General features: G+C 37.3%; 4 protein-coding genes and 1 non-coding gene across 15 annotated transcripts; 2 read left to right on the forward strand and 3 right to left on the reverse strand.

Annotated features, from left to right (window-relative positions):
- Window positions 1–10,489: 10,489 nt before the first annotated feature.
- On the forward strand, window positions 10,490–25,741 carry LOC112185621 (patatin-like protein 3). 6 transcript variants are annotated; one of them, XM_040513898.1, is made up of 16 exons: window positions 10,490–10,709; window positions 11,095–11,276; window positions 11,487–11,673; window positions 11,773–11,931; window positions 12,055–12,360; window positions 12,451–12,626; window positions 12,849–12,914; window positions 15,382–15,523; window positions 15,780–15,939; window positions 18,516–18,561; window positions 20,832–20,946; window positions 21,063–21,141; window positions 22,168–22,265; window positions 24,477–24,547; window positions 24,769–24,961; window positions 25,240–25,741. In XM_040513898.1, the coding sequence occupies exons 1-9, from the start codon at window positions 10,566–10,568 to the stop codon at window positions 15,870–15,872; spliced, it is 1,455 nt and encodes a 484-aa protein (XP_040369832.1). In that variant the 5' UTR covers window positions 10,490–10,565; the 3' UTR covers window positions 15,873–15,939; window positions 18,516–18,561; window positions 20,832–20,946; window positions 21,063–21,141; window positions 22,168–22,265; window positions 24,477–24,547; window positions 24,769–24,961; window positions 25,240–25,741. The 6 variants fall into 6 exon arrangements, with proteins under 6 accessions (XP_040369832.1, XP_040369833.1, XP_040369834.1 ...); XM_040513899.1 differs by lacking the exon at window positions 24,477–24,547; XM_040513900.1 differs by lacking the exon at window positions 12,849–12,914.
- Window positions 25,742–36,830: 11,089 nt separating this feature from the next.
- Window positions 36,831–41,320, reverse strand: LOC112187727. Of its 3 annotated transcripts, none has more exons than XM_040514973.1 (12): window positions 40,926–41,320; window positions 40,735–40,836; window positions 40,441–40,521; window positions 40,190–40,299; window positions 39,913–40,048; window positions 39,626–39,724; window positions 39,116–39,239; window positions 38,586–39,037; window positions 38,331–38,501; window positions 38,024–38,221; window positions 37,501–37,821; window positions 36,831–37,225 (listed from the first exon to the last, which is right to left on the reverse strand). In XM_040514973.1, the coding sequence occupies exons 1-12, from the start codon at window positions 41,211–41,213 to the stop codon at window positions 37,133–37,135; spliced, it is 2,175 nt and encodes a 724-aa protein (XP_040370907.1). In that variant the 5' UTR covers window positions 41,214–41,320; the 3' UTR covers window positions 36,831–37,132. The 3 variants fall into 3 exon arrangements, with proteins under 3 accessions (XP_040370907.1, XP_040370908.1, XP_040370906.1); XM_040514974.1 differs by having other exon boundaries at window positions 39,134–39,239; window positions 39,913–40,060; XM_040514972.1 differs by having other exon boundaries at window positions 39,913–40,060.
- Window positions 41,321–42,578: 1,258 nt separating this feature from the next.
- Window positions 42,579–47,306, reverse strand: LOC112187728 (patatin-like protein 1). Of its 2 annotated transcripts, none has more exons than XM_024326626.2 (7): window positions 46,872–47,301; window positions 46,514–46,695; window positions 46,225–46,399; window positions 45,970–46,131; window positions 45,094–45,396; window positions 42,923–43,098; window positions 42,579–42,845 (listed from the first exon to the last, which is right to left on the reverse strand). In XM_024326626.2, the coding sequence occupies exons 1-7, from the start codon at window positions 47,007–47,009 to the stop codon at window positions 42,785–42,787; spliced, it is 1,197 nt and encodes a 398-aa protein (XP_024182394.1). In that variant the 5' UTR covers window positions 47,010–47,301; the 3' UTR covers window positions 42,579–42,784. The 2 variants fall into 2 exon arrangements, with proteins under 2 accessions (XP_024182394.1, XP_024182395.1); XM_024326627.2 differs by lacking the exon at window positions 42,579–42,845 and adding an exon at window positions 43,687–43,750 and having other exon boundaries at window positions 42,964–43,098; window positions 46,872–47,306.
- A 2,167-nt stretch (window positions 47,307–49,473) lies between these two features.
- LOC112188908 (methionine aminopeptidase 1D, chloroplastic/mitochondrial) lies at window positions 49,474–57,110 on the reverse strand. Of its 3 annotated transcripts, none has more exons than XM_024328140.2 (10): window positions 56,928–57,110; window positions 53,993–54,062; window positions 53,336–53,564; window positions 51,884–52,045; window positions 51,759–51,800; window positions 51,222–51,293; window positions 50,597–50,676; window positions 50,404–50,501; window positions 49,956–50,003; window positions 49,474–49,825 (listed from the first exon to the last, which is right to left on the reverse strand). In XM_024328140.2, exons 1-10 carry the CDS (start codon window positions 57,040–57,042, stop codon window positions 49,680–49,682), a joined length of 1,062 nt encoding a protein of 353 aa, XP_024183908.1. In that variant the 5' UTR covers window positions 57,043–57,110; the 3' UTR covers window positions 49,474–49,679. The 3 variants fall into 3 exon arrangements, 2 of the variants coding, with proteins under 2 accessions (XP_024183908.1, XP_040370779.1); XM_040514845.1 differs by lacking the exon at window positions 56,928–57,110 and adding an exon at window positions 54,377–54,491; XR_005806707.1 differs by lacking the exons at window positions 49,474–49,825; window positions 49,956–50,003; window positions 50,404–50,501; ... (3 more) ...; window positions 51,884–52,045; window positions 53,336–53,564 and adding an exon at window positions 54,377–56,535 and having other exon boundaries at window positions 56,928–57,069.
- Window positions 57,111–57,286: 176 nt separating this feature from the next.
- TRNAL-AAG lies at window positions 57,287–57,367 on the forward strand. The gene has a single exon. It is a non-coding gene; the product is annotated as a tRNA-Leu (tRNA).
- Window positions 57,368–71,435: the final 14,068 nt, after the last annotated feature.

The raw sequence follows: 71,435 nt of genomic DNA on the forward strand, positions 1-71,435 counted from the left end.
AACACTAATTCACAATTATACGAAGATCCAACGGTCGGATCTTCCCCCGTGACCACACAAAGTCATCGGGACAGTCATACGATCAACATATCAAAATTACAAGTCCATCGGACGGTCCGATCTTCACAGATCACAAATCGAACGATTGAAATCGAACGAAATCGTAAAATTCATAAGTAAATCATACGATATCCAAAAATCGCGTATAATATATCGAAATGATCGTATTGAAATGTAGAATATAAAAATGTAAAGAAATCACATTTTTGACCCCCGGAGGTGGCCGGAAAGGGCCGCCGGAGTTAGGGGCAGAGTCGCCGCCGACCACCGCCAACGGTGTCGGGGCCAGGTTGCTTCCCTTCATCTCATCAAGCCTAACCATTTTCCTAACTAGCATGAAGTCTGAAAATGATCGGAAGTGGTCGAAAATTACCTAGAACAGTTGAACTTGGTCAGAAATTTTCCAGAATCCGGTAGGTGCTCCGATCGACGTAAAAACCTCCACCATTCGCTTCGATCCTTTCTGGAGACTTCTTTAGAAACTCAAGGCGAGTTCACTGGTTCAAGAATCAATCAAAACGAAGCTCTACAACTCGAGATATCCTGATCGAAAGTTTCGGTGGCCGGAAAAATTCTAGAATCCGGCGAGCTTGAGTTTTGACGTAAAAACTTCAACAAAACACTTCGATTCCTTCTGGAGATTTGTTCAGCAACTCAAGGTGAGTTCATCAAGCCAAGAATAATAAAGAATGGTGGTCTGTAACTCAAGATATTCAGATCGAAAGGTGGTTTTTCGATCTAAACGGGCTGAGCTCCGGCGTACGTGAAATCGATATCCCGAGGTCCGGTCCTTCTTGGTGCTTGTTTAGAAAGTTGATGCGAGTCTAATGAGCCAAGAATTAAGAGGATTGGTGGCTTGTAGCTCGAGATATCGAGATTGACTCGAAATCGGCTCAAACGAAGCCGGGTCCTCCGCCGTCGCTACAGTCCATGTTGCGGCTCAAGGATGCCACCGGCGGTTGCGCAAGGTCTAGGCGAAGCTACTGGAGGTGGTCCGACGTCTTGAGGTGGCCTGAGGAGGGAGAGGTCTGCAGGTGAATGGTTGTTCTGTTCGTTGCTGGGTTCGGTCGATAGAGAGAGTGAGAGTGTGAGTGAGAGAGAGCCTCTTCTGTTTTTTTTTTCTTTCTGGTGTCTTCAGACAAGTGAGTGAGAGTGAGAGAGAGAGAGAGAGAGAGTGTGTGTGAGTGAGAGAGAGCGTCGGTCGAGCGAGAGTGTCGGTCGATCACAATCAACTCAATCAGTAACCCTACTAATTAAGCATAATCATTAAAGGTAAAGCATCGAAATCATGAAAGTAAAGCAATGCTGTTTTGCTTTGATTAAAAGAAATGAGGTTATTACAATCTACCCTCCTTAAAGGAATTTCGTCCCGAAATTCAGGCACACTCGTCGCCAAATAGCTGGGGATACCTTTTCCTCATGTCAGACTCCAACTCCCATGATGCATCACCCTCGTCATGTTGACTCCACAACACCTTCACAAGATCAACCTCCTTCCTACGAAGCTGTTTTGTTGACCTTTCCAAAATACGAACAGGTTCAACCACGAAGGTCACATCCCCTCTAACCTCTATTGTACCATGATCAATTACATGGGACTCATCTCGGACGTACTTCCTGAGCATAGACACATGAAAGACATTGTGTACACCAGACATGCTAACAGGTAAGGCGAGGCGATATGCCAAGTTCCCAACCCTTTCCAGAATCTCAAAGGGTCCAACATATCTCGGTGCGAGTTTTCCTTTCTTACCAAATCTCACCACACCTTTCATAGGTGAGACCTTCAAGAACACATGATCCCCTGCATCGAACTCAACTGGCCTTCTCTTCAAGTCAGCATAACTCTTCTGTCTACTCTGTGAGGTACGGATCCTGTCTCGAATAGTAGTGATCTTCCCGGTGGTTTCCTGAACGATTGCAGGACCCAAGAGTCCCTTCTCTCCTACTTCTGCCCAACATACAGGTGTCCTACATGGCCTACCATAAAGAGCCTCATATGGAGCCATACCTATGCTGGAGTGATAACTATTGTTGTAGGCAAACTCTACCAGTGGTAGATAATTTGCCCAACTTCCTTTAAGATCCAGAACACAAGCTCTAAGCATATCCTCCATCACCTGATTCACTCTTTCAGTCTGCCTATCTGTCTGTGGATGAAATGCAGTGCTCATAGCTAAAGATGTGCCAAGAGCCTTATGAAATTTGCGCCAGAACTCCGACGTGAAACGAGTATCCCGATCAGAAACAATCGTAACATGCACACCATGAAGCCTCACTATCTCATTCACGTACAACTTACACAATGCATCGCCTGAGTAAGTTTTCGCCACAGGAAGAAAGTGTGCAGACTTAGTCAATCGATCCACAATCACCCAAATCGAGTCATATCCTTGCCTGGACCTAGGCAATCCAGTCACAAAGTCCATGGAGATATCTTCCCATTTCCATACAGGAATCGGTAACGGTTTCAGCATCCCTGCGGGCCTCTGATGTTCTGCCTTCACTTGCTGACACGTAAGGCACTTCGACACATGTTCTGCCACATCCCGCTTCATTCTATACCACCAAAACTGTCTTTGTAGATCCATATACATTTTGGTACCCCCTGGATGTATGGTGTATCGAGATCTATGCGCTTCCTTCATGACCTCCTCCTTGAGGTTATCAACAGTTGGTACATACAATCTTCCACGAAATCTCAACCCTCCATCTGTCCCAATAGCCCACTCACAAGGGCCCTCCACATTCGGTTCAGCAGTCATCTCAACAATCCTTGCCTGAGCAAACTCATCAAGTGTCTGACCCTGAATGATCCTGGAATTCAAGGTAGACTGTAAGGTCATACTACCGAGAACGATTTCACGTCCACCTCTTGTGGGCATAAGATCAAATTCGGATGCAGCTTCCAACATAAGCCACTCCTGTACCATAAGTGATGCCATGATTACTCGGGGCTTCCTACTCAAAGCATCTGCCACTACTTTGGCCTTTCCAGGATGATACTCCAAAGTGAAATCATAGTCTTTGATGAGCTCCATCCATCTCCTCTGCCTCATGTTCAACTCCTTCTGGGAGAATAGGTACTTCAAACTCTTATGATCAGAAAAGAGTTCGAATTTCTCACCATATAGATAGTGTCTCCAAATCTTCAAGGCACACACTACTGCAGCTAGCTCTAGATCATGAGTGGGGTAGTTCCGCTCATGAATTTTCAGTTGTCTAGAACCATACGCAACAACACCACCATTCTGCATCAACACACACCCCAAACCCTGATGAGATGCATCACTATAGATAACTAGACCACCACCACTAGTAGGAATAGTTAACACTAGAGCTGTAGTCAATCTTGTTTTCAATTCGTTGAAAGCCTTCTCACACTCATCCGTCCATACAAACTGAGTGTCCTTCCTTGTCAACTTGGTCAAAGCCGAAGCAATACTAGAAAACCCCTCGATGAATCGCCTGTAATACCCTGCCAATCTGAGGAAGCTTCGGATTTCAGTAACAGTGGTAGGGCGACCCCAACTCATCACCGCTTCAACCTTCGAAGGATCCACCGAAACTCCATCCTTCGAAACTACATGACCAAGGAACTTGACCTCCTTCTGCCAAAATTCGCATTTCTCGAACTTGGCGTACAACTCTTTCTCTTTTAATGTTTGCAGTACAATCCGCAAATGCTTTTCATGTTCGTCAGACGATTTTGAATAAATCAAGATATCATCAACAAACACCACCACAAACTGATCTAAATAAGGACTGAACGTACGGTTCATCAAGTCCATGAATGCCGCAGGTGCATTAGTTAAACCAAAAGGCATGACAAGAAATTCATAATGCCCATACCTGGTTCTAAATGCCGTCTTAGGAATATCCTCATCCTTCACCCTTAACTGGTGATATCCAGATCTCAAATCAATCTTTGAGAACACAGTAGCCTCTCTAAGCTGATCGAACAAGTCATCAATTCTAGGCAAAGGGTACCTGTTCTTGATGGTCACCTTGTTCAGCTGTCGATAATCCACACATAAACGAAGTGAATTATCCTTCTTCTTTACAAACAGTACTGGTGCACCCCAAGGAGATACACTAGCCTGTATGAACCCTTGAGCAAGTAATCCATCAATCTGAACCTTCAACTCCTGAGTTCAGCTGGAGCCATCCGATAGGGTGCTTTCGATACAGGGGCAGTACCTGGTATTACGTCAATGGAGAAGTCCATTACCCTTTTTGGAGGCAACCCTAGTATCTCCTGAAACACATCAGCATACTCTGAAACTACAGGAATCCCTGAAATCTCAGAAATACTACTCCCTGACTCAATATGAGCCAAAATCCCTGTCCTCAAGGCGATGTCGGACCTCAGACAACGGTAATGAAACACTGGTTGTCTCGGAATACGAAAGGACACAATCATCCTAAAGCAATCAATCAATGCATGGTTCGGGCTCATCCAATCCATACCCAAAATCACATCATAAGTGTGATCTGGTATCACAATCAACGATGCAGAGAATTCTTTACCACATATCCCAATAGGACAATCATTACAAAACATATCAAGCTCAAGAGATACACCGAGAGGTGACGTAACACATAATGACCCAGTAAGAGGCATGGAAATCAAACCCAATACATCTACTATGGAACTAGATATAAAGGAATAGGAGGCTCCCGTATCAAACAGTACTCTAGCAAGATAGTTATAGATAGATAAGGTACCTTCTACCCCTGTGCCTCTCTGACCAATGGCGAAGACTCTAGCCTGACCTTGAGGCTGTTGTCTCTGCTGGTTCTTTTGGCCCCTCTCTTGTTGTTGTGGACACTCCCGAGAAATATGTCCTACCTGGCCACAAGTATAGCACACCATTTTCTTCGGTTTCAAGCAGTTCCGTGAAATGTGCCCTAACTCAAGGCAATTGAAACATTTCAGAGGTGCCACCTGTCTAATAGGCATCACCCTAGCAGGTGCTGCAACCATGGCCCTAGTTGGTGCCTGCTGGTTAGTCCTTTGTCTCTTCCAGAAGTTACCTCGTTTGCCTGCTGTATGGCTGCTCTCAGCAACTGCTTTTCCCTTCCTCTGAAAGTCTCTCTCAGCTGTTTGCTCTTCCAGGAGAATCTGATTTTCCTGTTCGATGGTTAATGCCTTAGCCACCACGAGTCTTAGTTCCTTTAGTTCCAGAATGGCTACGTCACGCCGAATCGAAGGGTTCAGCCCCAACTGAAACTTCATGGCCAAGCTCTCAGGATCTAACTGTCTCACAAACTGATACAACCTGTTGAACTCTGCCTCATACTCCCTCACACTCAACTTCCCCTGAGTTAGTGAATGGAACTGTCTCTCCAACTGCTGTCTCACTGTAACTGGAAAGTATTTCTTCCTGAAGAGCCCCACGAACCCATCCCAGGTTAGAGTGGTCACGTCCATTATCCTCTCAGTGCCACTCCACCACAACCTTGCATCCTCCTGAAGCATAAACGATGCTATCTTCCTCTTTTCCAGCTCATCACAAATCACCATCTGGAAGTAGCCCTTCATATTTTCGATCCATTGATCTGCCAACATATAATCTGTGCCACCCTTAAATGGAACTGCTCCCAGACTATAAATTTCCTTTACCAATTTCGACAAGCGAGTGGCATCCCTCACATCAATCACAGGTGGAACTGGCAGCTCAAACTCTGGTGTCTCCACCTCATCCTCGTACATCTCGACTGGAGGGGCCCTTCCCCTACCTCTGCCTCTGCCCCTACCTCGACCCCAACCTCTTCCTCCAACCAAGTCCATTACTTGTGCAGTATGGTAACCTATGATTAATACTTGTATAACTCTCAAAATAAGTATATGTTAATCACGTTAGCCAAAATCATCATTCACTTCAGAGAATTCAATTTCATCCCGACTAACTAATCCGAGTTAATTCAAAGGCTCACTTTCCTTAAATAACTAACTCAAGAAGCAATACGAAGTTTCTATACTTCCGTTATTGAGTCTACACCACTCTCACGATACTAACCCTTCCTACATACCCAATGATTATACCAGTACCGAAGAGTATATGATGGGGATCCGCTGCAGACGGGCCATCACTCGGGGAGTACTGATTATCACCAAATATGTACCTTAAGCTCTGATACCAAACTGTCACGCCCCGAATTTTGAATAACCAATTCAAATCCGAAACATGAATAATTACAATTACAAATACCAATCTAAATTTTTCTTTCAGAGTAACACGCCTCACACCACTCAATATTACAATACCCAACTACTCAATTTCTTATTACAACACACTCTCACAAATTCCAAATTGTAAAGTTCGAAATGAACATAACAAAACTCACAATAATGCTGTGACTCGATTGCCACTGCCCTAAGTAGCCCGATCTGCACCCTGATTCTCCTGACCTGCAGGATTATCCGCTACACCGTTTGAATAGTGTACCGGGATTGCAACAAGACAAACCCGGTAAGCTTTTGACAGCCCGTATGAGTAAACTTAAGGATTGCACAAATTTAAATTAACAATTTCAACTCAAGCATAGAAATTGTAAAAATATCACAATCACAATGACCACCACAAAACCACGTCACTTTCTCACTCTTATATATATATATATATATATATATATATATATATATATATATATATATATATATACTTATGAGTCACAAGTAACTCCACGTTACCCTCATAAGATCACTCAACATTTGGCAGACAGACTAGAGCTCTAACTGATCGCAACCACCGGCCCGGCGCGAGAGCGTGGTTCACGATTTAATACTATTAGTAACCACCGACTCGGTACAAGAGCGTGATTCACTAATAGATGCCATGGTCACCCCCGTGACCTATTGATCTCCACAGATCAATATATCTCAACAAATCAACAATTTATTGTTTCTCAAACAATAAAACTCAACACCTTACTATATGGTTTCCTCAACAAAATCCAACAATACATATATATTTTTCATGTAAATAATATATGTACATAGACATTCCCACATGAATGCCTATTAATACCAACTATAGATCTCGTACAATAAAGCAATAAATTCCTTTTTATACTTAAAATCATTTTCTTACCTGTGAGCCGTAGCCCAATGAACCGTAGTCGATCGAGTTCATATTTTTCAAAACAATTATTTAATTCAAAACAATTTCCACAAATAAACATAAATATTTAGAACTTCGGTTCGTGAATGAACCATGCGCGGTTTACTCACCTCGATACTCCCGCTGCGTCTTCAAATTAACACGATCACACCAAACTCGCTCGCCCAAGTAAAAACCGTCAATCACCTAATCAAATGTGACTTGAATTTAGCCCACAACTCATAAAATAAAATAAACGACGATCTAACGGTCGGATCGAAATTATACGATGATCCAACGGTCGGATCGAAATTATACGATGATCCAACGGTTGGATCGAAAATATACGATGATCCAACGGTCGGATCAAAATTATACGATGATCCAATGGTCGGATCCTCAAGGATCGCCCATTGGATCATCCTTCGGAAATTTTCACGAAGATCCAATGGTCGGATCTTCCTGAATCGCCTTTACTAACATCTCCTCAGATTTATATGAAAATCCGACGGTCGGATTCTCATGAATGTACTTCTAAAACACTAATTCACAATTATACGAAGATCCAACGGTCGGATCTTCCCCCGTGACCACACAAAGTCATCGGGACAGTCATACGATTAACATATCAAAATTACAAGTCCATCGGACGGTCCGATCTTCACAGATCACAAATCGAACGATTGAAATCGAACGAAATCGTAAAATTCATAACTAAATCATACGATATCCAAAAATCACGTATAATATATCGAAATGATCGTATTGAAATGTAGAATCTAAAAATGTAAAGAAATCACATTTTTGACCCCCGGAGGTGGCCGGAAAGGGTCGCTGGAGTTAGGGGCAGAGCCGCCGCCGACCACCGCCAACGGTGTCGGGGCCAGGCTGCTCCTCTTCATCTCATCAGGCCTAACCATTTTCCTAACTAGCATGAAGTCTGAAAATGATCGGAAGTGGTCGAAAATTACCTAGAACAGTTGAACTTGGCCGGAAATTTTCCAGAATTCGGTAGGTGCTCCGATCGACGTAAAAACCTCCACCACTCGCTTCGATCCTTTCTGGAGACTTCTTCAGAAACTCAAGGCGAGTTCACTGGTTCAAGAATCAATCAAAAGGAAGCTCTACAGCTCGAGATATCCTGATCGAAAGTTTCGGTGGCCGGAAAAATTCTAGAATCCGGCGAGCTTGAGTTTCGACGTAAAAACTTCAACAAAACACTTCGATTCCTTCTGGAGATTTGTTCAGCAACTCAAGGCGAGTTCATCAAGCCAAGAATAATAAAGAATGGTGGTCTGTAACTCGAGATATTCGGATCGAAAGGTGGTTTTTAGATCTAAACGGTCTGAGCTCCGGCGAACGTGAAATCGATATCCCCAGGTCCGGTCCTTCTTGGTGCTTGTTCAGAAAGTTGATGCGAGTCTAATGAGCCAAGAATCAAGAGGATTGGTGGCTTGTAGCTCGAGATATCGACATTGACTCGAAATCGGTTCAAACGAAGCCAGGTCCTCCGCCGTCACTACAGTCCATGTTGCGGCGCAAGGATGCCACCGGCGGCTGCGCAAGGTCTAGGTGAAGCTACTGGAGGTGGTCCGACGTCTTGAGGTGGCCTGAGGAGGGAGAGGTCTGCAGATGAATGGTTGTTCTGTTCGTTGCTGGGTTCGGTCGATAGAGAGAGTGAGAGTGTGAGTGAGAGAGAGCCTCTTCTATTTTTTTTTTTCTTTCTGGTGTCTTCAGACAAGTGAGTGAGAGTGAGAGAGAGAGAGAGAGAGAGTGTGTGTGAGTGAGAGAGAGCGTCGGTCGAGCGAGAGTGTCGGTCGATCACAATCAACTCAATCAGTAACCCTACTAATTAAGCATAATCATTAAAGGTAAAGCATCGAAATCATGAAAGTAAAGCAATGCTGTTTTGCTTTGATTAAAAGCAATGGGGTTATTACACCATGTCTTTCCCATATATTCTACAGTTTCATTAATCAAGGCTTGAGGGCAGCCACACCAGCCATTCTTCAAAAAAAAAAAAAAGAGTTGCTTACACTGAATTATTTCTGAATATTTCTTTCTAGGTTTAGGTGGCCTAAATGAATTATTCAAACTTAAAGTTTTTATTTTAGTTGAAAAGAGGATGTGATCTTATTTGTCGTGGTAAATCATATAAAGTTTGCTCAAATCTACTTTCAACTTAGAAACGAATGGGAACCAATTGAAAGACATTCAAACTAAGAATTTTATTGCCTCACACCAAAACCATAAATAGTTCTGTTTTACCTATTTACTATGGATTAAAACCTCAAATTCCTTTCGATTTTTCACCTTTTTGTCATTGAATGTGAGAGATGTTGTCTTAGAGCATTTTTAGCAAACTCTCTATTTTTGTTCCTTAGCTATTTTGAGAGCATGTTTAGCTTTTTATCTATTTTAGCAGCTGCACCAGACTCCTAAATGGATCTCTATTATAACTTTTAACTATCTCACTCCTAAATATAGAGAGCTGGATGAGGCTCTCTATAATTTAAAACATTCATTTTAAGTTATTTATAAATACATTTAAACTATTTAATCTTCATTTAAAAAATAATATAAATTCAAAATTAGCTAAAATAGAGAGCATTGATGTAGACGTAATTCTAAAGTGGCTAGCTAAAATAACTTTTTAACTACTTTAGCTAAAATTTGACTAAAAAATGGCTAGTATTGCTAAAGATGCTTTTAATCACTGAGTAATTGTAGAATTAACACTAATATTACTGCTCGAGCTGAATTTGTGTTTCATGACTTGAATTGCATTCAGGCCCCAAGATCATTAGTTAAGAACTTTTTATACTCATTACCTACCTCATCAGTTTCGTGCGGGGTTTTTTTTTATTGAGAAGAATTTCGTGTTGGAGTTCAGATTTTATTTCTAGCTAGCTGCTAGTTGCCCCAAAACCTAAAATTACTCAACGTAATCTTTAATTGTTAGATTTTTCTTGCACGATTCTGTTTTCCCTAAATCTATATATATTGCATGTCACATACCCTTATTTACTTTGGACTTTTCTGTGAAAAGATTTTCTTAAAAGAGAGCACTAGTAAAATAATATTAATGCCACGTTAATATTAGATATTACGTGAGTATCTCAGTGGCAGAGTTTCAAACTCTTGGCAAGTCGGATTTGGTGGCTCACTTCACTGGTCTTGATTGGCTTAAGTGAATGACTAATTTTGCAAAATAAGAATATTAAAAGTTAGGATTTCATTTCATACTACCAACGTTTGAATTTTAGAGCACATGCGTACTTATGCACATGTACATATAGTTCCTATATATACACTAGGGTTCACTCATTACCATCCACAATTTTTCTCCAAGCATCAAACATTAGTTTCAATTCTAAACAAATCAATTAGTTTCCCTTAATGGCAAGTACAAGCAGAACCACATCGCTACAAGTTCAGCCTCCCAGATACGGGAATCTTATAACTGTTCTTAGCATAGACGGCGGAGGAATTAGGGGAATCATCCCTGGAGTTCTTCTCACTTATCTTGAATCTCAACTTCAGGTAAGATATATTAGTCTAATGGAGGGTGATATATATTACTAACCAATTTCCTAACAAATGTAAGATTCTATGGTTAATTCAGTCGATTGTTTAAGTGAATTTTTGTTTCAGTGGGTGAGGTTGCTCCTATTTGGGTATTAGGAATAGTGTGAGTATTAGCTTGATATACAATATATATTAACATATTCTTAAACAACTTAATTATAAGCAGGCAATTAGAGCTTTTTGGGTCAGTATAATAACCTATCTTGACGATCAACAAAAGTTTTTCGGGGTCTTTTGTTCTCTAACACTCCAAGCTACAAAGCTTACAAAAATAACCATTCATGAGGATTCTAGCCATGAATCTCACACTAATTACTGTTGGGCGGTACTGATTCATTAGGAACGAGATGGTGAAGATGCAAGGCTTGCAGACTACTTCGACGTGATTGCTGGGACAAGCACAGGTGGTCTAATTACGGCCATGTTAGCAGCACCCGACGAAAACAACAGGCCGCTATTCGCTGCCAAAGACATCGTGCCTTTCTACCTTGATAACTGTCCTAAAATATTCCCACAATCAAGGTAATTTTGTATAAACCATGTGCATCATACATACCTGATTATATATATATAAGTAACCTAAGCACAAATGAAAACATGCAGGAGAGGAAAGTACTATTACTAGTTAGGCATATATATGATATTGCATGCATCGAGTCATTGACACAGTTAACTAATATTTTGAGGCTCTTTTTTGTTTTATGGCTACGTACAACCCAAAAACATATATAGGGGATTGTGTGCCTCAGTTACAGATCTGGTTAAAGTTCTAATAGGACCAAAGTACGATGGGAAGTATCGGCACAAGCTAATAAGAGATATTGTAGGGGACAAAAGATTGAGCCAGACATTGACAAACGTGGTTATTCCAACTTTCGACATCAAGAAACTACTTCCTGTCATCTTTTCCTCCTATCAGGTTGTTTAATTACTATCAAACCTCGTATGGAATTTGTTGACTTAATTTAATTATGACGAAACCCTAATCATAAGAGTGAGCTGAACTTTCTTAATGAAGGTGTCAAGCTATCCAGTCAAGAATGCTCAACTTTCAGACATTTGCATCGGAACCTCAGCAGCGCCTACTTACTTTCCTGCCTACTATTTTGAGAACCATCAACAAGGAAAAACAGAAGAATTTAACCTCATTGATGGTGGCGTGGCCGCTAATAATCCGGTGAGACATTCTTCCACAACAATTTGAGCAATTTATTTGCTGTAATTCAAAAACCAATCCATATCATGTACTAATTAAATCACATTATGTGCATGATTCACTAATATCATCCTGCATTTCTAGGCTTTGGTTGCCATTAGTGAAGTGACAAAACAAATTATGAGAAAGAATCCAGATTTCTCGGAGGTGCCGCCCATGGAACTATACAAACGGTTTCTACTAATCACGTTGGGGACGGGTTCAAACAAGATTGAACTGAAATACAGTGCTAAGATGGCTTCCAAGTGGGGGATTCTTAGCTGGTTATACGATGATGGCTCTTCTCCTTTACTGAATTGTTATAATAAAGCAAGTTCGGAAATGGTTGATTACCACAACTGTGTGGTTTTCCAAGCTCTTCAATCTGAAAACAACTACCTCAGGATTGATGTAAGCATTTGCTATAGAAGCACCTTCCAAATGTATGTGTTGACAAACTTTCAGCGGGTTAACTAGTTTCTTGTTTTTGAATGAAACCAGGAGGACACACTAACGGGAAATTTATCTTCAGTGGATAAAGCTACAAACGAGAACTTGGAAAATCTAATGGAAGTTGGAAAGCAATTGCTTAAGAAACAAGTTTCACGTGTGAATGTGGATACAGGTCTATATGAACCAGTTGAAAATGAGGGCACCAATGAAGAAGCACTTCAAAGGTAATACACAACACACACACACACTTTTTTTTTTTCTTTCTTTTGAATTGGAATTTGGAACCTAGTTAAGTTGGGAGATTTAACTTCACGCTATATTATTAATAAACGAATATACAGTTTGGAATGTAACACCGAAATACTGTTTTCTATCATATTACATAATGTACTTTTTGTTTTCGGTTAGAGAGAAAGTAAATGTTTCTTTGGCAAATCTTGTTCCAGGTTTGCTAAATTACTTTCGGATGAAAAGAAATACAGGGAGTCGAAATCACCAAGGCCAAAGACAAAGTAATAGTGGAGACTTTGCGGTTGAAACTATTGTAATTTGTAATGAACTAATTGTGACCTCTTGGGTCTTTCGTCAGTTTCGATTCACCTTATTTGAAGGTCTTTTTGGCTGGTTTTGGCCTAGTTGCCCTTGTACATTTCTTCTTTACAAATACTAGGGATGTTAGGGAGGCTACACTGACCTTGTATCAACGAAAAAAGGAAAGAGAACATATATATATATATATATATATATATATATATATATATATTATACTATATATTAAAGATGAGTTGGGGTTACTATTTTTAATTGTTCATCAGGGGATGGGAAATGACGCAGCTATCCCTGACTTTGGGTTTGAATCACAAAATTGCTGTAGGTGTTTTTTGGGAGTCAAAAAATTGTTGTGGGGGTTTTTGGAGAGAGCATGTACTAAAGATGAGTTGAGGTGGTGAGTTGAGATCGGGGGTGGGAAATGACGTAGCTGTCCTTGCTTTTATTGACGTAGCTTAAATATATCAACTACGAAATGGTTTGTTTGTTTTTTTTATCGAGAATCTAGAATCAGAGAGAGAGAGAGAGAGAGAGAGAGAGAGAGAGAGAGAGAGCCAGAACGATCTAGAGAGAGAGATCTGATCCCTCATCGTTGCAGGTAGAAAGAGAGAGGTATTGAGCTTTGTTGTTTTGTATTGGTTGTGTTTTATTCAAGCTGATTTTCTTGAATTAATTGTTATGTGTGTTCTCCAGTTTTGTAGTGATTGGGTCCTGTTTGTGACGAGAAGATTGGGTTGAAAGCAAGTGGAACAGGTAGGGTATTTAGTTGTATTTTTCTTTCTCTAAGTGATTAGTTGAAAATTGTAGGGCTGGGCACGGGTCGGGCTTGTATATCAATTTGCTGGGCCCAGGATTGGGCCCGGAAATTTTGGGCCAGGCCCAAAACGTATTTTTTATAAGCTAGGCCTGAAGTAAGCTATGACAGTAGTTTTTGGGATGGTTTTCCGGGCTTACGAGCCAAAATAGGCCTTTAAAAAAAAAAAATGCTGCGCACCAAAAACAAACTAATCTTCTTCAAGATCTATACCCCCAATGTGCAAAACCCTCCATCCCATTCCTCTCCTCCTCTATAACCTCACATCCACCAGACCCATACCAACCTCCATCCCCAAGAAATTGGACCAAGTCCATGCTAATTACATGGAAATAAAGAAGAAGATGTAGAAAGTCCTCCAACTCCAGGATCTATTGCCTGTTGACCTGAAAGCCCACCTCCAAATCGAGCAGGAAAAGTGAGCCATCACCGATGTGAGTCTCTGGCGACGCAGATCCAGTTAATTGGTGCTGTTAGAAGATGATCCTCATCAAGATGGCGTTAGCAGAAGAAGGGGCTGTGCACTGAGGAAGAAGAAGGGGAAGAGAAAAAGGAACTGACGAAGAAGAAGAAGGAAAAAAAATTGAAGAAAGAGAAAAAAGAAGACCGCAAGTAAAAGAAGAGCCAATTGAGTGAATGATGCGGGGTAAAAAAGAAGAAGAAGGAAATATTAACTAATACTTATAACCCAACGGGCTTTTACATATTTCAAAATCTAAGCCCGGGACAGGACTGGGTCCGAAACTATGTGAACCAGACAGGCCCGATTTAGCATATTTTTTTGTAAAACCCAAACCGAACCGGCCTGTCCGAGCAGGTTTTTCTGGCTTCTGGGTTTTTTTGCCCACCCCTAGAAAATTGTGTGCTCTGATGGGGTTTTAGCTTCAGAGCACAAATATTCTGAACTTTTGTTCTGGGTCTATTTAATTTGATCGGTTTCTTTCATTTCTGAGTTGAATTGACAGAGAGTTGGGGTTGATTGGTTTGATTGTCCACCATTTGATTTGAAAGTTTGGTTCTTCTGAGGAATTTGTATTTGATTGATTACAGACAGAGGTTCTGGGCAGTTGGTTGGGCTGATTGGGGAAAACGGTGGAGCTGCAGATGCCAAAAATCTACGGGTGAAGATAATTTTGAGGCGCAATTGTTTCTAGGTTTGTTTTCTTTTATGAAAAAATCTACTAATTCTAAAAAGAGAAAAGAAACACCAAGCCAAAGGAAAAGAAATTTTATAGTCTCAAATTCCTCTACTGGTAATTGTTCTGCATCAATCATAGTTTAAATTTTGATTTGGATTAGTTTAGAAATTTATTGGATATTTCTTCTTACCTCCACAGTTAACCTGAAGGTGGATTAGCTTTTGGTTGGCTGGGAGGAGCAGCGCATCTCGCTTGCATGTCCCCTACACCTTGAATTGTTTTGCTCTCTACTTTATCTAGTGGTTGCAACATTCTTGAATAGGAACTGTTCTGTATGGTGACATGCTAATGAGGCTATGCTATTGTGTAATTATGATTGAGCTTCATATCAGAATCTGATATCTGTAGTGTCAATGCTTCGTTACTTTTATTGTATTCTTATGAAGTGTTTGATTTTGTGGTTGTGATGAATCACAGGGAGGAGTTCCGCAAGACTTCAAACTGGAGTTTTGTGATGCAGACAGATGTTAAGAGATCAAAACTTCCTTCAGATGCAGCTGACATTATGATGGAAGATGTCTCATTATTGACAAATCTTCTGCAATATCATGTTGCTAAGGTACTTCTATTTTTTGGAGTTTCAAAGTTAATAGCCATCATGAGTAGTTTTTGTTCCATCGAGGATGTGCTCTTTGTTATCACTGTAGGTTTGGAGCATGCTTTTGTATATATGCTTGACCTGAATTGCTGAATCACTTGCATCATCGCCTGACAAACTTGATGAACTATGTAACTTTTAATTATATTTTTTTCTCAGTAATCTATTGATATCCATAAATATATCAACGCTAAATATACCCTGCTTTACATTTCAGGACAAGCTGGTATTTTGCAGAACAACGTTAACCAGATTTGTGCCTGAAGTGCATGGTTCTATGCAGCCTGTCCCTCATGCTCAAAGAAAATGAGGAAAAAGCCACGGAGTCAACTACTATTAATCTGCCGAGATCATGAAATGCAGGTCTCACTTTATAGGTAACACAATCCAAAACTTAATTGATGTCTTCAATTTTGTAACTATCATGAAAGATGGAATGATGAATGCCTAAGAAAACGGCACAATATTGTTCCTTTACAGTTTGTTTGGATGTTTATATCTATAAATAAGCAAAACTTGATTTCCAATCCATTATGCTTATGATTTAAATTAGGGGAATTTGATTCTACACCCAAATTCACACACACCTTTTAGATTAAACCCATCTATAAGATTGTTTTAATATACACCCAAACCTATTAATTAGGTTTAGCTAAAAAAAAAAACTATTAAATAGGATAAATATTAATACCCATTGTTGTTAAGAAATACTAAAGCTGCCACCATCCCCAAACTTTCTGCAGATGCAAGTTTTGAAATGGTTGGGCAAAGACATCGCCCAGAATTAATCAACTCTTGATTCCAGCAATTGAAATCAATACATGGGTTGGAGATTATGTAATCTCCACATTCAAAAGCCTAATCTAAATCAATACATGGGTTGGAGGTTATGTAATCTCCACATTCAAAAGCTGGAATTATAGGTGCCTAAGTCATTCTCTGAATGATTTAGGTACAAATTGTGAACTCCCTAAATGATAGGTACCTAAATCATTTGCTTATGTTAAGACCCACACGATGTTTAGCACCTGAATGATAGACAAAATTATGCAATTTTACCTATGGTTCATTCTACCTAAGTTATTCCCTGATTGATAGGTACAAATTGTGAACTCCTAAATGATAGGTACCTAAATCATTTGCTTATGTTAAAACTCACATGATATTTAACACTTGTACGTACGATAGGAAAAATTATACAGCTAGGCCTATGGTTCATCTAGAAATACCAAAATTAGCAAGTGAAAGTTAATGACAAGGGTGTTGGATTATTCTATTTCATTTCCGGTAAATGAGGTGAAATGAATATTTTACTAAAAAGTCAACAGCTATAGTTGAGGAATATTTTACCTATTCTATTCAATCATAAGGGTAAAATAGTTAATTAACTAAAAAAACATGAAAAATCATAATAGACTTAAAACCTATAAGGAAGGTTTAATTATGTGAATGTGTGTAGATTAAAAGAAAATATAGGAATGGGTTTTTCCTAATAGGAGATTCATTTTTTGGGTTTTTTTTTTCTTCTAATTTTCTCTTTAAATTATGTTATCTAATACCATGATATATAGAATTATGGAATTCTGTAGCTACATAGACCTTAAATTTTGATACCTTTAGGTATAATTCTTCTCCAAGCTCTTTTACATATAAATGGTTTAGTTGCAATGCTGCATAAAAAATTGAAGATACATTCACCCTATGATGTATAGCTCATCTGTTCATGCATGATCTAATTAACAAAAAATATGAACTGCCTTTACAGTTTGTGGCCTTGAAAATTCAGTACTTAATATGTACTCTTACTGTACATTTTCAAAAGCAATGTTTATGCATGGTTTAAGTCCATCTAGAAAAAGCACTGGATTGCAATGTATGAGAGTAATAATGGTGAGTTTTCTCTTGACTTTGAGATAATAAGCATGATGTAGAACAACACAAGGTGGGTTAGAGCATCTTTAGCAGACTCTCTATTTTGGCTCCTTAGCTATTTTAGAGAGCATGTTTAGCTTTTTATCTATTTTAACAGCTGCACCAGACTCCCAAGTGGCTCTCCATTATAACGTTTAGCTATCTCGCTCTTAAATATAGAGAGCGAGATGAGGCTTTCTATTAAATTATAATGAGTTATTTATGTAATTTATAAAAACATTTAAACTATTTAACCTTCATTTAAAAAATAATATAAATTCAAAATTAGTTTTTTTTTTTTTTTAAGGGTTTGGAACCTAGCCTAGCTAGGAGGCTCAGCCCCACGCCCAAATTTATTAAATTCAAAATTAGTTAAAATAGAGAGCATTGATACAGACATATTTCTAAAGTGGCTAGCTAAAATAACTTTTTAGCTATTTTGGCTAAAATTTGACTCAAAAATAACTAGCATTGCTGAAGATGCTTGCCTATAATTGTGGTAAGCCTTAGATGGTAGAAACTTTAGTAATGGAAAGAGGTACTTAGCGAGGACAAAAAGATAGTGTTGTAGTTTTGGGTAGTTAAGGAGAAATTAGAGTGGTTTGAAATAATAGGAGGTGAAGAGAGATTCTGGAAAGAGATCTCAAGGAACTACGACTTTTGGAAATGGTGAAATCTATTCGTCTTTTTAGGTCATGTCATTCAGCCATAAAGTGAGTTGTTCACAAGATTTTCATAAAAGTTATGAGTAATAGCCAAGGTGGATTGTCTTAGATGCATTAAGTAAAGAAGATAGCAAGGGAAATTCTCCCCTTCAAAGAGGTTTGTCAAGTTTAGTCAATGTGACTTCATTCATAGGGTGGGAGGATACCCTTCCCTTGATAAGCCTTAGAAAACACTAAGCTAATCATGGTGTGTTATCCTCAAGAGATTCAATTGGTTGTATGTGCTGATATCTTTGCTTTACCTAGCGGCTTAAGAGAATATTAACACTTTTTAATAGTTATGCATTCATTAATTATTTATGATGTTCATCTTGCAGGTACAAACAAAGACTCTAAGTAACAGATTAGCCACTTTATTTTCAGGTACCGGTATACTTTCATTTTGCTTCAAGATGAGCTACTGTTTTTCAAATTGCGTCTCTATCAATATTTTTCATGTTTTTGCAACATATATAGTAATCAGAGAGTATAATTGAGGAAAGTATTTTCGATTTAGGGTCTATGGTCACAGTTGCTCCAGTGTTGTTACAATTTATTTTAATATGGTTATTCCTAAGGAAGCTGAAATTATATAGATCTAAGAAAACTTTTCATTGAAAATCAAAGTTATCTTTTCTGAGAGTCATGATCACAAAAGAGCGAGAATATAGATTAAATAACCTAAAAAACCATTTAAACTTCAACATATTTTTTTTGTTGAGTAAAATGAGGTTAGCCCTTTATTGAAATTGAAAGCTTACAACGAAACGATGCCAAAAAGTATTAAGAAAGAAACAAACAGTACGAAAGATAAAGGATGCGAACAATGCATTAGAAATACAATAATTAAAAAATGCAAGAGCAACTACGTTGAAACGCATCGCTGATTTTACACTATTGATTGCATCCGTATAGTGATTTGAGTAGTCGGTGGTTTGACTACCCATGCAACTCCAACGCACAAATTGACAAAATTCAATTTGGCACCGGAATAAGGGCACTCTTCCACCTAAAGATTGAAGCCGGCCAAGGGTGTCAGAACATGGCCATGTTGGCAGACGATTTTTCACGAATAGGTAACATAAATTTGGGTCTCGAATCCAATACCAATAACCCCTTGGAGCCCCAAGCCATTGCAACATTTGACCAACAGCCCAACAAAGATGGTGGGTCACAGTCCAAATCCAAAACCCACCCAGATCACAGATTCGGATCCAGATGCACAGCAGGCTCTGAGTTAGAAACAACGGACTCCCATTCTATTCCCATCGCTAGGAACACCGCCGGCTCAATCCCACACTGATCGCTCCCCCACGATGTAGAGACCAAGATGAACAGCGAACCACCTTCAGCCAGCCATGGTGAACAACAGGCAGAACACCACCACTGTCCCATGCGCCCCCCACAGCATCCTCCTTCACCGGATCTATGTTAGCAACCATCTATACCGACAATCCACAACATCTCCATTGCCCGGACTTTGGAAGCCCCAAGAATTGACCATCGCTGCTAAAGTTCTCTGCCCGAGAAATTAAAACAAACACCCCACCACCGCTACTATGGAAAGCGACAAGAATATAGAGAAATAGACCAAAACCCATAAGAGACTCCATGAAGATGGAGTAGGTACAGGAGAGGCGAACCCGAAGGAACGCCGAAATCCAAACCCTAGCAGAGCTAGGTCTTTTTTTTTTTTAAGTATACATATGTCTTCGGTCCAAAAAAAAAAATCACAAAAAAACTTCAACAGATTTAGTTATATTTATTTGCTTCTCCATACACTCCTAATATAAAAGTATGAATTAAAATTATAGTGTTTAGAATGCCATTCAGTACCATTTGCTCTCCTTGCTGTTTCTTCTATTTCTATTTTATTACTGGAATGTCCATATTGACATGTAGGTAACCGAAGCTTACAACTTGAATTCATTTACCGAGTTCTTTTCTTCAAAACTTTTTAGATATATGCTGATGAATTCTTTCTATTACAGATGAATAGTATAAATTTTGTGGGGGAAGAGTCATAAAGCAAAACATATCTTGGTTGAGTACTATGCAACATTTAATATTATAGTTTAACCAAAACACTCAGGGACTACTGCAACAAAAAAATACAGTATATAGTATTCATCATACATGAAATTGCTTAATGTATGAGAACTCCTACATAAAAAATTCTAACTGCAATTGACATATCACACAAATAGCTTTTCATTCATTAGATGTCTTTTTATAAACTATACTAATGGTTTCTCTATGCTAACTGAAACCTGAATGTATTTCTCTAACTTTTGTTTTACATGAATTCCAATTATGGTAATGTACTGTTTATATAATCATCAGCGTTGTTGTATGCTTATTCTAACTACTACTTTTTTTTTTCCCTATTCTGGGTGGAAGTTACATCTTTTCTCTCTTTTGTTTTTTGGATAATAATTTGAGTACTGTAGTTCAAAATGTAGTCGAAGTTTCATGCTTGCAGTCAGTAGTTAAGAGTAGTTTAGCTTTTGCTAAGATTGGTATTTGAGAAGGCTAAGGAGTAGAGTATGTGACTACATAGACGTTGTCTAAAGTGGCAAGTTTAGGTTTCAGATTTCTCTTGATCTTTAATATGTGGCTTTTGACTTAACCATACATTTTGCTTATTGTTACAGGAAGGACCCTGTGCACATGTCATCGAAAGAGACTTGACTGAGCTGGTGAGATGTTGCATGCAGCTGGGGTGGGGTGGGGTGGTTATCAATAAATTGATTGATTTGGGTCTTGAGGGTAAGCAATTTAGAGTTCCTTTTTTGTTCTTGCAATAGTTTGTCGTATTTCATGCTCTTATTGAATGTTAAGTCAGCATAAATTTTTTAATCAACAACACCTATTTGTGGCTGCAGATTGTGCAATGAGGTTATCAATTATAGTATTTGCTTAGTGGAGCTTAGTATCATTCTGTTTGGTATAGCCAAATTGCAGGTACATATTTCTCTGTAATGAAATTTGCCTAAACATAACTTTAATCCACAATTCTCTGGATTAATATAGAGCTTAAATTTGTACGATTGTGTAAGCAGATAATCATGAATGCCTAACTATAAACTGCAGCAAAGTTATGGTTAAGCAAGCATTCTAATTTCCGGATTGAATTATAGCCATAAGAGAAAGCAAAACCGAAATATTAGTGAACTGCTTATTTATGTACCTTAAATGCTTTTGGCAATGCAATTTGGTTATATGAAATTTGCAAGATACTTTCATTATACATAATACGTACCTGCATTTTCTTGATGAAGGAGGTGAAAATTATTTTGTGAATTTTGTAGATTTGTTCTGCTGGAGGTCCCATGTATATCAATCAAGTTAATTTGATGGTATTTAGTTGAAGTTGGTTTTGTTTTAATGTACAGATGTTTGATTTTATGAAATCTGAAAATTAACAACATGACAGACCTCTACCATGGTTGCTTTTAGTAAATGGTGAGCAAAATTGAATGACTAAAACACAATCATAACTCAAGGGAAAACCTAATCACTGAAAGAGCTAATAATGCATTAAAACTGAAACCATTAATTATGTTTATATAGAATATGAAGTACAATTTAGGAAACAAAAGGTCTCAAAAGGCAGATATTAGGTTCTAGTGTGCAGATATTCACACCATGAATATTTGAAACTTTAGATGATTTTGTCATTACTACAGTTTTTCCGTTGACCTGACGGAATCATGTAATAGTGTAGCATCACTGATGGTTGCGGCAGCTAGATTTTCTCATGACCCTCATGGTTTCTTATCTGACATGAAAGCTGATTTTTTAACTGCTCTGATTCTTATATTTCTATACTTTTAGTTTTATAGAAATAAAGGAATTGTTTATAGAAGTTGAAAGTTACCATTTGCTTAGATGTGGACAAGAGCTATAGAAACTGGGTGAAACCAAAATCTACTGACCCATAATTCAAGCTTCTCTCTAACCACTTGGTATCCTTGCTTTGTTTTCTAGGGAGAGGAGACTAGAGTTGCTTGCAAACTCATGGAGAGCTAAGGGTGGTGTTTTCTTGATTGGCTGCTCCACTTTCAGAAACTTATCTCTTGGAAACTGTAAGTTAATTTTATGCTAAATCCCTATATTATGGGATACTTTTGGGTTCTTATTGTTACTGTATTATACAAGGAAAGGATTTTGTTTTTTTTTTTTTTTTTGAATAAAGGACTGGTGCAGCTGCCCTCAAGCCTTGATTAAAGAAACTGTCGAATACAAGGGGGGGACGTTGAGCCTAAACCCCTGATTACAATAAGCATCTAGAGTATATCCCGAAACAACATCAGGAATCTCTACAGAAGACATGTATTCTAACAAGCACCAACTAGCAAAGAGTGCACGAATGGCTACTCCATTTGCTTTGACATAGCGGTGACATAACAGAAAGGTAACTCGATATGTAACCCGATTACACCGTAACATAATTACTATAATCCCAGCTTTCCTACTATGTTGTCGCCGGAGAATAAATCCGACAACACTTAGCTTCACCCTACCACTAGGCGGTAGCGACCATTTGACGAAACAAGGAACTCGCAGCCTACCCAGAGCAGATAAGGCACTTTGAGTGCAGACACAGACCCATCGCCTGACTAGCCCTACACAACTACTGTAGGAACTTATTACTCACAAAGAGCGCAAACAGAGTAAATAATATAAATAAAAAACAACATTAAAGAAATAAATAAACCTTATTGGACCTAGGATGAAGATGAATCCCCAGGCCCAAAAATCACTAGCCCTAGGACAGGCCCACAATTGGAATAGGGCAAAGAGGGTCCAGTTACTGGATCCAGCCCAAAACAATTGCTGCAGCACCACCACTACCTTCCCAGATCTCAGATCGGCGCTCCGCTGTAGCTCTCGGACCCCGGCCACCGTCGAACAAACGCCACCGACAGAGAACCAGCAGCTGCCCTCCTCAACCAACACATCCCCAAGACTCGAGTGCCTAAATCCCTGATGACGAGAAGCACCAGAAATTGGACACCCACTGTCGTCAAACCCACCGTCGTCCTCCCCAACCCCTACTGCTAGATCCGAAAGTCTGACCGACACCCCACAGCCGGGCACCCTCTGCTGCCGCGCACCCCCTCCCCGTGCAGTCACCGCCATAAACCGAAATCCAACAAGCTTGGACCAACTCCGCCCCGTGCTCCGATCACCAGGCCAAATCCCTGAGCCCATATCCCGTCCGACCGCAACTGACGCACGCCGGCCAGGCCAGAGGCCTGTGCCAACGCCGCAGCGCAGCCGGACGAGAACAAGAGAAGACGGCGACAAGCTTTTCCTCGAACCCTAGCGAATGGAAGGCTCCTGTTCTCAATCTTTATTTTGTTCCGGACAAAAAACACCAGGAAAGGATTTTGTTATGTGGTCCTTAAAAGTGCTGATTTTGTTTGTGTGCATTTTTGTGCAGTTGATTTTGTTATATATAGTAAAAACTCTATAGTTATGTCAGAAGTTAAAACAAATAACAATGTGTCTTTATGGATACCTTAACTTCTTCAATATATCGGTCTCTGCTTCCCTACTATGTAGAAATTCATGCTATATTTCCCCCTTTGTTTTCCAGTCTGTCTAACTTGATCGGCTTGCACTTTATCTGGATTGGGATATTGCTTCATCTGTTAGGATTGCGGCTCAATATCTAATTCCTTGTCTGTTTTGGATTGCGGCTCAATATCTAATTCCTTGTCTGTTTTGGATTCTTTACTTCTGAAGGCTTTGGGTAAGCAATTCTAGTGTATCTAGGATTTATGGAGTTTTTCTTAGAAGTAAAGGTTTAGGATTGAAGATCCTATTGGGAGTCGGACTAATCGTGAGCCTATAAATAGTCATTCAGAGTTATTGGTTTAGTGTGTGCTTTCGGAGATTGGAAGACACCATTTAGAGAAGATGTGAGGGTTTGGAGATTCTCATATTGTGGGCTGAAAGAGACTCATTCTAGAGGGTGCCATTGAGACATCGTTTAGAGAGATCCGTATGTGGATCAATTGAGTATTCTGATAATTTGAGAGATTTTAGAGAGTTGCAAATTTTGAGAGATCCGGTGTATTTGAGAATTTGGGTTGTGAGGAGAGAGGTTATTTGAGTGGAAGAACCAAAACATTCTTCAAAAATTTGTAATCTTCTTCTCGTTTAGTGGATCCACCATCATCCTCACCCGGGGACGTAGGTCAACTGTTTGACCGAACCTCGTCAATAATCTTGTGTTTGCTTGCATAGTTTGTGATTACTGTCTTGATTCAGTTTTGGTCTTGGGCTAGGGAATTCGGAAGGTGACCTGAATTTCCTAACATCATCCTCCATGGCATTTGCTTCCATCAGAGTGGTTCAGGTATGCCCAATCAACTCTCTTTACTAGGTTGATCCATGGAACATTTGCACAGACATATTCGAGTTTATATACATAGTTTTTTTTTGTTTTTCTCTGTTCTAGGTTGCCACAGGTTCAATTTATTTTGTCTTCATCAGTCTTCATCAATGTTGTAGGAGGTTATGTTTAATTATACTCATGTCATGTATAATTGATTTTTTTTTTCCGTCTCTTTTTTGCAGGACGGATACAGAGATGTACTGAAGTTAGCTGATAACTTTGGGTCATCTATGTAAAATCTGATCCTAGGTCTTGGTTGAAGTATGCTTACAGAGTTGTTTCCGATCAAATGAAGAAGGCAATGTATTTCCATTTCCTTGATGGAGCTGCGTGAATTATTTTGTGAATTGAGTAAGGATGCTTCATTCTATTTTGGTAAGCTGAAAGCACTATGAACACCTATAATTTTATGTTCATTTGCATTTTTTCTCAATTGCTCAGACATAGATTTGATACCAGCATGAAGGCTAGCTTTGAAATCTTCTTGCCCACTATTCTGCTTTACCATATATTGATTCTCATTTTATTTCTCAGAGTAAAATTTGCTTTCTATCAAGTCAATGAAATTGAATGGCATTAATGAATATGCTGTGTCATTAATGAATTGAAGATTGTTACTGAAAAAAATGTTTTTTTTTTCCTGCTCAATTCAGGTCAGTTCCTTTGAAGCTTGAAGTGATCTCATGATTCAAGTGAAGGGAAGCAGATATTTGCTTCACAGGGTACACTCATAAAGTTCCTCACAGATTCCAATTGTCACACAGTTTCCACTTCTGTCAAAGTGTTTAAGGCTGCAAACGCTCTGCTTTGAATATGTAGAAACTTATAATCCAACTGCATGATTTTCCGAGTGGAGTTTAGGCATTTGAGCACGGCACAGAATTCTGCTATGGAATCAAAATCACCCTCAATGCCTTTCAGATCAATACACAAATGAGCTCCGGGCGGTTGTACGAAATGTGTTCAAAAAAGATCTTCATGAAACTGAGAACTGCATTTGATTACTGTTAGTTATTAGTTCACTTAGAAAGAGAGCAATTGGTTATTGCTCTATGACCCGAATGCAGTTATACCAACTACAGTAATTTTTCATTTCATTTAAACAAAGTCTTTGTTATCGATGCTAATCAAACACTTCAAAACAAACAAAATTTAGCAAGCATAAAGTAGAAATTCTGTTTTGTGCTTTCTTCATTACGCCTTTAAATACCCATTGCTACCCAGCACTTCTCCACTCTAAACAATAACAAAGATGAGTAAGATTAAAACCAAAAACAATTTCTTTTCAATCCAATTCTTTTCCCTCAAAATCTTCAAAAAAGTTGCATATTTGAACCGCTTAAAAGTTAAAACACAGACGATCAATAACAATTGCATCAGATAAACTTTAACTAACATTCCAAAGATCAATACCAATCATTGAACAAATGTACTGCTATCTATCTGTAGAAAGAAGATTACCATTTCAATTACCATAATCATATTAACAAATTTCATTTCCATCATTGTACTCACAAACTTCATCTCAATCATTGATATTAGCCAACTCTTCAATTAAGCATAAACACAACAAACTGTCTAACTGAATTCGATTTTTTACAAACTGGGAATCAAAATCCTCAAATTACACAATCAAATTCAATCACCCAACAAAACACCCAATTCCATAACCCTAACCCTAAAAACTAATCAAACAAGACGCACTATTCTCTTTCTAGAAGCGACCCAACAAAACACCGATTATGGATCAAACCAAGGAAAAAACGCATAACCAATACAAAACATCAAAATTCAATACCTCTCTTTTTATGCCTGCAATGACAACAGATCAAATCATTCTCCCACTCTCACTCTAAAGCTGTCTCTCTCTCCTTCCCTCTCTCTCTCTCTCTCGATGAGTGAAAATTAAAATCTCTTGCTGGGTTAAGTGAGAGTATCTTGACTCAAATTTGGGCATTGGGTCAAAGGCCCATATATACACAATAACTTTTTTTTGTCCCAAAATTAAATAGGGAACTTCTATTCATATCTCCAAATTTGGCATTTGGACCTCCCTACTTAATAGATCTCAAATTTACTTTTACAAATAACCAATTTGATATCTACACCTCTCTAATTTTCCTATAATGCCCATCGTCCAATAAAATCAATAAAAGACCTTTTTCTTTTTTTAGATTCTATTCATACTTTCAAAAATCAGTAGTTGGATCTCCTTTAGTTTTTGAAGATTTGGAATTGCAGCATTTTTTTTTTTTTGGAAGTTCATCCTCCATATACGAGTAACAGAGGTGCTAGCATTTTTTCAATGAATTGTCGACTCTTGGTTAGCGTAGGCAACAATACCATGTTTACTCATCATCTCGTATAAATATGTTTTCCAAGTATTATTTTCATTGCATTTAGGTGTCATTGTCCCTAAACTGATTCTCTCCTACTTGTTTCCATAGCAACTTGAAATGAACATGCATGTTCCTTTTGTTTTAGATATGTATGGGATAGTGGAGGAATTACAATAATCAACCATGAGTCTAGTGCATTCTCCATAGATTTATATTAGATTGTCGAATTTTTCATCATATCTATAGAATAGTTCCACATAAAATTGCTTTGCACTAATGATGTGCGGGAAGATCTTGTGGACAACTACCCATTGCTGCGTTTGTTATATAAATGTGTTGAAGTACTGCTTTTTGTTGTCGCTCGTTCACATGTTTGATTGCATTCAGAATGAGTAGGGCTTCATCAACTGAGGTGTCTTTGTATTTCCCATTTTCTCTTTTCTTTTTTTTTATAGCGCAGTGATAGATCTTGTAAACTGTCAGCTATGTGAGCAAGGAAGTCTATCACTTTATGAAGACAAAGTCAAATTCAGAAAATTTTGACTTCAACGTTAAATAACATTTGGCGATATATATTTTAGGGTTTACATTGGAGGAGAAAAGTTTTCCCAAGTTGAAGACTATTACTGTTCGTAGAGATAAGAAGAGATATGTGTCTTTATTGATAATTTGACATGAGTTGACAAAGTCAACTATTACTTGGAAAAAGTGAGAGGTCTAAATACCAATTTTGAATGTATGAATAGAAACTTCCAATAAAATATCGGTTAGGAAGAAAGGGATGTGTGTGTGTGTGTGTGTGTATATATATATATTGGGGCCTTTCTAGTGAGGGATCCAGTTTTTTGGTCATTTTAATTTCAAAGCGAAGCTTCGCTCTGGATAAAATATCTTCAACAAATGTTAGTTTGTTATAAAGCTTTCAGATAGAGCAGCAAATAGATTAGTTTTTCTGCATTTAAGTTTGGTCATAATCTGATATATCTAGATGATTTGCATAGTGAATAGGCATGAGAAGACTTGCATCAGTAAACCTAAAGTAGCATATTTATTCTCTGACGTTGTAAATTTCTAATTTATTTTCTGTTTTCTTACAGGAAAGATATTCTCTCCACACCAAAAAAAAAAAAAAAAAAAAATTTCTTGGCCAAAACAAAATTTCAAGGAGGCTACCTGAAACTAATTGATTTAACTGTAAATCACAGTTATGAATGCTTTAATGATTATCAATTTTGCTGAAAATTTGTAGAGATGATCTACTCATATGTACTTAAAAACTAAATGGTTAAAATGTGAATATGTGATCGAAAAGTGAGTGTAATGTGTGATTCCTTAAAATGACCAAAAAAAGAGATCTCTCACTAGAAGGGCCATGTGTGTGTACACACACACAAAATTTGTAGAGATGATCTACTCATATGTACTTAAAAACTGAATGGTTAAGATATGAATATGTGATCGAAAAGTGAGTGTAATGTGCGATTCCTTAAAATGACCAAAAAAAGAGATCTCTCACTAGAAGGGTCATGTGTGTGTACACACACACACACACATACATACATACATAGAGGGCCCTTCGGATCCTTTTTTTGGCTATTTTAGGGAATTCCTTGTGGGACCCACTTTTCGATCGCATTTCGACATCTCAACCGTTCAATTTTTGGGTCCTAATGTATAGATCATTTATGTAAATTTTCAGCCAAATTGATGATCATGAAGAATCAAACTAAATTAAATCAATGGACAAACCGAATCTGTCCAACCTGAACCGTTTATGTTTATAGTTGTAAATTGCAGTTATGAATGACTTAACGATTATCAATTTGGCTGAAAATTTGCAGAGGTAATCTACTCATATATACCTAAAAACTGAACGATTGAGATGTGAAAATGTGATCGAAAAGTGGGTACAATAACCTTAAAATGGCAAAAAAAAAATGATCCCTGCTCACTAGAAGGACCCTATATATATATATATATATATATATATATATAGATTTTATCCAGAGCGGAGCTCCGCTTTGAAATTAACTTGTGAAGTTCGAGTTTTAGATCACTTTTCGGTCGCACATCCACATCTCGACCGTTCAGTTTTTAGGTACTAGTGTATAGATCATCTCTGCAAATTTTCAGCCAAATTGATGATCGTTAAGGTATCTAACTCGCTTAAACCAATGGACGGACTGAATCTGTCAACCTGAACCGTACTAGCTTTAAGGCAGTTATCAATGCCTTAACGATCATCATTTTAGCTGAAAATTTACAGAGATGATCTATACACTACTTTCTAAAAACTGAACGGTCGAGATGTGGATATGCGACCGAAAATTGACCCAAAACTCGAACTTCACACGTTAATTTCAAAGCGGAGCTCCTCTCTGGATAGGATCTGTGCAGTTTTTAGCTACTAATGTATAGATCATCTCTGCAAAATTTCAACCAAATTGATGGTCGTTAAGGCAATGATAACTAGGGGTGTGCAAAACATGGTACAAACCGGCCAAAACCGACCGATAAATATGGTTTGGTTAAGGTTTTTTAACTTTAAAAATTGAAAATTAGTTCAATACCGAACCAAACCATATATGAACTGGATTGGTTTGGTTTCTCTTGCACTTAAACCGCGGAACCCGAACAGACCAGTATGTTTGAAATATAAGAGAAAAAGTTTTATATATATATATATATATATATATATATTCATTTGTCCGGTTTGTTCTAAATAAGTTTTAAATCTCCAGTTATAACTTTATTCTCAAATGATATACTATCATATTGAATTCAAGGCCCAAAGGCCTAAAACCTTAGTATATAATCACTACAGCTTTTTTGATCCTTTCATATCACATCTCTGATCTCTCAATATCTCATTCTTTGACCTTTAATACTATCATATTAAGCTAGTATTGATGGCTAAGTCGTTAAATAACTGAATCATTTTGAATCTAATTTAGGTTTTAGTTTTGGACTATATGTTTTGGATTTTAATTATTGAATTTTAAATTTAGATAATTTCAATTCTTGAGATTGAATTTTTACTATGAATTTTTTTCATAAATAGCATGTTAATATTATATAGGTGAAAACTGCCTAAACCGACCAAACCAAACTATCTTTAATTGGATTGGATTGGGTCGGATTGAGCTTTTTTTTTTTTATGACCGGTTTTTCAAAATGTCTAAACCGCTTACTTTGGCATAGAGACGGTTTGGAGTCAAAACCGATCCAACCCAATCCTTGTGCAGCCCTATTGATAACTGCCTTAAAGTTAGTACGGTTTAGGTTGGACAGATTCAGTTCGTCCACTGGTTTAAGTGAGTTAGATACCTTAAAAGTCATCAATTTGGCTGAAATTTTGCATAGATAATCTATACATTAATACCTAAAAACTGAACAGTCGAGATGTAGATATAAGACCAAAAAGTGACCCTAAACCCTAACCTCGCTCTGAAATTTCAAAGCAAGGCCTCGCTCTGAATAAAATCTGTAAATATATATATATATATATATATATATATATATATATATATATATATATATTTGAACTCAAGTCGGGAACTCTCCTACAACTTACCATACAAGAAAGACAACTCCATTACGAATTAACATTCATGAGTCTACTCGGTTAATAACTAAGAAATCCGTACTAAAGAAGATCAGGAAACCTGGGAATATGTAGCCCACAAATAAGGTCCCATACTGCTATAAAAAGAGAAGACTTCTGAGTACCAACCAACACAGCAAAGGCTTGAAAAGAACTTAGCTCTTGGTGTTCTTGAAACTATGGCAATGACAGCTGCCGAGGTCGGAGAGGCTTCTCTGGTGCCAGCATTTCAACTTCTGTATGGCAGCGTTAACCAAGCAATGGACAAAAAGACTGGCAAGTTTAAGTACGTCCTCGTAAACCTCAAGTGCACTCGTACTCTAGATCGACCCTTTACAGAAACGGGTCCAGCGCGTGATCTGATATGAAGAGCGCAACGTGAAGTTGGGTCTCTCCAAGGAAGAAGTAGAAAACCTGATCACACTGATGCACAAGGGAGTAAAGCAGGTCAGAAAGTTTTCGACGTTGAATTTTCATATGAGGTACTACTGGTGCTGCATCAATGATCACGTTAGGGAAGTTAATGAGTTGGATACACATCTTCGAGAATTGTTGGAAATGCTGTGGCAGCAGGAATTGGAGGATCTAAGGAAGGAGAGCACTACATACTTGGTGAAGAATAGAGGACTTTAGACGTAGAGCAGGGCGAATATGATGCAACCAATATAGAGGAGGGGATATGAGGGATGTGGTTGTATTTTTATATTTCACGGTGATCATCTTTATTGTTTGCATAACAATCAGCACGTGTAAGTTTAGTTTTCAATACATGTAAGTTTCACACTCGTTTCTCTGTTTATTGTCATGAAGTTTTCGTAACACTTTTTTTTCTGTTTTTTTTAGAAAAGGGGTTTGCAACCCAGCCAAACTGAGAGACTCATCCCCACACTTCTTTTTTCTTTTACTCTTAGGAAGTCCAAGTTTTCAACGTATTAAAAGTTTACAAAATTGAGCGATAAGAAATACTTCTTAGATCAGTCATTCAGTCACTATCATTTTGCTTGATCCTAATAGATACCCAAAAAGTGACTTAGCAAGCCTAATTCACATTTTGGGTCTACAAAAGGAAGTGAAGGCAAGTTACAACCAAGACCATCCACTCCACTAACATTATGAGATACCTAAGCAAATGCGAATGTGTGTTTTGTTAATATGCCTACGAGAAAGGAATATGGTTTTAGTGCTCCAAGTACATCTATGCATCAAATTTTAGTGTCTTTTGTCTTGCACATTGTATCTCTAATTTTAATGTTAATCAAATAATAATAGATAAACATATAATTGGTTTTTTTTAAAAAAAAAAAATTATTTTTTTATTTATATAATTAGTTAAACAAATTACATATTTAGATTATGAAATGTAATTGATGATTGTTTAACCAATCCGTCACCACTCCGTCACTTTTCACTGAAAATTTTCAAACTACCCATCTGTAATCACAACACTAACCCGTTGGCGGACTGCCTAGCGATAGGTAGTTTAGGAATTTTCCCCGTTAGAAGGTCCCACTTCAGCATTTTAACAGCGAAAATTGACGAAATAGTGACGGATTGGATCAATTTGATGAAATTGGAGAGTGCAAGGACTTTTCTGATTAAATTAGAAGTGTAGGGACTAAACTGATGAACCCTTGAAAGTACAAGATAGTAAGCAGAATTTAATCCTCTAAATAATGTGCATGCTGATTTGGTATTGTGTTGATGTTTGTATGTGAAAAATGTGAAATTGTGAACTCACTAAACTGGACTCCTAGTTTAGGTTGGCATCTGATATGGGAACCTGCATTTTTGAATTGGGAACCTGCATGTTCTTGATCTGGTATGGTCTCTTAGTTTGTATGGGAAGTTAGGGAACCTGCATTGTAGATTTGCAATGGTCTCCTAGTTTGTACGGGAACCTGCATTTGGTTACTATCATTAGACAGTACTACATGTTATTGCTTTTACTTTTTAACTTTGTATTTGTAAAATGTAAACTGATCAGGTTTGAAATGTGAATGCAGAGTTGCCGAGTTGCAGATTGGTGCACATGCCGAGTTGTGGTGGAGTTCTGGACTTGTGGAGTTGTGGAGCAAGGCAACTTGAGTGCTTGACTATTTGTGCAAAAGTGCAAAAGTGCAAATTGTGTTCAAGTTTCTGTTGTAGTTGGAGCATTCAGAATTTGAATTTCAGTTGATTGAACATTTAGTTGAAATGATTGAATAATTTGGATTGTTTTCTGTTGGACAATGTATTTGTGAGTTTGTGTTGTAAATTGTAAACTTGCATTATTGCATGATTAATTGATTACAGTTATGTAACATTGATAATTTGATATGCATTCCAGTCTTCCAGGTACCAAAATGAGTGGCAAAACTGCCAGAAGTGCAAAACTGTCTTTGGAAAACTGGGAAAAGAGCAAAGCTGATGAACTGGCTATTTTGGGCCCGAAAGACCGAAGCGGCCCTCCTGAGTTTGGTTTCTGTTGGTTTTCATTTTGGAAAAAGCCCGAACTAGCCCGAGCAGACAGTTTCTGGCTCGGTCCCAGTCTCACTAAATTTCGAGTCCGACCCAACCCGAGCCCAGGCCTACCAATATCTCAAATAAATTTTTTTTTAGAGTCCTTGACCCAAAGCACCAAAATCAACTAAAATTGTCCCACTTACCCCAATAACAAATTTTTATTCTCACTAGCCCAATTTGAGGCAAAATAACAATTTTACCCTTAACCTAATTAAATAACTATTATCATGCCACTCTCTCTCATCCCTCCAATCTGCACTCTCTCTCTCTCTCTCTCTCTCTCTCTCTCTCTCTCTCCGATCTGCACTCTCTCTCTCTCTGCAATGGCAGCTCCGGAACCGGAGGACGACGCCCACATCTCCGTCCTCCCCTTCCCTTCAGATCTACCCCTCCTATCTTTCTCTTCCTCTGAAACTGTTCGATCTTTAGTATAGAAGAAGCCATGGCGGAGCCAGAAGAGATACCAGGGGCGTCGCTTATGGATCGCTTATGGAGAAGATCTACTCCCAGCGCCGCTCGTCGTCATAGTCTTTCAAAGATGACAAGCCGTCGAAGAAGGCCGATGATGTCAAGCACAAGGCTGACATGTAGAATCTGGAAGTTTTCTTTTCGCGATCTAATTAAGGAGAATATGCATGAGAATTTTGAATATATTGTATCAGAAAGATCTCATATTGTTTTAATTTTGATGTATTAGCCTTGTGGCTATTATGTGCCGGTTAGGTTGTATTGATCCTCATTGTTATGCAATTACGGGAATTGGATTAGCACATTCTATGGATTTTCAAGGTTTCGATAGGCCACAGCAGTTTTTTTTTTTTTTTTTTTTTTTTTTTTTTGAGAATGGTAGGCCAGTAAAGGTTGGTTGCTTTTTTCCAGAAGATTTTTTGTGCTATATGAATTGAATTGAATTGAATCAGAATGGAATAATAGTTGTAGTTGCAAGGTGGTTGTTTTGGTTGTGTGCATTTTTTTTTTCCGTCTAAGATCGAGCACGTCTTGACCCTCTCTCTCTCTCTCTTCCTTTTTTTTTTTTTTGAGTAAAATGTGGGTACAAGGCCTAGAAGGAAAGCGGGATTTGGAGGGTAATAAAGGTCTATTGGGGGGCAATACATGTTTATTGAAGGTCTATTGGGGGGAAATACATCAATAGATGTTTTTGAATTGTTGTAATTTCCTTGTTTATTTTTCTGTAATCAAAGTTTTATTTGTTTAAATTTAGGGAGATTAGTTCCCATTTTGGCGATTGAAAGTCCTATTGAGGGACAATAGACGTCTATTGGAGGGCAATACATGGCTGATAGTCGTCTATTAGGGGGCAATAGACGTCTATTGGAGGGCAATACATGGCTAATAATCGTCTATTGGGGACCAATCGTCTATTGGGGGCCAATAGACTATTGGGGACCAATCGTCTATTGGGGGCCAATAGACTATTGGGGCAATAGACGTCTATTGGGGGGCAATAGACGTCTACTGCCCCTCTATTGGGGAGCAATAGATGTCTATTGGGGGCAATAAACATTTCCGGTGAGTTTTTCAGAAAATTCCGGTATGCGGCAACCGGTAACCGGAATCCGGCGAAAGTTGGTCGGATTCCGACTGCCGGTGACCGGACTCCGGCAAAGTCTCCTATGATTTCTCTCTCTTCCATTTTCTCTCTCTCTCTCTCTAACTAACAAAGGGGTGAGGGTAAAATGGTATTAAAAATAATTAAAAAAACAAAAAAAAATCTTAAAGGGGTATTAGGGAAGACCTCCTTAGAGTGTTTTGGGTAAGAGGGAATTAAAAAAACTTAATGGGGGTAAGTGGAAAAAAAATCTCTAAAAATGGTGTAAATGAACAAAATCCCATTTTTTTTATGTATATTATTTTATCGCTTGGAAAATCATTAAAAAAAGAGTTTAAGTTATAGTTTGTGGATTCGAAAAGTGTTTTGAAATCATTATTTGAGTGTACAAAATTTTTGGTGACAGATAAAAAATTAGCAATTTCGACAAAAAATAAAGTCCCACAGTACATAGTTTTAAATAAATATCATGGTCTTATAAGAATTTTTTTGAGAAAAAGTTAAAAAGTTCAGTTTTACACGGAATTGGAGAATGAACTATAATTTTACAACTTTAATTTCTTTTACTCCTTTTTACCTTAAAAATAAGTAAACAGTTCTATATTTAAAAGTGCCCAAGTAATGAGACATCAATGACTAAGAATATGTCATGTAACTCTAATTTTGTTGTTCAAAGTGGATTACACCCGTGAGCAAATTTGAATCCCCCTGTCTCTCAGAAAACTAGGGTTCTCATATTTTCCTTTGTGCTCGTCCGGCGGCTCACTGCGCCCAGGCAGGCTTCTGGCCTCGTCGGAGGATGGTGAGTGTAGCCGGACGGGTTATCTGTTGCTGTGATGATGGTGTGTCGATGGATTGGATCTGGCTATTGGCTGAAGATGGCAGATTCAGTGAGATACCATAGCTGGACGGTGCTGCATCGATGGTGGGTAACTCGGGGTGCCGTTGCACCTCAAGGCGTCGGTGCATCAGGGGAAGGTCAAGATTGGGTCGCAGAATTGGCTGCGGACTGGCAACCTGGGTGGCGGCGATGGGATCGATCGATCCTTTTGCTTTGGCCCTGATCTCGGCGAGTTGCAGTCTAGGATTTTCAACCCAGATTTGGTATGGTTTGGTTGCTAGGATGGTGGGATGGCGATCAAGGCCTTGACTCGATGGTAGTGTGCCGGTGTAGGTGGTACAGCGGAGGCAGCGGCGTCGCTGTGCAGGGTACGATGGTGTTGATGCTACGGTGGGCCTGGGTGGTGGGCTTTCTCACTGAGATTTGGATTGGATGTTGTGCTGCATCACTGATGTCGCTCCAGCCTCGATTGGAACGCGGACGGTGGTTACCTTGGAGGAACAAGAAGGGGGCGGCGAGATCTGGTGCAGAGGGTCTTGGATCGAATCGGATTGTTCCGATCTGGTTTGGGCAGTTTGCTGCAATCCAGGCGAGGGGATGAGTTGGTGTGGCGGCCAGCAGCGTGGAAAGGGGTTTGGGCCGGGTTATGTGTGTTGGGCCCTTGTGGGTGGGCAGTTCTTACTAGGTTTTAGGGTTTGTTCTTTTGGTTTTGTTTTTCGGTAATAAGTTTTAGTTGTTGGGTCGGTGCACAGCAACTATTGGCATAGACAATCTTCTCTTCGACGGTTTAGAGGGTCGAACCTGTTCTGGAGTTGGGTCAGCAGCGGTGGCGAAAATGTCTGGCTGTGGCATACTAGCATAGACAATCATCCTTGGCCTTCTAGTGGGTCATTCTTTTCTGGCTGCGGGTCGGAGGTGATGGCGATTTGGAGCATTTGTGGATTACCGGTGTTGACATTAAGGTGGCACTGGAGTTGGGTTTAGTTTAGTCTCAGGTCTGATGGTCCAGCATTTCATTTTGGTCAGGTTCGAAGTCACAATGAGTGTAGACTTGGTCGATCAAAAGCAGGTCAGGAGGACTTTGGGTGGCGAGTTAGTGTTGACAAAGTTGTGAGCTAGGCATTCACTGCTCCTGCGCATGTTCTCTGCCTTTTAGTTGATGTGCAAGTCTTGAGTCTGTAGTTGAGTCGGGGTTTTTTTTTTACTCCATCAGTCAGTCATTATGGAGTTCTAGTGTGAAGTCCATTGGCCATTTCTGTGTAAGAGATGTTGCCAAAACTCGTTGTAACCAGTTTATTATTAATGAAGTTTCTTCTTGATCAAAAAAAAAAAGAAAAGAATATGTCATGTAAGATGAGGTAATGACTTTTCAAAAAAACAAAACAAGATGAGGTAATGTAGGCTATTGTTTTCGACCCAAAAAGTAGAGCGAGCAAAATACACCAATCCAATTGTCTCCCAGTGCTTTATTCTATTTCTGACCAACCAACACTGTTTTATTAGTGGCTGCTTTTTCAGACAGAATGCCCATATGGATCATATACATGGGAAACAGCCAGTGTAGAACATGTTACTGTACATCCCTCTGCAAAAACTCTATATCTATCTACATGGGAAACTCTTATGCACAAATTGAATAAACCAATATAAGCTAAAAAACTGAAAAATTCATGAATAGTGCTACATCGAATTAAGCAAATATTTGCTGAATGACCGTCTCAGCATTTCCATTGTACTGTCCAAGAAGATGGATGGCATCTGCTCTCGGCAGAGCTAGAAATTCCTGCACCATCAGTGGTAAAAATTAATTGTCCTGGACAAACATGTCTGAAAACAAAACCCAGAACCAACATCTCTTCTAAACCTAGGGAATCCTTTTGGTGGTGAACGAAGTGATGATCAAGAATCATATGTTGCAAGGATGGCCAATATTGAGAACAACAATGATGTGCATGGACAAGAAAATTTTATGAAGATGCCAACAATTGGTATAACTAAGGGAGTAAACAAACGAGTTCCTCAAGGGGATGCTAAAATCTGAGACAACATAAGACTTACCATTACTTTCAGTACTGCATTCTCGTCAACATCTCTCGATGACACTTGAGACAGGCTGCTTCCATCTTCCACCATCCTGGTGCTTGAAGATATTGTAACTTGGGAAGACCCATTAGAGCAACTATCAGCATTTGACTTTGATGTTGCAGCAGCAGCAAGCGAAGGCATATTAACTTCTTTCAAGAAATCAATCCTCAATAGACTTTCAAAGTGATCCTTACACATTTGAAGTTTAAACCACTCATTATGTGTGTGAAGGGTTGCTCTCATTATTTTCATAAGCTGTGGTTCATCAATGCCAAGCCTCCTCCCAATTGCAACCTATTACACATTAGAAGAAAGACTTTAAATTCCAAGGCATTGCACATTGTTAATGTGTTATGTTTTATAAACCATGTCCAGGTAGAACTACAATTTAATAGTAGTGAAGTTAACAACATATCTAAAAAAAAAAAAAAAAAGTAAAACCAACTGCAGGTAATTGCATCAGCAGCTCGAATCATGTTAGCACGTCAGGGCATACCTGGAGTGAAGTTGCAAGAGCATGCAAGGGGAAGCCTTTTCGAAGTGCGTCTTCATCAGGTTGGAGCAGTGCTAATAAAGTCTCCTTCAAGGATTTCAGTAAAGATGGGTTACTAGCAGCCAAAGGACCAAGATGAGAGCATGCAACCCTCAGAGCACTAGAACAGTCACCAGAGCTGACAAGCTTAAGGAATTCAACCTAAAATTGGTGAAAGGATTAGATTGTAGAATTTTGTATAATCATAGTATATATAAAAGCCATTTCCTTGAATGAAGTTATCACTACTGACTGTCCATGATTGAAGTACCTGCTTAAGTTGAAACAGCAAAAGAGGATTTTGCCCAAAAAAGTTCGGGTCCATCGAGTTGACTCCTTCTACAACCTCTGCAGCCATTCCTTTGCTAGCTAGTTCCTTCATCTCAAGCACAATCTCATATTTATCCACGTTGTTAACATCTACAACTAAACATTCTGAAGCCTGCAAACCAGCAGTATTATCAAATAACAAGTAGAACGAACACTATCCTACCACTTTATACCACCTAATAACAGGAAACAATACCTGCTTCTCCTTTGAAGACAATGTATCAGAAACCAGGGAATTTGAGCTTATTCCTTTACTTATTTGATTACAAGAAACAACAGGAATAAACCCAAGATCATCTTGTCTTCCCCTCCATCGCTTGCGCTTGCTTCTTTCTGCACTTACATTGGTTCTGTTTCTTTGTGGAACTCTAAGATTTTCAGGCTGATGTGATCCACTGGTGCTACAATCTTCTTGGTTGCTGGTTGACTCACAAGCATAACGTAGGTCGACCTCGATTCCTTCCATGCTAGCCACATCAGAATTCTTTTCAGGGGAACCACGTCGCTGATCAGTACTAATGGAAACTTCACCATCAGAATTTTTGCTGGCATATTCCACCTCGTGAGAACTGTCTCTTGACAAAGAATAACCAGCCACTGATTGGTCAACTTTCATAGATTTGGAAGGGCTTTGCATTCCGGGTACAACTATCATGGATAGGTAGATTAGTATCAGTCACAATGTTAAAAGATTAAAAACAATAACCTATAAAGTACAGAATCAACCAGAAGTTGAATTTTCACCAGAAGAAGATGCAAGACCAGCATCCACAATGCCCCTATAAACACAGTACTCGCGAACAAGCTCATCAAGCAGGGTCACATCAACTCTCATTCTACATATTTCGTTCTGCAGTAGGAAAGTACAAATAATTAATACTAATGAATTAAAAATCTTGCAAGCTTAAAAAGAAATTCTGTTTAAAATTAATGCAATTGTCCATGAGGTTGGGGAAAAAAGATTCTCTGTATCATCAGTACAAGTTCTTCCACCCCTATTCTGACCAATCTTAATCACTACTGTTTATATAGCCTCTTTTTTGACATAAACATCTCTCACAGTATGTTGTTTTTTCATTTACACTTACAAATATATCTCAGATCAAATTAAGATGCCTCAAATGACCCATTTCCCTATAAGTTATGAACTTGACGATACAAAAAACAAATCCAAACATATAAGCACTTAAAAAAAAAAAGAATAAGAAAATGTTTGATCAGTAATTAATAAGTGACCTGAAAAGCCTGAAACAAATCACCCTTAGCAAATCTCAAACTATCTACTGCTCCCTGCCTTGTAAGTTCTACAGCGTGTGCTAGAGCTTGTATGTCCACCTGGTTTTCCAAACCAAACACAAAAATATGTTACGACATGCTTAGCATCCAAATGACAGTTTTACTTGTTCATTGTCTAACACATGAAATAAGGAACATCTCTGTGATCCATGCATCACCCGCAAATGTTGAACTATTTTACCTCCTGTAACATCTAGGGACAAGTGTGCATGTTTTAGAAGTCTCACCTCATCAAAAGGAGGTGCTTCAGACAGGCTCTCTTGGGGAATTGCTGGGGGGTCACGCTCCTCTAGAAGCAACCTCGTCGTAAGGTCTGAAATGGGTGATGAAATTCCTTGACGAAGACAAAAGCCCTTGTGTATGCTGCACAAGACACTGATAACTTACCAAAAAAAACTACAGAACATAGTTCCTGTGCCTTGTACACAAACAAACACTCCCTCACACCCTAAAGGACATTAAGAATAACTGTAAGCAACTACTCCAAAGTCAAAGAGGTCATACCTTATTAAATATATCAAGGTCATTGAGAAAACAGGATCATAGGCATGTAAATGGGCTCTTAAGACAGTGGAAACCAATCCAGCAATTTCAAACCTCCTCCTTTCGGACCACTAAAACACATCAAGCGAAAAAAAAAAATCCTTTCAGCACAATTTACAGTAATGGTATAAATATGAATATAACAAAGAAACAGTAGGTAATACATAGCATAGCTGGTGTACAAGTACATTACAAGTGCATAACTATCTCACCTCACTTGCTACTGGAGAAGCTTGATCGTCTTTATCATATATAAAAGCTAGTAGTACATGCTTGAACTCCTCATATGCTTCCTTTCAAATGCAACAATAACATCTATCAGAACCCACAATTAAACATATTGAACAAAACAACACAATACCAATTCTCCATTTCGGCAATTTTGACACGAAAACTAGAGCTATTGAGCTAGTTTTAGTCTCTAGGTAGTGAATTCCATTACAAAACTTAACACAGAAACAAAAATTGACGGTGCTGAAATCAGAGTTAACAGTTCAAAAAAGTACCGGATAGGCGTCAAGCGCACAAGGAGCCAGAGCAGTTCTCAGGCAACTAATCGCCGACTCACGCGCCTCCGCCGAGCCTCTCCTCAACAGCTCAATAAACCTCTTCAAAAAAAAACGATCCAAAGATTAACACTTCTGCCAAAAAAAAAAGGAACAAACAAAACGCGAAAACCATAGAAAGCTCGAGGTACCTGTTTCTGGAGGCGGAAGAGGAGGCGATGATCGTCGAGGATGAAGGGCGCGTGGGAGCGGAGGAGATCGACGGCGGCGTCAATGTCACCGGCCTCCAACGACCGTCTGATCTGACGGATAATCAGCCGCGAGTGATACGACGACGACGAAACGGACGACGACGAGGAAGATGACGGCGACGGAGACGACGGCGGAGACGAGAAGGAGTCTTCGATTAGGTTCTCGGATTTGGCGAAATCGATTATGAGAGCGTCGAGGGCTTCCCAGTTAATAGGCATTGAGTCCATTTTTTGGGGTTTCGGGGAAGAGAGACAGAGAGAGAGAGAGACCCAAAGGAAGAAGAAGAAGAAGAAAATCGGGTTGGGAAATTTTCAGGCAAACGGTAAAAAGAGAGGGAGTGGAGGCAAATTTATAGGTGGTGATTCCTGGTTCGCTGGTTGTTAAGGAGGCGGGGGTGTTACTGTTACCGGTGTGGGTGAGGTTGGGATTTTTACAGACGTCTACGTGGAGGAATAGGAGTCTGGAAGGATCCGTGATGTGTTCATGTGATCGGATAGAAAAAAATCACTATTTTTTGCATTATTTCTTTATTTTTTATTTTTTATTTTTTATTTAATATAATTCTCTAAGATTCTATAACGGAAATTTTGATTTTTAAAGATTGTTGTTCGGCCTATCATGGCATGGAATCCCAACATATTGGTTTGCCTTTATTGGAACACCTGAGTAGATCTTGGTCTGAATACTGAATTGGTAGGTGTGTTACTAACTCGGTAACGTAACCAAGGTGCCTTATTACTTCACCCCCCTCGATCAAAATAAAAATACTTAAGTAATTATGATGTTGATCAATTCATGAAAAATATATGTTTGACATTTGATGTTTTTTTAGTAACATTTTATAAGTTGCGGTTATATATTTTAAATTTTACATATGCATATATGGGGAGGCATAAAAGTCTAGAAAGATCAATGATGCGATAAAATGGAATAACTATTATTTATTTTTTTATTTAAAAGATGATTAAATGATTTCACTCCTACTTTTATGGTGATTATTATTATATTCTTATTAAATTTAATATAATTCTCTATTCTATACTAGATTATAAAACGGCAGTTTTGATCTTTAAATGTTTTTCAAAACTTAGGTACTTGCATTATATATAGGCAGATTAGCTCACCTAAGGGACAGTTTTAAGGGACTGTGAGGGACAAATGCATCTCAACCACATGTATTAAATATAAAAGCAGAAATTATAACAACTTAAAACTGTGTATTTATTTTCAACCGTCAGATTCACTTGTCCCTCACAGTCCGTTAAAAACTGTCCCTTAAGTGAGCATGCCTTTATATATAGGATATGAAGTTGCTAATCCACTCATCATATGTTTGACCTTCGATGTTTTTTTAGAAATATTATTATATGCTTTTTATTTGCAAATGACACAATTTTGAACGTTCACAAATGTCACATTATGTAGGTTAAAATTGGGATGAGTAGGCTGATAAGGGAAGAGAAGAATAAAATTGTATTTTCTATTTTTCCGTGAAAGTTGGAATTTTAAGCTTATTCGTTTTTCATACTAGTCGATGGATTGATGCGATATGATTGCAATCATAGCTTGTACGTGCATCTCAATCCTCAATGTCAGACATAAAATTAAGCGTGTATTAATCAACAAATGTATTCATTCCCTCTTTTGTTGCCCTCGATAGTCGATACTCTAAACCTTGACATATTAATTCGGACTAATTTCTAATTTCTAGTGACAAATTCCCTTTTCACAAGCACAAGGGTGTGTCATGACAATTGATTATTGCATGCTAATTATTCACATGGAGAAGGTTGCTTAGCTACGCTTGGTGGAATCTTTCCTTCCGCAGTCTTCTTTCGTCTGATAGTGATTTTGCAAACCTGCCGAAGCTTACTAGTTAGCTACATATATTGATATATAACTTTTGTTTGTTAAGAAGTGATGTCCTATTAATTACCTAATGAGAGCGTTCTCATTGGTGCCTTCATTTCCCACAGGCTCAAAAATCCCAGTGTCGTGATTCATCCTGGAAACAGGTTTCTGCAGCAGACCCTCACCAGTCTTCACAAGATCCTTCAAGTTCTTCTTCGTCGCCTTGTCCGTCGACGATACATCCCCGCTCAAAGTGTCATCCTGCATCATGTTCAAGATATCACATATCAATATATAATACAGTGTCTACTACATGTATTTTTGGAGCATGCTGTGAAGCTCATTACCGGTGTCAAAAATAGCAGCACAATATGGTCCAAAATGTTTTTTCGAAATAATTTTTTTAGAACACATTCGTACCATATTTACTAGTTATTATAGTAATTAACAACCGTATATCATAGGACCGGCATTAAGGAAAGCTGGGTGAGGCAACCGCCTCGAACCCTTAATATAATAATATCTTAGGGTCGGTATATATATATAAATATTTATATATATATATACATATATATATGTGTGTGTGTGTGTGTATATATAGGTTAAATACTGCTTATTCTGTATTACATATAGGGTTTTATCGTTTCAGTCCCTGACCTTCAAATTTCACCTAAAAAGTCCATGAACTCCCAATTTCCTCCCAATTTGTCCCCGCCGTCAAGCATCCGTTAAAAACTCCGTTATCTTCTCCTAAAAAGTCTATTATACCCTCATTTACTTAAAATATATATATATATATATATATATATATTTCTCTTCCTCTCTTTTTTTCTTTTTTTTTCTTTTTACCTCTTCTTTTTCTTCCCGCTCTCTCGCCTCCGTCTGTTCCTCAAGATGGTTCCAATCCACAGACCTTCAAGAGGTGAAATGAAAAAAAGAAATAAAAGAGAGAGAAAAAATAAATTTAAAAAAACAAAGTAAGTGAGGGCATAATAGACATTTTCGGCAACTTTAACTGAAATTTTGACGACAGGGACCAATTGGTAGGAAATTGAGAGTTCAGGGACTTTTTAGGTGAAATTCGAAGGTCAGGGACTGAAACGATGAAACTCTATAAGTATAGGGAGTAAACAGTATTTAATCATATATATATATATATATATATATATATATATATATATATACAGTCATTCTATGCTAAGGAGGTTCTTAACTTAGCTTACGGTACGGATTTCCATATTTTGACCACTTTTCGATCACATATTCACATCTTAATCGTTCAGTTTTTAGGTCCTAATATATAGATCATCTCTGCAAATTTTCAGCCAAATTGATGATCGTTAAAGCATCCAAAACTTCAATTTACACAAGCCGTTCAGGTTGGACAAATTCGGTTCGTTCGTGTAAATTGCAGTTTTGGATGCCTTAACGATCATCAATTTAGCTTAAATTTGCTGAAGTGATATACTCATATATACCTAAAAACTGAACAGTTAAGATGTGAATATGCGATCGAAAAATGGTCAAAATATGGAAATCCGTACCGTAAGCTAAGTTAAGGACATCCTTAGCAGAGAAGGCTTATATATATATATATATATATATATATATATATATATATATATATATATTAGGGCCCTTCCACTAAGGGATCCATTTTTTGGTATTTTCTACGGATAGGGCATTAGACCAATTTTTTTATTACATTTTACAATCTCAAATGTTCTGTTTTTAGGCCAAAATGTGTAGATTAGCTCTGCAAATTTTCAGTCAAATCGGTGATCGTTAAGGTATCGAACTAAATTAAATCAATGGACGAACCGAATCTGTCTAACTTGAACCGTTCATACATATAATTGTAAATCGCAGTTTTGAATGCCTTAACGATAATTAATTTGGCTGAAAATTTGTAGAGGTGATCTACATATTAGGACCTAAAAAATGAACGGTTGAGATGCCAAAATATGATCGAAAAGTTGGTCTAATGCCCTATCCCTAAAAAAAAAAAAAAAAAAAAAAGGATACCTCATTAAAAGGGCCCTGATATAGATATATATATATATATATATATATATAGACACACACACAAAAGATGTATATATATATATTATATATATATATAGACACACACACAAAAGATGTACGAAGTCATGAGTTCGAGTCACCATGGAGACAGAAGTGAAACCCTTTGATCCTCTTTAAAAAAAAAAAAAAAACACACACACACAAAAGATGAGGGGTTAACCGGAGATATACTTGGATTCGAAGGTAGTTATGCTCGCAACTAATGGACCTGAAAATCAATGACATGTGAAGGTCAACCATGTCTCCACTAGCAAAAGTAAAAGCATCAACTAAAGGGCAGTGGCCATCTTTGTAGAGCCAGCCCATGATCCCCCACTTTGATGCCATTTTTGCATCGTACTTCTTCGCTGTCTTTGAAGTTCCAGTGCCTAGAGAGAGCACTAGGTATTTGCTGTAGTCTAGGCTTTGTGGTGCCGACAGAGCATCTCGACTTCCTGGGAACACTGTCCCTGTTGGCTTCATTGCCAGCAATGCCTGATTTCCAGTTATTGAACACAAAATCATTTCCACATTTATCGAAATAGCTATAGATGCATTGTTAATTTATGTGTAAACTCATCAAATTTATTGGAAGATAAATGGATACTAATTAACACCAAAATATAATACGACATTTTCAGTGCCTTACTATATGCACTTGTGAATATCGCGCTTGTGGCGATTACATTATAATAGTAGGTGAAAATTTTGTTACGTGATTGAACCTAGACGCATATTGTGAGAAGTTGTATAAAACACTAGCAGACATACCCAAATTCTTCCAAAACTTGGCAAAATTGGTAAAAATGTACTGATTTTGAAATTCCTTGAGACAATGGAATCCTATGAATCCATAATATCTTTTTCCCTTAACCAAATTGTAATCTCTAATATCTAAAAAGAAAATGGACAATATATGGATGAAATGCCTCGAAAATATTTCTTAAGCTTTCTTGCAATCACGCTCTCAAAATAGTATATAAAAACGTTAAAACCACGATTAAACTCAATCACGTAAATTATTAAAAGAGCCAGGCAAATGAAAGAAGCAAGGATTGGCTCTCTTACAGGATTGTTTGCTGCCACACCACCATCAACAAGATGGAATTCCCTCTCATTTCCTCCTGAGTCTCTAGTTTTGAAGTGATGAGCTGGAAGATAAGTTGGAGCCGACGAAGTACCGATGCAAACATCTGATAACAATGCATCCTCAGAAGCATCGATCTCTGCCTGCGGATAGAATATGGATCATTTAGCAACAGCAGTTTAAGATCATATGCTGTATATAAACTGTCGTTAGATAAGCACGTACTGTATACGTACCTCAAAGGTTGAGAAGGCATGGGGTTGAAGCAGCTTGATGTCAAAAGTGGGTATAACAATTCGTGTAACAGTATCGTGCAGTCTTCTAGCTCCAAGTATCTGACGAAGCATCTTTCTCAGGTACTTGCCATCATATTTTGGTCCAATTAAGGCACACATTCTCATAATTCTCCGACTGTGGACATGAATATTTGCCACAAAAGATTTTTGGTAAAAAAAAAAAACAAAGTAATTAATTCATACAAAATAAAGAAAAATAATTAGCAGATAATTATCGAGTATCGTTAACCTGGATTGAGGAAATATTCTGGGGCAATGCTTCAGATAGAATGGGACTATATCTCTTGCCTCAAAAAGAGGTCTCTTTTTTTCATCAGGTGCTGTCAACATGGTTGCTATTAGCCCTCCTGTGCTTGTTCCTGCAATCACATCAAAGTAGTCTGCAATTCGCGCTTCTTCTCCATCTAATTCCTAAACAAAAGAAACCGTAAGTGCTACGATCGATCTAGGCGAAGAAAATTCAGTATATATAGTCCAATACGTGCAGTACAAAGTTAGAAATGTACGTACATAACAATATTGAGAGAGACAAAGATTATATAATATCTTTTCAAACAAAAAAAAAAGATTATATAATATTTGCATACTTGTAATTTGGATTCAAGGAAACTCAAAATGGTTCCAGGAATAATGCCTCTAATTCCACCCCCATCAATGCTTAGAACAGTAATTCTATCACCATAGCTTGGGTTAATTTCTCCACGAAGAGAATCTTCCTTTCCCATAACTTAAGTTTCAGCTAAGCTACCTCTAATTAAAACAAGACCAAGTATATGATCTGATATATATAAGGTAGGTTTAACATAACTGGTCTACATATATATATAGCTAGATTTCCATATTTAACATGTGCATGATCAGGGTTTGGCCTGTAAAACTCTATGCATGCATCAGGGTTTGGTCAGACGGTATTAGCTGCAGCACGATGAAAATGAAAGGTAATGAAGAGTACGTTCTACAAGGTACACTGAACCGTGCATCCAAATGCAGCCTCAATTATTTCGCAAGAAAAAATCGACTACATGAACAAGAAACTGGAAATAGCTTGATTGATGATCTTTTCTGCTAATAATTCGTAGCAGGAATGTTAGGTTGGTGCTGAGGTCAAGGTAAGGATTACGTACTTGAGTACATAACATCTTTCTCTTAAGTATAGGTAGGCGCTACGATGATACGTAATTGAACAGTCTTAATGCATTTATGCATTGACCTTAGTTTATTAGATAAGCCATGGATGGACATGATGAAGAAAGAAGGGAAGGTATCATAACGTACTCTTATGATAAAGGCTAGCTGTCCTTGAAGTGCATGCTGCATTGCTGATGTCCAAACCTTTAATTGCCCAAATTTGCATCATACACAATTCATCTCCAATGTCATTTTGCCAACTTCGAGTAGGAGCAGTACCTTGTACGTTAAAAACAGTATGATTTGGTTGGAGATGGACGTAAAGTTGTTTTCAGTGGACATGAACCAGCCTAGACCATCTCTACTGACCACGCACAACGTAATATCATCATTGCTATTCAATAATAATCAATAAAGTGTAGACTGACCGAATATATGTTATGTGCAAGTTAATTCGATCATCTCTAATTGGAGTGTGACGTCATACCATTTGGTGATCTAAAATTTTAAAGATTTCCACCTTCTTCCTCGATTGGTGATCAAGTTAATACCTTACTAATTAAAGAGTGTGTCATACCATTTGGTGATCCAAGATTCTAAAGGTATCCAACTTCTTCCCGACTGTTATCTGGACACCGTCATGAATTTGTTTTCTTTCCAGAATTTAAAGCAAGAGATTGATCTGTGTTTGGCAGCTGCTGCCTACCGAACATATGCTTTTCTACAATCTAAGTTGAGTTTGTAGACTTTGGTAGACAATCAGCGAACACTATGCCAGCAAGGGTTGGCAGGATTGGCAAAAGCAAGGTTCTTGCCTTGGTTGGCACCCCCATCCAAGGTTTGAGCCCCAAAGTTGTCAATTTATCCTTTGTTGGTAGGTTGCTGAGTGCCGGGGTCTTGCGGGGCTCATGTGAACGCTGGTGAAACGTGCCAAATTCACAGGTGTCTAAGTCATCTCGAGACTTGATTGCGGATGCCTGCAGGTCATACCACCTTACCACTTCAGTGTGGGCTTTGGGACGTTGTGGGGTCTGTCTACTCTCAATTGTAACCCTTAGTTAGGCTTCTGACAAGGTCTATCTCGGGTAATCGGGGCAAACGGTCGATCATAAAGTTCTTGGACAAATACTTTTGCCAAAAAAAAAAAATCAGCGAACACTATAAATATGTAATGTAACCAAAGGTGAACTATTGAAGTGCTGTGTTAAGGATAAGCGCAGATTAAAATTTTGGGTTAAAAACATACATCAATATTCCTCTCTACTGTATGTTTACAGGCTTCAATTTAAAATAACAAACAGATACCAGATTAAAATTTACCCATCCTATGCCTAGCCAAACCCCTTCAAACCCTATCGAGGAAAGAGAGTGAGGAACTCTACAAGCTCATTACTTTTGGTTAAACATTTCGAATCCATCGGCCGAACGACAACGACCATACTAGAATTGGCGAAAGTCCCAAAGTTTAAAAAGCAAAAGTCACCTCAAAACATTGATGACCATGTACGAATTCTTCTACCTTTTAACCTTTTCCGTTTCCATTTCTTGTACCATTTAACTTGCATTGCTCAAAACATTGAAACTGAGTTACAGGACAGAACCATACTAGAGCATGCGTCGCCACGGGCTCTAAGAAAATGTGCAACAAGACAGATGTACACTGAAAGATTTTTTTTTTTTTTTTAAATAGATGATTTCATTACTTATTCATTGCCAGAAGATACGTTACATCAATTATTGTCTTATATTAAAATCATAAATGGCACAAGCCACCAAACAAATTAATCGGTAACCCTCACTGCAAACAAAATGAGTTCACTTATTCGGGCCAGAAAATACGTTACATCAATTATTGTCTCATACCAAAATCATAAATGACACAAGCTACCAAACAAATTGACCGGTAACCCTCATTGCAAACAAAATGAGCTCACTTATTCGGGCCTGAAAACAAAAGGACCCAAACCCTCATAACCTAACTCTCTTTTATAGTAAATCTAGTCGCCTAGAGACCTCAATTGATGTACAACTGGAGAAACTAAGAATTAAGCCGACAAAAGATGGATGAAAATCTTCTCGAAGAAAAGATTAATAATGAAAGAAACAATTCATTGCATGAAAAGTGCATGTGGAAATCCTTTCAGTACTTAGTAGACTACAACTATGAGGAAAATCTGTAGTGCAACCTCCACTACAAAATTCTGAGTTGGAAGATGCCAATCCAATTTAAATATAGGTATCTAGTATAAGGTTTAGCACCACAATTACTAACACTGAGTTAGTATCTCAGCCCCATCCTTGGTTATTAAGATAGTATGTTCAAACTGTGCTGATAAGCTTCCATCTTCTGTAACAACTGTCCAATCATCGTCCCACATTACAGGATTATAGCTACCAATCGTTAGCATCGGTTCTGCACACAGTTTCCATAAGTAGATGATGAAATAAACAACAACTTTATATGCAATATAGCAATGGTGTTCGTAAAGAAATACTATAGCATACAAAAAGAAAAGGTGCCCCAATGATCAAAATGCATTTACCTATTGTGAAGGTTTGATTTAACACCATGCGTCCACTGTCATTGTTTCCTGGAAGAAATAATGAACATCGTAACAGAGTACAAATGGAATATGCTCGGCTCTTGGCAGATAGTGGATGCATATTGTGTGTCAGTGCATGTGTACGTGCACGCATGTAACTGATTAATGAATAATGAGTAAATGACACTAAATATTTTTTAGGAGACTAATGACATCGTATTGTAAGCTTGAACAAATGTAAGAACAGGTAGTCCATTCAAGATCTAGTAGATAAATGTAGTTGTCAGTCACGTTAAAGCTGATTACTTTTAGGTCTGAGGAGATATGTTTTCTGTGATAATCAGTATTAATTTGCCTAAAGAAGATTTATAGACCATCAATTTTTTATAAGAGAATTATAACAAGAGTGACTAGAAGGCAGGAGCAGCATAAAGTTCAGAATAATTACTGTAGTGCAGAACAACTGGATCAGCATGAAAGACGCGTCCAACACCATGCCCAACGAACTGTCTAACAACACCATAACGATGTTTATCTGCATGCTCTCTAATTGAGGAAAAAAGCAATATTAATCAAGAGTATTAAAATAATACAAATTATACTGGGAGAAGGGGGGGGGGGCGGTGGTGAAGATGCCTTACTGGATTGTTCTGCCAATTTTCTTGAACTCCACGCCAGGTGCACAAATTGATATTGCTTTGTCAAGGCATTCCTTAGTTACCTAAATCAAATATTATTCTTGTAAGCATAGGTATGATAGAAGAACATCTCGAGTAAAAGAATTATATATATATATATATATTATAAGTTTATAACCTTTACTTAAAGTCCTACAGTTTGACTAATTTCTTATACAGATGCCCTCAGTACAAGTCTGTAGAAACAAATCAGGGACATACTTTACCAAGATTTCGAAGTTAACATATCAATAATAAAACTATCTATGGAGTAAGTTTTAATTATAAAGGAAATCCATTAGTTCATGAACAATGAAAGCTGAAGAGTTGAGCATAATTTTAAATTTTAAATGTCTTCTATTTGCAGTCAGTTAACAACAACGTTGAACGACCAAAAATACCAACTATCCAAGGCTGGCCAAGTTTCATTATTTTACTTTAAGTGGAAATCTTGCCCCTTTGTCTTTGTCTACCTACATGGATGGACATTGAAATTCTCACGATAATCTTTACTGGATAAATTGCTAACTGCAAATAATATGGAGAACATATCTAACTCCACAAGATTTTCAGAGAAGGATATTGCCACCTGAACTAAGTTTCTGCCTGCATCATCAACATCTCCACAAAAGAAAGTTTTTGATGTATCGCCATGGTACCCCTGTAAATTACAATTCAGTCAGAAGGTAAAACTACCAAAGCATGAAACTGGAAAGCCAATGAGCATGTGTTTCATCAATAAAAAACTGTGAATTGTAATACACATGAAAAATGTGATTAATCAAATTAAAAAATTTTGATTTCTAATGAGTATACTAGATGCCTTTAAGATGATGTGTATAGTGAAACTAAGCTATAGAAAAAAAACAGACCACTGCCACCTCAAAGGATAATGTAGCATTCTGTCATGTTTGGTTCCTTTTATAGCCTTCCTATCTTACTTAAAGAAAAACTGTACAATTCAGGACTGCAGTAAGCAATATAAGCACAATTTACAATTAAAAGAACAGTATCATCCAAAAAGAACCAAAAATGTAAATTTGCCTCAACCAATTAATATGGACACAAGGTCAAAATCCAAGTCTTAATTCTTAAAGTCTTAAATAGTTAAATCAAGCATACTCACATTCAAATAGACTGTGACATCAATGTTAACTATGTCACCATCCTGCAACAAAAGAATTTGATTAGAGACACTTGATGAACTTTGAAGCATAGAATTCGACCGCTAAGAACTTGGATGAAAGGGACCTCCAGTTCTCGGGAATCTGGTATTCCATGGCAAATGCATTCATTCACTGATGTGCAGACACTCTTTGGAAATCCACCATAGCCAAGTGGTGAAGGGTAGGCCCCATTATCAATTATCATTTGGTGAACAGCTTGGTCAATTTCATCAGTCTTTATGCCTGGCTGCCAACATAAGCAACAATTAAAGTTATATAGAAAGCATCCCTAACATCATCTAACCAGTCGAGAATCCATCTACAATTACTTATTAGCCAACAATGAAAACTGCAAATCCTTAAAGCGTTAGCATATTACCTATTAGATTAACTTACCAGTTACTTGCAATGATATAAAAAAAATTAAAATTTAAAAAAAAAAAAACGAAACGATTGGTTCAGAAAGTATTACAGAGATAAAACACCAATGTCTTGTACCAGATCCAAATCTAAAAACAGTAAGAGAAAAACTGAAGGAAAAACTCTCTTTTTCTCTAGGGGGAGCTGGGGGATTTCTGAAAGCAAGCAGGCTGAATGTGCACAAATGAATAACATCAACTCAATTATTGGGTTTTCAAGCATACTATGAAACTGGTAAGAAAAACCTGGGAGGAACTGAGCACTAAACTATTCATCTACAGGAAAATTATGAATAAAAAGCAAACTCTGCACCTATACCAATGCATGCGTATTAGCATCAATCACCTACATGACACTTGTCATCAATTTTTTCAATGTCTCATTATCTCACCTACCTTCCCCGTTTTGTGCACAACTAATAAAACAAAAGCACACTTGTACTGGCTTAGTCCATAACTTCACTGTAAGCAGCCTAGCAGTTATACTGCCATATCCAGGTCTCTCTCATCTACCTTCTTTTTCTGACATCTCCTCTTCTCTCACACAAACATAAGTGCAGTTATAAAAGCTTTACTGGTAGAATATCCATTGTACTCTACTTTCTACCATCAAGACTGTTTACTCTCTATCATTGACAGATAAAGCACCAACATTTCGGAAGGATGTGATGGCTAGCCAAGTGAAGTAAAGTGAAAGAGGAGTTGTTGAATATAGAACTTTGATGGTAGGAGAGTAGGAAAAAGGTCCCCTTTTTTTTTCAGGGTTTACACAGGTAAAGGAGTCATTAGTTTAAGTTTAACTACTTGTTCAGTTCCTTTTTCCTCCGAATTGCTTTCTCAGCTGCTCGTATACATAAGTTATCTAATGTTTTGGACATAGTACAGTAGTTTCATGGCCTTTCAATTACTTTTTCCAAGCTTCCATGTGAAATTTGTTGTTACTAACACAGCATGGGTGCCTAATTAGTTTGTTACTTTCCATGCTTACTTTGACACAAGCAAATGAATAATCCATCACTTGTTTAACCAAAACAGCTAGCAGAAGAAAAAAAATAACCAAGAAAATTATCCTATTGTTATAGTCTTATAGATGATTAATCCGCCAGAAGAGGAGTCACCTTGACCAAAGTCCCAGCATATTGAAGAACCTGTGCTGCAAGCCTCCCAGAAGCTCTCATGCATTCTATTCCCTCATGATCATGCACTTCAGGTCCACTCGCAATTCCAGGCGGTTTTTTAGATTTTACATAAGGCGGCCTTGGTATATGATCTGGAACAGGGCGACGAGGTGAAACTTTTCCAGGCCTTAAGCGTTTCCGCTTGGCATTTAGCACTTCACCTGCATTTCTGCGGATTTCAAGAAAAAGTTATCACTGTATGACTTTACACCCAAGTGTATGCCTCAGTGTGTTTGCTGCAGTGTACACTGTGCAATGGAAAATCATACAGACTACATGTTTCATCGATTCCAGCCCACAACCTCAGTCATCATATGGAAACCCTAAAGTAGTGCCACGACCACGACAACAAATATATCAAACAAGACAGAACCTGACACATAATACTCCAATAATTATCCTCTGTACTCATTTTAACTTTTGGAGACAACTTTTACAAAAAGACAGCCAATTCTTTCAAACAAGTTCATCTACAAAAAGTTAACAGTTCAACTGTGCCTAAAAGTACATGAAAAACTTATCCACGTGGTTTGTAAGTGTGTGCATGCTTACATGTAAATTAACACATGTGAGTTTGCAGAATTTTGCATATCATACCTTCCATTGAACAAGAGGTCGGTCAGGCCCGAAAATCCTCTGGATAACTGCATAGTGACATGCTTGCTTCCTGTGCGAGAATTAAGATGAAGAAAAATATAACTCACCATCACCGTATACACATGATCTAACCCTCAACCACCAAATAAAAATACAAGATAAGTGCATTTATAGTTGATTTTATAGAATTATCTCTGAGCAGAAGACATGAGCATTCCTAGGCACAAAATGGTGAACGCGGGAACACCAACAGAAAATTGTCCAGGAGTCTAGGCTTTGGTGTTTAGATTCTGAGAAACTGCTGAGATATTACCCAGCTTAAATCTTCAAAGCCTGTTGAAATATTAAGTTGCATAAAATGCAGTCACAGTCACAATGGCTTACATATTAGGACCAATTTCACTGAAATCTTTTGGACCCAAAGTATCTCTACACCTATTCATAAGATCTTTCCTTTGTTCAGTTCCCACATTCAAACCAACTGTTTCCTGATGGCTTCAACGATCCTCGAGATTCCATTTGCTTTCTCACCAGTACAGCATCATCCCATCTTCCAGCTCTTGCATATATATTTGACAGGGTGACATAGTGCCCCGGATTTTCGGGTTCCAACTGAACTAACTGTTCAGCAGCAAGCTTTGCAACATTAACATTTTGATGGGCTAGGCAGGCAGCTAACAGAGCTCCCCAAATACACTTATCAGGCTCCAAAGGCAATTTATGAATAAAACTAACTGCATCTTCAAATAGACCATCACGTGCCAGCATGTCAACAATGCAGGCATGGTGTTCCATTGTGGGGTTGAAACCGTTCTCCATCATACTATAGAAGACATGAAGGCCCTCATCCACAAGACCTGAGTGACTACATGCTGACAATACAGAAGTAAGAGTTACTGAATTGGGGCAAATGCCTGAACGATTCATCTCTTGTAGAAGCTCAAGTGCAGCTTGGCCAAGCCCATTCATTGCAAAGCCTCCCATCATTGAGTTCCATGACACTAAATCCCTATTTAACATGTTAGAAAATACAGAGTATGCAGCTCCAATGCATCCACATTTGGAGTACATATGGATAAGAGCATTCCATACTGGAACAACCAAATCGAAACTACTTTTCCTAATGAAAGCATGAATTTGCTTTCCAAATTTTAAGTTGCATGTTGGCAAGACAGTGGATAATGTTGTTTGGTCAAGCTTGATCTCTGCTATTTGCATTTTCCTAAAGCATTCAAGTGCTAAATCCTCCAACCCAAGGTCAATAAAACCAAGAATCATTGCATTCCAACTAACAGCCTGAGCTGGGTCCATAAATCTAAATACATTTTCAGCATCCTGAATTTTACGGCAGTTAGCATACATTGTCAACAATGCAGGGCCAGCTGAGATGTAAAATACAATGCCAGATTCCCTTTTTAACCCATAACCATGGATTTCTTTTCCACTTAACAAAGACCCAAGATGCCGAGAGGAAACAAGAGCAATAGAAAGAGAATCTAAATCAGGGTAGACCATACTGCTATTCATCATATCCCTGAAAATCCCCAAGGATGCTTCATGATTCCCAATTCTTGAATATCCTGATATCAAAGTGGTCCATGAAATGATATTAGGCTCCTTAATATGTTTAAAGATTCCCTTAGCCTCATCACAGAGCCCCATTCGGCAATAAGCATCCATTACCGTATTCAAAGTGACAACATCAGGCTCACAACCATCCGAATTCATACAACCAAATAGTTCGATAGCCAATCCAAGCATTCCATTACACACATATCCTGAGATAATTAAGTTCCATGTCAATAAATCTCTTCCCACCATCTCATCAAAAACTTGCTTAGCACACATAATATCCCCACATTTTGAATACATCTCAATCAATGAATTACAAACCTGCACGTTAATCTCAAAACCACTTATGATGACATCTTTGTGAACCCGAATTCCCACTTTTAAGCTTGAGAAATGTGCACAAGCCCTCAAGACCTTAGGGAACACATACCCATCTGGCAAAACTCCCCTCAATATCATTTCACCATATGCTCCCACACATTCTTCATACATTCCATGCCTTGAATAGAATCCGAGGATAGCAGTCCAAGCAAACACATTTGGTTCCAACAATTCGTCAAACAACTTTCGGGCAGATGCCAAATCATCGCAGTCTGCATACATCTGGACTAATTTGGTGACTAGGAATGGATTTTTACCCAACTGACATTGGATTATCTTTTGATGGGTTTGTTTTCCTTGATTTAGAGACTTTGAATTGCTGCAAAGTTGTAGGCAGTAATGGAGTTTGGAAGAAGAGGGTGGTTTGCTATTCGTGGACAAGATTGAGATTCCACGCTGAAGGCTCCATATTCTCATCACATTTGGGACCCCGAAAAGAGAACTAGGCATAAACATCAATCTGATGGTCGAAGAACTAGACTTTAGCACACTATAGGTCAATGCCATAATTTGTGCGCTTCAGCAAGAGGGTTGGTTGGTTGGTCAAGCCAGAAAAGTTGTGTATAATTGCATCACCGAACGCTTGCTTCCTGTGTGTGAATCGAAAGAACAAATAGCAATGACCATCACTTCATTCCCACGGTTTTAAGATGCAAAACCCACCAAAAGAAAGAAAGAAAAAGAGTCCCTCTAAATTCTGAACAAATGACTTGATAAAAGTCTCTATCTTCAACAAAAGGGCTCAACCAGCATTGATATTCCATCCATTTGTGAATCAAAGACCCTTCCTTTAAAGTTCAAATCAAAGAGTATGTGACAGTTCATACAAACTATAAAAGGATTATAAAACAAACACATATGCATCATTTCATTCACTACTAAACTACAAGCTGCTTCAAATAAACCTCGAGAAAACAACCCAAACTAAACATAAACATAAGAGATTACATATGACAACTGGAACAGAGAGAGTGAAAGTGACCTGGGTTGTAGCGGAAGAGTTGGTGGAGAGGCTGCGGTGAGTGAAGCAAGTGGGTACCCACAAAGGAGGAGAGGATTGCGGGTTGTACAGCACGCATTGCACTTGCGCTCACCATTCTTCTATCAATGTTGGAGTGACTTCGGCTTCTGTGTGTCTTTTGTGTTTTTATCCGCTAAATTTCAATCTTCCATTCTCCTTCGCACTTTTGCTCTCTCTTTTGTGTTCCACACCTCATGGCAGGCCCGGCCCGCCACCCTTTGCTTGGGCTTCACCGAACGCATCTTTTCATGCCTTTGTTTTGTCAACTTATTTCTATGCAATACTTGAAAGAAGCTAAAATACGAAGGAAATCTCAACAAGTTGAGATGGCCGAGTTGGTCTAAGGCGCCAGATTAAGGTTCTGGTCCGAAAGGGCGTGGGTTCAAATCCCACTCTCAACATTCATTTTCATTCAACCAAAAAAAATATTTTTTTTATATTTTTTTTTTTCTCTTTCTTTTCTATCAAGTTTGGAATTTTTACTCTCACTTCCAGTCTAATAATCAAATTTTCTTAACACTTTTTAGCCAAGTTTACATTTATTTGGGGAGAGATGTCTAAAGCCCTGGATGGAATTATGAATCAAATATGTTAAGATTAAACATTATAAATGGTACATATTTTATATGTTGCCCTTGGCATATAACACAATTTCAATGCTAGTTCAACCAAATGCAAAATAAAAATGACAACCATCAAGCCTTAGAACATAAATATTTGGGAGAAACTCCTAATTTGTAGACTACATACTTATTTATAATAATAATAATCTACATTATTTATTAAAAGAAGTGCAAATAGGGCAGCACATTTGATGACTGCTTTTGCTAGTTCTATGGCTCATGAATTTTTTTTTTTTTCTCTCCTCCTCCTTTCCTGCTAGCTGTGATTACAGCTGAGCAATGTCATGTGTAATTTGATCATTGATTAATAAAGTTTGACCTATTTGATTCAAAAAAAAACTAAAACTGAAAAAATGTACCAAAATAATCCCGAGATATTAATAAACTTTAGTACTCATAAAATATATAGAGATAATATAGTCAAATTACAAAAAAAACATAAAAATAACAAAATTAAAAAAATTGCTTAACAGATAAGTATGTGTGAGATCTCAGAATTTCGATTTTCTATTTTAAATAGGAAAAATAATTTCGAGCTACTTTTGCTTGAATTTCTCTTATTTTAAAGCCTTTTAGCTTTCCAAAATTATTTAAATTATAAATTTTTTCAAATTTTGTCTTTCAAACCCGTAGAATTAAAGTAGATGTCGTTACAAGTTCATAGAAATTTTCGGACACCCGAGCTATTTTTAATGTTTTTGGAAGTTGGTATTATCCAAGAATTAATTAAAAATAGAAAATAGGACGGTACAATCTGGACCGTTGGATTTGAGGACCACAAGATCTAAGTCGTTCGTTTGGAGTATATATGGATCGGATCAGCTTGATAAGCACAAGATTGCAAACCCAGACCTACTCGTTTTCTCGACCCGTTTTGCAGCGATACGACTCAACGATTTCTTCACTTTCCGGCCACCCCCTGAAGTTGCACCGACGCCGTTAGCTTCTTCTCGGCAGCGTGAAGTGGAACCCAATCCTCCCTCCTCCGAACTAGCAGTGACGGTGGCAAGACGAAGCCCAAAAGCTCCTTGGGTTTTCCGGTAGATTTTCTGACTCCGATCATGGCTGCAAGCGAGATGAGTCTAGACTCTAGAGTGAAGAGCCTAGAAGGAAGAATTTATTTACATTTTGCTTTATAACACTCACACCTCGGATTCGGCGTTAGGTGCTTAAAATCCACTGACACGGGGTCCAGAACGTGACAATATGTAGGAAAAACTACCCATTGAATCCATTTTCTCTGTAGATAACTACCCACTATCTGTAGATAACTTTTTCTTTTTTTTTAAATAATTTTTAAGGAAAATTATATTTGATAATTTTTCTTACACATGCAGAGCATGTGGTTGCAGACTTGCAGATTAGTATCATATAATAAAAAGCACGAAGCATGACTAATTTTATCTTAAACAAATCTAAATTCAACCTATATGAAAAATTTGAAGTCATAAACTATCAGTTGCTAAGTTTTCTTCGTCTCAACAAAAATTTTGAAACGACATATATAAACCTACAAAACAAGAAGTTCCAAAATTTCAAAATTTACGCCTAATTTGCTCGGCAAACTTCTTTGTATCTATTTAACGTTATATTTAAGTCAAACAACCACTTCTCTGTTACCCATCTTGATTATATACTTTTGGAAGTCATATAATCGGTTCCAAAGTTGGGATCTTGAACTTGTGTTAAATTTCCTCCATACACATTTTCAATGCCACATACTTTGTCGTTTACAAAGTTACAAACCACGTACCCGAATCAAAGTCCACACAACTTGGCGCCAACTACATGTCTTTTCGTACTAGCCCTGCCAGATAACCCAAGAGCACGAAAGGTGCATACTTCCAAGCTTCAACTTCAACTCAAGGATCCCCATATCTGCACGAAACTCTTCTTCTTCTTTCTACTGTGAGCTGATTCTTCTTCGATCTTCCTTCTTCTTCTACCGCAAGCAAGAGCTTTGATCTGCTTCAGTGCCAATTGCCACTGCCTTAGCTAGTTTTGCCATGGCCGATTCGACGTCTTCTCAAGTAATACTATTTAGAAGAAGTAGAATCAAAACTAATCACAAATCTACAATGATTTGATCATAAAATAGAGAACAAAACATGACAGTGATAGTGACATTGTTGGAATTGGGAGGCCAAATTGCTAGAGTGATGCTGTCGTATATTGCCTTGCCGCAACGACCTGTCAATTTCCAACTTTCCCAGAGTCTTCCTCCACATTCCAAAACGACTAGTCTTTGGAATCCTATGCTCTCTCAGAGTCGGGGGAGGAGGATACTTTGCGTCAGTAAGTCTATCAAATAGTGGGTCTGGACCATGTCGTGGGGTCCGAAGGTATTCGGCCCACAGGCCCACACAACGTGTTGGAATAAAGGAAATTTACGTTTCAGTCTCCAACTCTCCATTCTCCACGGCCCACGCTTTGGTCCTGATTGACAGTGATTGACCATCGAATGGCACGTTAAATTGTCTTCTGTATCATTTCACTTGACTTGGCTGTCATCCGTAGGGTTCACCCTTAAAATAAGAGCATATTCGACAACTTTCCTATTATATTCTTATTATATGGATTAAAAACTAAAATTTCTATAATTGACTATCTCTAGTAACTTGACTTTAAAATTCTTATTATATATAATTCCTATAATTGAGATGCTCCGACCTTCTTTAGAACAAGTTAACCCGTGTGTTACTAAGTCACCAATTATTCACTGTTTTTTATGTAAATTTTCACTCTCTGGGTCACGGGCACAGTGTATTTCGTGTCTTAGGTCGACATGTGTCACCCTGAGTCACTTTCTAGGTCACCAAGCTGACCTGGTGACCCAGGTCTTATTGAAAACTGTGCCCGTGACTCAGAGAGTGGAAATAAACACTAAAAAGTAGTGAATAGTAGGTAACCTGGTGACCCGATGGGTGAACTTGCACTTGTACCAAAAAAAGTTCTTATTGAAAAATGATTTTCATCAATAACACGGTGGATTACATATCCAAAGGAATTTGGTGTAGAAAAATTAACATGTGTAAGGCGTAACGGGTTGTTTTATTTCTACCTATGTTATGTACTTGCTAGGGTTCGTATCAACTCATGTTTTATTTCTAAAAAATTAAAAAACCAAGATTTAAAGGAGAGGCTTTTAGCTCAACAAAGTGTAATGGTGATTGATTGTTGATGGAGCTAAAGTCGGTGTGAGTAAGGCAACTACCCTCTCATTTTCCTTATTTCACGTTGAAGTTAAATTAATCAAATCTCTAGAGTAAGGGTATGATAACATTTCTCATATGATTAAATTCAGTTTGCCTCCTCCAACTTTGGGGCAAACATTAGTTTGGTCCATGATTTTTTTTTTTTAATCATGATGGTCCATGCACTTCCGATTTCCATCACTCACGTCCAAATTTCAAATTTTGCTCCAAACATGACTTCATAAGCTGAGTTGGTGCCAAACTGCCAACACGAGGGTGCATTTTTAGATTTTGACCTTCAGTTTAGACAAAATGTCCAAACTACCCTTTGTTTTTATTTTGCTCCATTCCACTATCATTCGACCTTCCACCTTATTCTTCACCTCTGGTAATGGGGTTAAGCAAGTACTGCAAAAATGGGTTACTAAGAGACTTTGTGGTGGAAGTTGAAGATATGACCTTCGATCTTCACAAGGTCAATCAACCTGTACCTTCTATTAAACACAACACACATTTTTCCTCCATCACCAAATTCAACTCATAGTTTTTACTTCGTGATTGCTTAGTTTCATATGATGTCGAAAAGCCGAAAGCTTCACAACCTAATCACAAAGCAAGAGGTGACCCATCATAACCACAACAAGATCGTTAGAAGACGAGCCAAACGAAATTGAAGAAGTGCAGTGTCAAATAGTCAGCTCCACCATCCAATCAATCTTAACCTCAAAATCCCAATCTGCTTCTTCGTCTTTTTCTCCAAATTTGAGTTTGGGTCTCTGCAATCTAATTCCACAATCTAGTTTTTGTCCTCAATTGGATGTACTGAGATCTAATTTCTCTCTCTTCCATCTCACTCTCACCTTCTCTGAACCAACCATGTACAAAACTGAAACCCCTTCACACAAATGCAATCAGCAAGAGGCAAACCCATCACAACCAGACCCAAAACTCAACACCCCGCCTCTCAGGCATGACCCAGGCCCGAACGCCCTCCCACGACTCCAGCACGCTCATGGTCTAGGCGAATGAGATCCCGTTTTCTTTGTGTTTTTTGGATTAATTTGGGCTATGTTCTTATGGGTTTTCTGTACGACATAGGATTGATTGTTATTGTTTGAATCGGTTTTTCATGGTCTAGTTGGGTATTGGGGAATACAAGGAATTTTTAGGATGTTGGTAATTGAAGAGATATGTTGGAGAGCTGAGGTTGATAAGCTCTGTTGAAGAAAGAGACAAGCTGAAATCTGGGATTGCTGAAGAAGCGACGAAGAAAAAATGAAGGGAGAGAAGTCTATTTTGCCCTTAGTGTGCTAAAATTCATATTGAAGTGGGCCCTCGTGTCGGTGCCAACTTAGCTTATGACGTCATGTTTTGAGTTAAATTTGAAATTTGAACGCGGGTGATGGAAATCGGAAGTGCAATGACTATCATGATTAAAAAAAAAGATCACGGACCAAACTGATGTTTGTTCCAAAGTTGGAGGAGGATTTAGTCATTTCCCTTATATGTCCTGTTTTATATAATATTAGCTCAATATTAAGTTCTAAATGTGATAATTGTATGTATGTCATATATTAACATATGTAGTTCTAAGTGTAAAACTTTCTATATTGTTTTAGAGTTTTGTTGATGTTAATTAAAACTTGAATGAACCTAACTACCAAATCATTATGTACCATATGCATAAAATCATCAAAGGACCCCATATTCTCAATAATTATGGACATAATAGGAGCTGCACCCCGTCCCTCCCCCTCTCGCAAGTGTCCCTACTTGACAAAATACTCATCGAAGAATAAATTGTGAATCAAATAATTAATTGAGACCACAAAGATGAACACTAGAATGGAACCAAGAGAATAAGACTTAGAGCAGGTAGGAGCCAATTTCTTTTCTAGTAAACGTACTCAAAATCTAATAATATTGGCTGTATACAAAAACTATTTGCGTAGAGAGAAATGACAAACTTGAGCTACGTTTTGATATGTCCTACGAATTTATGACCTGCCCCTATGAATTAAAATGCAACGTCCCACATACCCGCTTGGTCCTCTTCTTCTGTAGATTCATTTTGACTTCATATATATATATATTTGGGTATATATATGAAGTAACCAGATGAGGACCAAGATTCAAGACTACACAATTTTTTAGTTATCTGGACACAAATTAACCAATCACCAGCCTCATCTGGTCACATCCCTCAATATTTTACTGAGTCTTGCAAGGGCTTCGGGAGGTGTTTACTGGCAATACACACACACACATCTATATAATTATTGAAAATTAGGGTTTGCAGTGATTAAAATGATAAAACTCAGGCTGATCGAGTCTAATTTGTTGGGGATTTCCTCTGCGTGTTTCCTCATTTTATTAGTTTCATGAAAAGCATAACATAATTAATTTCTCTTTTTCTTTGGGAAGCAGCCATTGATCGAGTTGACTTGATCAGTCATGGAAGATTCTTATGCTCAGTCAAATACATACCGTCACAGTGGAATTTTTTTTTTTTTCTTAAGAAGAATGAAATCAAGCTTTTACATGAGAGAGTATTTAATACACTAACATGCACTTGCACCAACAGAGATGGACGGCTGGATAACAATAATTATAAGATTTTGTTATTAAAGAAAAATGTTGTCTATAAATCTTATATAATTAAGTCAATTCTTGAGGGAATAGTTAAATTTTTGCACTACCATAGATGCCCTCACATAATATAAATATTAATAAACAAATTATTTATATATGAGGATAAGATAGTCAATAAACTATATCATATTTGAAAAATTTACAATACCTCTCATGAAAAAAGGAGAAACTTCCCTAAAATCAGGATATAAATGGCTGTAACTTTTTTAATTTAAAAAATAAAAACCAATTGACATGTGCGGAACACACGTTAAGGGGCTAGTATCAATAGTAGGGATGGAAATGGGGAGTGTCGGGTGGGGATTAAATTACCATCCCCATACCAACTTTATTCCTCATCCCCTTACCCGCCCCAATCCCCGTTAACAATATTACTCATTTATTATATAAAAATTCATTCAAACAATTATGAATTGTAAAATATGAAGTTAAAATCAAACATCAAAATAAAATAAATTTCTTATTTCAATCAAGGAAAATTGACAATGTTAATAAAGATCTTTTATTAAAAGAATATTCTTCTTTTTTAAAATATTTATTAACAGAATTTAAATATTGACAAAAAGATGAAGTTTACATAAATATTTATTTATAAATAATATCAAAAATATATATAATAAATAATATATATATATATATATTATTTCAGATAATTCTTATTGGGTGAGTATGGGGATGGGGATCAAAATATCATCCCCACCCGTACCCGATTTCAGAATTCGAATACTGAGAATTCCCATCCCCGTTACCCGAATTTCTCCCTGTTAGGGTAGAATACCCGATGGGTACCCTACCCGATGAGGATTTTTGCCATCCCTAATCAATAGTTGAAATCTTCTATTTTTCCTAGTTCACTTGCATCACCGGTGCATAGAAAGAATTTTTCGCTTTTATTGCTTGATAATTTCACAATAATAAAGAACACATGTATGTGTTACTGATAGACGTCTGCAAAATTCAAAGCCCTATGCTCTCTAGGGTTTCCTATAAAGATTTTTATGATCGAACTTATTTATAACATATCATAACCTTATGGTCCTTATCATAGAGGAAAATTAACGAAAAATATCATTTATCTTACAAACAAAAACAATTTGTCAAATTGCACCTCATTTTCTTAAAACAGTTTTGCTCTTCTCATATTTTCATGGGGGAACTTGCCTCCAGACCTTTTTTTTGTTTTTTTTTTTTTTTGCAAGGACAAGCTTTTGTGGTGGTATTTCTAACTTATGTTTTCCTTGTTAGTTTTGCAGGGTTGAGGTTTATCCTCCCCGATCCTGTTTTTGTCGATCATACTCTTCCTCTGCTCTTCTTGCATGGTAATTAGACTCCTGTCATATATCTCTTTCAAGGTGTAAATTTTTCTCTTTTCATTGAGGTCATAAAAAAATTATATATTATATTGGATATAAAACTAAGATAACAATAACGACAATTAAATGAATACACAATTTTTAGTTCAACCAAATTTCAGCGTAAATACCCTTGAAAACAACTCAAAGAAAACTACTTCAATTATTAGATTCATTCCATAATAGAGTGAAGGTCTGAATCTTTCAAAGTTACACTCATAGGCGACAAATGCCAATGATGAACAACTCATGAACACTATTACAACAACTAGATCTACCCAAGATTTTAGAATTAATTTGCTCTGATTTCTGGGCCTTACTCAATATTTTGTACTTGTTGTGAGCAGTGCTTTTGCTTCCGTTGCGAATCTCAAATTAATGGATATGTTCTTGTTCACGATAAAATTCTCTGTGCTTATAGATCGAGTTGGTTACATATTATACATCCACTTTCCATGGTCATACATTCATTCTATCACTTGACGAGCATGTAATGCATATATCGATTGCATATCTGATATCGCCAGTATAGAGAGTACTACTACTTACTTCTAAATAGACAACAACGACAATTACTCTGTTCTTAAGAATGTCACTATAATGTGATTGATTCAATAATCACTAATGTACTGTTGTTATACTAGACCATTATATATTTGGCTTAGCTATCAACTATTGGGATCTTTTGATGCACCACTTGAAAGAAAAATATTGAGTTTTGGCGTATAGGTTTACATGTGATCATACCGGCTAGCATTGCCCTGTTTCATAATAGAAAGGTGATTTTGAATCATTTTTCTCGTTCTTCTTTTTTCCCACACGCAAGTTTTCTTGCATATGGATACAATGGGATAAGTTCCTTTTTGGTCAGAAAAATTGGATAGGGTTATATAAAACTAGACGAGGCTTGAAAATGAGAGTGCTTTATACTTTGTAGGCTATTTAAAAAACATAATGGATAATTTACTTTATTAAAATTCATATATGTATTGTATATGCTGATTATATATAGCTCGATTTATAATTAAATAAATATATATATATATATATATATATATTGAATATATCGATCATATACAGCTCGATTTTCTCGTAATATGCTCATAAAATTTAGTGATGTGAGGCAAAATCTTTATACATGCCGTCCATCGATCTCCTACTAATAATTCAATATATATATATATATATATAATTATAGCTCAATTTTCTTGTAATATGCTCATAAAATTGAGTGATGTGTAGCAAAAATTTTATGCACGCGGTCCAATCCATCGATCTCCTGCTAATAATTCGTGCATTCAAACAATTTTCCCACCATGATGGCCCTGAAGTCTAAAGTCCATGATCGCTTTGAAAAGAAGTAAAGGACATGAGAGCCGCAAAAGTTCCCTGTTCATCTCTTTTAAAAGAAGATTGGGGGTCCAAAAAATGGTCCTAGCTTAGCCCTCATGGCCTTGGACCGGAAAAGAAATAGCTTTTAGAACTGAAAGGACCATTTAAGCATTGCCAGAGAAAAAAGTCAAAAAACATGGTTCAGACAGGAATGGATTTCCCTCTTATCAGAAAGAAAAAAGATATATAAAAAATGCTCTTGTGGCCTCATTTCAAATTGTGCACAAGTTTCCATTTCACTCCTGCATGCATGTCGATCTATCCAATCATGGAGTCTATAGTCCATACCATACTACCTTGAGATTCCTCATAATTTTGCTTTTCCACTCTCCTCTATGATTTTTTTTTTCCTTTTCCTCGACCACTTTGTATCCTCCTTTCTTTATCTCACTCACTCTTTCTTTTGCATTTCTTTCAGCAAAAATTGTATAACGAGCTCTTTCTTCTATTAGTCCTTAGCATCATAATTCATAAAGATATATAAAAAAAAAAAAATTAAGTTCTTATAGAACTTCTTTTAGCTTTTGGTCTATGCAGATTGTACAGTTAAAGTTTTGAATTTTTATCACACTTCCTCCAGTTCAATTATCTTCTTCTTCTTCTTCTTTTTCGATTTTCTGCCTAGGATCCACCATGATGATATTATTTTTAACCAAAACTTGACTATCATCAATCATATGTTGGTATTGAAAAATTGTTATCAATTATGTGCTCGAGGATTTTTTTTATATTTTTTTTATAAATAAATAAGGCAAAGAAAGTCAAAATGATGAGCATCGATCAGACGATCACTCACTATAAAAAACTATAGCAGTCTTTGAAAGCCAAAAGTAGCCTATGACACTTTGATTGGTTGCAATTATTATTATTATTTTTTTTTACGAACGGTTGCCAATTTAGTTAAGAATTAGAACGTGCAACATGCATGCTAGTATGGGGCCTCAAATTGACTAAACAATGAAACAAAGTGCACGATTTAGTTAAATATTAGTATTCTACACCAATGTTGTCACGTCAATAATGAACCAATTTCATGTAGGGAATCGTGATATCAAATATATCGATGAATTAATATAATTAAAGAAATTCTTTATCATGTTCTAGTTCGCCTACACCTTACTCTTCTATTACCAATTTGTTACTTCAAAACTTGTTCTGAACTTAAAATTATAACTGAAAATATAAAACAAAATCAATCGTGAGTCAGTATCTCAATATTATATAGAATAAGACTTCTCTTATTTATGTCAATTGGCCTTTTTTTTTTTTACTTTATTTGTGTCTATAATATTTTGTTTGATCATCCAAAACCCAAACAAATGGTAAAGCAAATAGTTTCCATTCCATCCGAGTCCGATATATTTACCGTGAAGTAAATGGTGTTGCAAATAGGCTTGCATATCTTGTTAGTAGTGATTCATTTGATGATGTTTGGTTAGGGGAGACATCTGCTATTATTCAGGATGTTCTCTATGAGGATTATTGTCATTGTTTATCTATAGCTCGGGGTTTAGGTGATATATCCCCCCGCTGCAAAATTTTACTATTAATATAATAAATGAAACCGGGTGTGGGGCTGAGTCTCCCAGTTAGGCTGAGTTCCAAACCCCTTTAAAAAAAAAAATATTGTGTTTGAGTTTTTATTAATATTTCTAAAAAAAGAGTTTGTTTTCGTAATTTATTTAAAAAATATTTATTTTTTATGAAATAATGAATAACTTTTTTTTTCTTAAAAAAAATATATATCTTTTTGTTTAATAAGCAATTTTTTTTATTTAAACTGTCAACTCCAAAAAAAAAAAATTGAAACTGCCATTGTAGTTAACAAAACGTCTAAGATCTTTTTTTTTTTTTTTTTGTAATTTCTTCAATTCAGTTTACTGTTATATTTACTATTTTATCCTTCATGTATTAAATTATAGATTTTTAGACTATAATTAAAGAAAGGTAAATTGTGGGTTTTTGAAAATTTAACCATAAGCCTTGTGGGTTTTTAAATTATATATTTACTAATTTATCCTTCAATTCAGCTTCTGATGATACCTTTACTTTTTCTTTTTGAGCATCATTGGCGGGAAAAAGGTGGCAATAAACTGTTGTTGACTTAAGCTAATCTTATTAGAGAACATATTATTTGCCTTGGTGATGGTTCTGCTGTCATAGTTTTAACTTTTACTTACCTCTTAATTACTCTAATTGTCATCTCAACTAATTAGCCATAAAGACCTTTTAACTAGGTTACAAAAGAACGGACCTTTCAACTAGGGCTTTGCACTATTGCATGGGGACCATAAAAAAGCCCTTAACTGTTCTCTAATCATATAATTAGGTAGGGGAGAATTGTAAAGTGAAGTTAATTAACTAGTGGGGAATAATAATATTGAGGTCATTCAATCACCTTTCATAATTGCATGAACAAATTGAAGTAAAGCTACTGTCTTCCACTTTAACATCAAATTAATGTTAAATCTTAGCTTTAGGAGAGGGGCTGAGAGCCACTCTAATATATGGTTTGCCTCCCCGATTTTTGTACAAGGTAAAAAGAATGCCTCATATCCAGTTTTTCTGTGCTGAAACCCACACAACCTAAAGATCCATGTGCCCTTGTCTAATGTCCTCCCTCCCTTTTCTTTTCTTGCTTCATGGGAATCTTAGCTTTATAGAATTTCCTTCCTTGATTTACATAATGAATGTGCTAGGTGCCTAGTACGTCTTCAATTTGCACCAATCATCAAATATTCACTAAAAGCAATGTTTCTGGTATGTCATCATCATCTTTCAATATTCTCTCTGGCTCTGGTTGGTTGGTACGTACATTAGCTCTCTCTCATATATATTTATTGGATAACATTGAAAATTCCCTATTTATTTCCATAGTTGTACCATACATCGTCTCTGAAATTCTTAATTTTCAGCAGGGGTACTTTGATTTATTCGTGTATGATTTTTTTTGGATGGAAAGACAAATTTTTGTCGCCAATTTATAATATAATAGTTCATGCTTGGAACGTAAACAAGTGTAACATCGAATGTCTTTTCAACTTCCTTACATTATACCAAGAGAGTTGATCCTCAAATGCCTTATAAATGAGTGCACGAACGAAGGTGGATTTCATTTGTCCAATGTTACATGAAAAATGTGACAAAATGGAAATAGTGTTTTTCGAAATAATTTCACAAAATTCATTGTTAAATAGTAAATCAAAACCTCAGTACACATTCTACCTTTAAATAATTTAAAATAAAGAATAAGTGTGAAAGTAGAGTGTTAAAATCAATATTCCATCTCTGTGTATGTGTGTTTATATATATATATATATATGCGTACATTCTACCTTTAAGTAGTTTCAACTAAATATATAGAACTCTTCCATATATAGAACCAAATTAACCGTGATGTAAAAGAGAAGTAGCATGCCATGCCGTTTTGTAGAATAATTAAAGACTAACTGCATGCAAATTTTACGATGCAGAAAGTACTATATATACCTCGAAAATTAACTACGAACTGCAAGTAGTAGTTGCATTATTGATGGAATGAAAGTTAATTCTGGAAGGTAGGCGCTTGAACAAAGAGGTAGCTGTAGTCGATTTTACTGTAGAAACCCTTTTATGTCTGTGGTCCGATCGATTGACCTACCATATATTTAGAAATTTGGTATGATAAACATGGTGGGTATGTCATCGTACAGGTCATGTTACACCACAAGTCTACATTAATATATGTACACTTACCTAACTGTTTTGCCGTTATGGCCCTAACTTAAATGATCGTGTCTGCCATATCTCATCTCAAATCCAATTCTGCCTCTTAGTTTTTACTCATCTATACTTGTACTTGAAGAGAGATTATTCAGAGCACCGCCGTGCACTTACACCAACATAAATGAATGGTTAGATTGCATTAAATACACTTTTTGTTTATTAAAAATAAAGTTGATAATAAATATCAAGGGTTGAGATTATTTTATAAGGGTTGGGTCACTTACACCGTCGGTGCATAGAATAATTTCCAGTACTTGAAATGATCCAGCGTTACCTTCATTTTTGCATGCACTTGGCCAAATATGACTAATCATCGTGTATGTTTATGTGGAAACAAGACTGATCATATAAATAAACATTTCTAATTAGCAAATAGCAAAACAGGTTAAATAATCTCGTGAGAAGAAATTAATAAATATAGTGTACGTAATAATGAAAAAGTTTCAAAAAAAAAAAGGAAAAAAAATTAAACTTCTCTATTTACACGAAATTTGAGGTTTTTTATACACACAAACTTAATAGTCAACAATTTGATCATTTATAAGCATCGAATACAAATAATTGAGCACTAAATGATCATTATACGTGGTCATAAAATAGTGTCACTAATTAACTAGATTTAGTGACAAAAAGTGTATACTTATGCTGAGTACTGTGCGACCGACGAGTTTACAATGGTTGATCGTCAACAAGTAGCAACCGAACATTTCGTGACTTATGGCCAAAGTTTTACTGACCACAATTTCATCACTGAAAGTTGTCAAAATTTTGTAACCAAAAAAAAAAAAAAAAGGCAAAGAAGTACAGTTAGCGAGATAACGGTTTAAACCGACGCCCTATTTGCTAGGGTAATTTACAGAATTGGAGCTATTACTGGACGTGTATCCCATTTTAGGATAGGGGCCCGGGACCTTGCTACAATATTCGCCCTATTCTAGCTAAGTTAGATAGCTAGTATTATAGTGGGGTTGTATAGTTTATTATGGTAAGGTAGAACTCGTGAAGCTTCATGCCCAAGAACTTGAATGCGCGAGTTATGCAGACTCTTGTTTTATTGAGCTAATAATCAATTACGTACTAGTTACAACATAAACATGCTTAGATGGAATCAATTAAGTTGTTAAGGGTGACCACACTACATCTTTGTATAAGATGAAATATCCATTTTTCGTACTTAATTATCGACGTGTACTTTTATGAGTCTTAATTTTATATATTATTGCACTAAACACTTGATTATTGCTAGAATCTTTGCTTTTGTTCATATAATTGCAGCTTCAATAACAATTGGCATGAAAATGTATTGTACGTTGTACAAAACTTTTGACCGACTTAATCGATACAATCAAATCAATAATCACTTATTAATTTCATTATTTTTCTTTTGTTTTTTGATTGTCATTTTACTACGTTATATTAGTCATAAATTTAACTTAAATTATTAAGACAGTGTCTGTTTTATACACTAAACCCTATAAAAGTTAGAACTAC

This window comes from Rosa chinensis, chromosome 2, assembly GCF_002994745.2.
Source record: "Rosa chinensis cultivar Old Blush chromosome 2, RchiOBHm-V2, whole genome shotgun sequence".
Classification (NCBI taxonomy): domain Eukaryota; kingdom Viridiplantae; phylum Streptophyta; class Magnoliopsida; order Rosales; family Rosaceae; genus Rosa; species Rosa chinensis.

Coding starts and splice junctions, on each gene's coding strand:
- LOC112185621 (XM_040513898.1), top strand. CDS start 10,566: ATGGCAAGTACAAGCAGAACCACATCGCTACAAGTTCAGCCTCCCAGA. Junction 10,710..11,094: donor ATCTTGAATCTCAACTTCAG/GTAAGATATATT, acceptor CTGATTCATTAG/GAACGAGATGGTGAAGATGC. Junction 11,932..12,054: donor GCGTGGCCGCTAATAATCCG/GTGAGACATTCT, acceptor CTGCATTTCTAG/GCTTTGGTTGCCATTAGTGA.
- LOC112187727 (XM_040514972.1), bottom strand. CDS start 41,213: ATGGACTCAATGCCTATTAACTGGGAAGCCCTCGACGCTCTCATAATC. Junction 40,837..40,925: donor TCTTCCGCCTCCAGAAACAG/GTACCTCGAGCT, acceptor TTTTTTTTGAAG/AGGTTTATTGAGCTGTTGAG. Junction 39,240..39,625: donor ATTTGTTTCAGGCTTTTCAG/GTCACTTATTAA, acceptor TTCCTACTGCAG/AACGAAATATGTAGAATGAG.
- LOC112187728 (XM_024326626.2), bottom strand. CDS start 47,009: ATGGGAAAGGAAGATTCTCTTCGTGGAGAAATTAACCCAAGCTATGGT. Junction 46,696..46,871: donor TCCTTGAATCCAAATTACAA/GTATGCAAATAT, acceptor TCTTTTGTTTAG/GAATTAGATGGAGAAGAAGC. Junction 43,099..45,093: donor ATAACTACCTTCGAATCCAA/GTATATCTCCGG, acceptor AACATGATGCAG/GATGACACTTTGAGCGGGGA.
- LOC112188908 (XM_024328140.2), bottom strand. CDS start 57,042: ATGGTGAGCGCAAGTGCAATGCGTGCTGTACAACCCGCAATCCTCTCC. Junction 51,294..51,758: donor ATGTCACAGTCTATTTGAAT/GTGAGTATGCTT, acceptor TGTAATTTACAG/GGGTACCATGGCGATACATC. Junction 50,502..50,596: donor AAAATTGGCAGAACAATCCA/GTAAGGCATCTT, acceptor TTCCTCAATTAG/AGAGCATGCAGATAAACATC.